The 60,948-nt window shown below is 45.1% G+C and overlaps 12 protein-coding genes across 21 annotated transcripts in view; 4 read left to right on the forward strand and 8 right to left on the reverse strand.

Moving 5' to 3' along the window:
• The window catches only part of hgs (hepatocyte growth factor-regulated tyrosine kinase substrate), an 8,057-nt gene extending 7,114 nt beyond the window's left edge, over positions 1 to 943 (reverse strand). For all 5 annotated transcript variants that reach the window (XM_076144119.1, XM_076144123.1, XM_076144122.1 and 2 more), the window contains exon 1: positions 774 to 943. In XM_076144119.1, coding sequence (XP_076000234.1) covers positions 774 to 810 — 37 coding nt within the window. In that variant the 5' untranslated portion in view covers positions 811 to 943. The remainder of the gene's footprint in view (positions 1 to 773) is intronic.
• A 1,228-nt stretch (positions 944 to 2,171) lies between these two features.
• On the reverse strand, positions 2,172 to 5,406 carry cldnk (claudin k). The gene is made up of 2 exons (XM_076144283.1): positions 5,027 to 5,406; positions 2,172 to 4,086 (listed from the first exon to the last, which is right to left on the reverse strand). Exon 2 carries the CDS (start codon positions 3,898 to 3,900, stop codon positions 3,253 to 3,255), a length of 648 nt encoding a protein of 215 aa, XP_076000398.1. The 5' UTR covers positions 3,901 to 4,086; positions 5,027 to 5,406; the 3' UTR covers positions 2,172 to 3,252.
• Positions 5,407 to 5,864: 458 nt separating this feature from the next.
• btr02 (bloodthirsty-related gene family, member 2) lies at positions 5,865 to 8,666 on the reverse strand. 2 transcript variants are annotated; one of them, XM_076144282.1, is made up of 7 exons: positions 8,537 to 8,666; positions 7,452 to 7,724; positions 7,273 to 7,350; positions 6,927 to 7,175; positions 6,659 to 6,806; positions 6,538 to 6,564; positions 5,865 to 6,452 (listed from the first exon to the last, which is right to left on the reverse strand). In XM_076144282.1, the coding sequence occupies exons 2-7, from the start codon at positions 7,719 to 7,721 to the stop codon at positions 5,908 to 5,910; spliced, it is 1,317 nt and encodes a 438-aa protein (XP_076000397.1). In that variant the 5' UTR covers positions 7,722 to 7,724; positions 8,537 to 8,666; the 3' UTR covers positions 5,865 to 5,907. The 2 variants fall into 2 exon arrangements, with proteins under 2 accessions (XP_076000397.1, XP_076000395.1); XM_076144280.1 differs by having other exon boundaries at positions 8,533 to 8,666.
• Positions 8,288 to 9,960, reverse strand: LOC142993579 (GTPase IMAP family member 7). Its single transcript, XM_076144364.1, has 2 exons — positions 9,078 to 9,960; positions 8,288 to 8,298 (listed from the first exon to the last, which is right to left on the reverse strand). Exons 1-2 carry the CDS (start codon positions 9,958 to 9,960, stop codon positions 8,288 to 8,290), a joined length of 894 nt encoding a protein of 297 aa, XP_076000479.1.
• Positions 9,961 to 11,339: 1,379 nt separating this feature from the next.
• On the forward strand, positions 11,340 to 15,064 carry rsad1 (radical S-adenosyl methionine domain containing 1). The gene is made up of 9 exons (XM_076143923.1): positions 11,340 to 11,769; positions 11,846 to 11,979; positions 12,051 to 12,255; positions 12,440 to 12,805; positions 13,369 to 13,432; positions 13,524 to 13,671; positions 13,984 to 14,038; positions 14,191 to 14,294; positions 14,391 to 15,064. Exons 1-9 carry the CDS (start codon positions 11,620 to 11,622, stop codon positions 14,521 to 14,523), a joined length of 1,359 nt encoding a protein of 452 aa, XP_076000038.1. The 5' UTR covers positions 11,340 to 11,619; the 3' UTR covers positions 14,524 to 15,064.
• Positions 15,065 to 15,732: 668 nt separating this feature from the next.
• Positions 15,733 to 16,947, reverse strand: rasd2a (RASD family member 2a). The gene is made up of 3 exons (XM_076144301.1): positions 16,792 to 16,947; positions 16,362 to 16,695; positions 15,733 to 16,253 (listed from the first exon to the last, which is right to left on the reverse strand). The coding sequence occupies exons 1-3, from the start codon at positions 16,918 to 16,920 to the stop codon at positions 15,733 to 15,735; spliced, it is 984 nt and encodes a 327-aa protein (XP_076000416.1). The 5' UTR covers positions 16,921 to 16,947.
• A 2,717-nt stretch (positions 16,948 to 19,664) lies between these two features.
• Positions 19,665 to 30,945, forward strand: epn3a (epsin 3a). Of its 5 annotated transcripts, XM_076144142.1 has the most exons (12): positions 19,665 to 19,756; positions 19,893 to 19,978; positions 22,620 to 23,360; positions 25,091 to 25,209; positions 25,923 to 26,000; positions 26,404 to 26,490; positions 27,181 to 27,264; positions 27,872 to 28,001; positions 28,303 to 28,479; positions 28,590 to 28,682; positions 28,771 to 29,007; positions 29,569 to 30,945. In XM_076144142.1, the coding sequence occupies exons 3-12, from the start codon at positions 22,772 to 22,774 to the stop codon at positions 29,862 to 29,864; spliced, it is 1,890 nt and encodes a 629-aa protein (XP_076000257.1). In that variant the 5' UTR covers positions 19,665 to 19,756; positions 19,893 to 19,978; positions 22,620 to 22,771; the 3' UTR covers positions 29,865 to 30,945. The 5 variants fall into 5 exon arrangements, with proteins under 5 accessions (XP_076000257.1, XP_076000256.1, XP_076000261.1 ...); XM_076144141.1 differs by having other exon boundaries at positions 19,692 to 19,978; XM_076144146.1 differs by having other exon boundaries at positions 19,692 to 19,978; positions 28,614 to 28,682.
• Positions 30,946 to 31,332: 387 nt separating this feature from the next.
• Positions 31,333 to 32,263, reverse strand: arl16 (ADP-ribosylation factor-like 16). Its single transcript, XM_076144147.1, has 4 exons — positions 32,014 to 32,263; positions 31,830 to 31,946; positions 31,616 to 31,731; positions 31,333 to 31,498 (listed from the first exon to the last, which is right to left on the reverse strand). The coding sequence occupies exons 2-4, from the start codon at positions 31,896 to 31,898 to the stop codon at positions 31,333 to 31,335; spliced, it is 351 nt and encodes a 116-aa protein (XP_076000262.1). The 5' UTR covers positions 31,899 to 31,946; positions 32,014 to 32,263.
• A 945-nt stretch (positions 32,264 to 33,208) lies between these two features.
• On the reverse strand, positions 33,209 to 34,821 carry LOC142993523 (induced myeloid leukemia cell differentiation protein Mcl-1 homolog). The gene has a single exon (XM_076144285.1). It carries the CDS (start codon positions 34,645 to 34,647, stop codon positions 33,928 to 33,930), a length of 720 nt encoding a protein of 239 aa, XP_076000400.1. The 5' UTR covers positions 34,648 to 34,821; the 3' UTR covers positions 33,209 to 33,927.
• On the forward strand, positions 34,813 to 37,074 carry fn3krp (fructosamine 3 kinase related protein). The gene is made up of 6 exons (XM_076144284.1): positions 34,813 to 35,101; positions 35,225 to 35,376; positions 35,469 to 35,560; positions 35,699 to 35,781; positions 35,877 to 35,999; positions 36,091 to 37,074. The coding sequence occupies exons 1-6, from the start codon at positions 34,961 to 34,963 to the stop codon at positions 36,427 to 36,429; spliced, it is 930 nt and encodes a 309-aa protein (XP_076000399.1). The 5' UTR covers positions 34,813 to 34,960; the 3' UTR covers positions 36,430 to 37,074.
• An 859-nt stretch (positions 37,075 to 37,933) lies between these two features.
• On the forward strand, positions 37,934 to 57,976 carry tbcd (tubulin folding cofactor D). The gene is made up of 39 exons (XM_076144201.1): positions 37,934 to 38,382; positions 38,480 to 38,530; positions 38,656 to 38,753; positions 39,173 to 39,274; positions 39,356 to 39,502; positions 39,869 to 39,924; positions 40,048 to 40,180; positions 41,085 to 41,130; positions 41,318 to 41,450; positions 41,789 to 41,931; positions 42,031 to 42,091; positions 42,249 to 42,323; positions 42,596 to 42,681; positions 47,381 to 47,537; positions 49,801 to 49,858; positions 49,948 to 49,977; positions 50,195 to 50,280; positions 51,149 to 51,229; positions 51,321 to 51,394; positions 51,511 to 51,628; positions 51,755 to 51,815; positions 51,904 to 51,926; positions 52,033 to 52,064; positions 52,156 to 52,218; positions 52,318 to 52,394; positions 52,508 to 52,589; positions 52,700 to 52,818; positions 52,945 to 53,036; positions 53,347 to 53,487; positions 53,987 to 54,070; positions 54,565 to 54,723; positions 54,834 to 54,972; positions 56,496 to 56,617; positions 56,951 to 57,028; positions 57,118 to 57,204; positions 57,294 to 57,381; positions 57,467 to 57,576; positions 57,686 to 57,767; positions 57,848 to 57,976. The coding sequence occupies exons 1-39, from the start codon at positions 38,190 to 38,192 to the stop codon at positions 57,863 to 57,865; spliced, it is 3,585 nt and encodes a 1,194-aa protein (XP_076000316.1). The 5' UTR covers positions 37,934 to 38,189; the 3' UTR covers positions 57,866 to 57,976.
• Positions 42,899 to 46,670, reverse strand: znf750 (zinc finger protein 750). Its single transcript, XM_076144402.1, has 3 exons — positions 46,542 to 46,670; positions 43,984 to 45,276; positions 42,899 to 43,710 (listed from the first exon to the last, which is right to left on the reverse strand). Exons 2-3 carry the CDS (start codon positions 45,261 to 45,263, stop codon positions 43,143 to 43,145), a joined length of 1,848 nt encoding a protein of 615 aa, XP_076000517.1. The 5' UTR covers positions 45,264 to 45,276; positions 46,542 to 46,670; the 3' UTR covers positions 42,899 to 43,142.
• Positions 57,977 to 60,948: the final 2,972 nt, after the last annotated feature.

Genomic DNA, 60,948 nt, shown 5'->3' on the forward strand with positions numbered 1-60,948 from the left:
CTATTCTGATTTACCATTCTCTAGTATCGGGTCATAATATCTGAACTCAAAGCTGCTGATAATAGCTGATGTAGTAATCAATCTACAGCACATGACTCATGAAACTACGTATGGTGTAGGTGAAGAAGTTATTACGGCAAACAAAATGATAAATTATAGACAGTAATCAGTTGTAGAAAACCGATGTAAGTTGAAATCATCGGCTATTGCGACTCGTAAAATGACAAACAGACAATAACAACATTGTCTGACTTCCACAACAGTGAAGCTGACAGCGATCTCACACATTAGCTCCAGGAAATAACATCGACGTATTGATATGAGCACAGGCAACAAGTTAATGAACCTCACCACTGGCGAGTACAAAACCAAACACACGGACACGTTACTAAATGATGATGTGTCCCTCAGCTGTCTGATCTTCTTCATCAGTAATTGATCGGTATGAGTATGAAGGCAGGGTATTACCAAGCAACTAGCAGCTTTGTTTGACTTGAATAAGAGCGCAAAAATAACTCAAGGATCGACGCCACGTAGCGCTGGAATTTAAATATGGATGGACTCTAACTTACGTGTCGCTCGGTTCCGCTCGTTAAGTAAAGGAGCTAACACGGGCCTGGAGACAAAGGTAGCAGCAGCTCGGTTAGCAGGCTACACTTAGCCGGCCTGGCAGCCACAGCCCGGGCGTCACAACAATACGCTGGAAAACCATCGCACTTTCACCGAGAGACACTTCACCGACTCTTTATCACTTGAACCCGTTTGTAACTCACCCAGAAGCCGCTCAAATGTTCCTCCGCCTTTCCCCATGTTCGGTTCAGAGTGTTAAAGCGGCTGTCGACGGGCGTTATTCGCGAACCGCAGCGTGTTGTTTTCTCCCGATAAGGTTTGGCTGTTAGCTTGCCTGGTAGCCACGGAACACAGCTGCACTGCTTCTCCTACTTCCTGCTTCCGCTTTGGAAAAAAGCCAACCAGGATGGGTTTGCGCCCTCTATCGGAGGATGAGTGTACAAACACATTTTTGAGGGCGAAACGAGAAATCAAGTCTCTAGTTTCGTAATTCTTTATAATAGCAGAGGTTTGTTTGAAGTCTGTCCTGAATGGTGAATGTTGTATCTCCTTGAGTAACTTCACAATCCGCAAGAACAAACTGTTGGACCACTAAACAACAGTGGAGATCTCTATACTCCATAATATAATGCTATGACGTCTCAAATACAGCTGGGATTTGCACAAAAATTTACATAAACACACAAAATACAATTTTTCTGGTGATAAAGTTGTGTACATCGAATGTGAACCTATGACAGAATTCTTTCTTTTAATTTCAGTTTTGTCTGTGAAGGTTCTCAGTCATCCTGGTCTTGGTATCCAAGGAAAAGTAAAGGTTTTTTCACCCCTCATCCAAAAGGCTTCTTCAATTCTGGAACATGGACACTGAGAGCTTGAGCTCCTCACACAGATGGGGGGTTTCCCAGGTCTTAACCTCTCTGGAGTCGTAGTCAGGATCATTGATACTCTTTAAGATTTAAGATTTAAGATACTTTATACATAGTCAGGATCATTGATACTCCTGATTAGTCCTCCTTACTGTGATGATCTTTGTTACAGTGATTGACGTTACCTGTGGCCTGGTGTGGATAATGGCCACAGGTTGGGTTCTCCTTTCTGGTCGTTAGAGGCTGAATGATTGTTTTGTCTAAATAAAGACATACTAAACAATTAAATACTACATATATGTTTAAACCTGTGCTGTGGTTGTTGGATGGATGGGTGGATGGGTATAGTGATGATCAGTGGTTAGTGATTCTATCTCTGTTTAAAGCTATTTTAAGACACTGCACTGCTTATTTACAACATAAATAGTGCACTTGTCTCACTCTATATATTCCTCAATACAATTGTACAATTAAACAGCACAGAGCACTAGACAGCTGTACTGTATTCATAGCATTACACCACTAACACTGCTATAGGCCTCCCTAGGTCATGTATGAGTCACTACCTGGCACTCAGCACACTGCTGTCCATTGTTATTGTGGTGCTCTAATGCTCTAAAGTGGCATTGTGTTCTGCTGTTCTTCGCTGTTGTGGACAATCAGTAAAGAAACAGAGGGAGCCAAGTATGTTCTCATCCATAGAATCAAATTTACTGTTTACAGCAGATGGAAAGCAAACAACTGTTCACAGATACTCGGCAATCCATGCAGTCCCAGAAATTCAATTTTCAAAGAAAACTTTTAGATTTGGACAAATCTTGCCGATGTGATCCTGAAGCTCAGTTTTTTTTTAAATTTCCACAAGTAAGTCCACCGAAAATGATTGGTGTGTAATAGAGCACATAATCTGAATAAAGGAGTTTGCGCTCATAAATAAAGACATGCTTTTCTGTTGCGGCTCATAACATCCAAACTGAGGATCATAACATCCTGCATTATGTTTACACACATATAGAACAGCACACACACATATTTGGAGAGTTGATCTGTTTTGAGAAAAGGGATGTCATGGAAACTTCAGGCATAAACACAAATTTTCCTTCCAGCTGTTCTGAAAATGAGTGGGAGGAGCTTAGAGCTCAGCTTTGTGGAGCTGCTTGCTGTCAATCCACAGCAGGAATACCAGGATTGTGATGTTGGGAGACAAAGATAATGTTTCTTTTCTCAGCCACTGGTACAGAGAGGCAGAGACAGGAATAGGGAGCTGGAGAATCACAAACACACACTCACACATACACGCGTGCACACACACGCACACACACACAAGCGCGTATCTCAACGATATGGGACCACACACAAACGTACACACATCGCCATTGTTCTATTGTTTGGTTTCACTTGTTTCACGCAACAGAACCCATAGAAATGTTTACATAAATGCCCAAAACAGACAAAGACCTGATTTTTAAACAATACAGAGTAAATTTATTCTGTTGAGAAAACAGTTTTGAGTTATCTGTCATCATAAACACACACAATTTTTCTCGGATTTGAAGGACCAAACATTTTATTACATTTTACACTCAGAGAGAGAATATGGGTTATTGGAGGACATCAAGTATGAAACAACAAAATGAGTTCAAATTCCGTAAATAGCTCCCTGTTCCTTTTCAAAGAAAAAAGTAAAATGGAATAACATTAAATATAAAATAATTACAGGAAGCAAAAACAAGGAAAGAAGAAACGTGTTTATCATTGGTGGAGTGGACTTGTAGGATTTGAAGGCATGAAGGCATACAGATATTTGTGCCAGTTAGACGTAACCTTTGACCTGTGAGGCAGGTGCCCTGCGGGGACTGCTTTCTCCACTGCTGAAGGTGGGAGAGCCTGGCATGCCAGGGGGACTTGACCCAGCATAGAGCAGAGATCCCCCGATAAGGAGCAAAGCTGAAGCACCCCAGCCGATGTAGAGGGCAGGGCCAAGCTCACGCTTATGTGGAGCCGCCACATGTGGGTCATAGAAATCCCTGATGATGGAGTGGGCAGTCCAGCAGACGGGCACAAGGTAGAGGAAGCCTGCTATGGCAAAGAGGGCGCCAGAAATGCGAGCAATACGGGCTTTGAGGCTGTTTACACCAATGCACTTTGTGCACTTAACTCCTAGAACCCCAAGAGAAAGAGCCACGCCACAGGTCATGATGGAGAGCAACGTGAGGCCCCGGGCAGCCTGCATGTCGCTGGGCAAAGCTAGCATGCTGTCGTACACTTTACACTGGATCTGCCCGGTGCTCTGCACAATGCAATTCATCCACAGGCCTTCCCAAATGGTCTGAGCCGTCACTATGTTGTTACCAATGAAGGCGCTGACCCGCCACAAGGGGACAGCACAAACTAATGCCCCACCTACCCAGCCCACCAGGGACATGATAAGGCCCAGCAACTGCATGCCTGTGGTTGCCATGGCGAAAGGCGCTGTTTGTGTGAGGTGGATTCGTCTTGGTTATATATCAGTCTGTATTTGGCACACAAGGCCCACCTTTAGTCCCACAAATGTAACAGCCTACAGCCCGTGAGATGCTCCACTGCTGGATCCTCTCTGGGTGGGAATGTGGTCAGGTTCAGCCTGGTGTGGACTAGGACAGGTATCCTGCAATACAAAATATCACAGATAGAAGAAGTCATTGAAACCCATTTTATCAGTCTTAAACACTGTGCACTACATGATAGAAATACATTAACAATTCATTACTACAGTGTCAAAAGGCTCATGGAGCAAATATTTATCATAAATATTTGGAAACCGGCTGGGAGGCCCATGTTTAGTGAATTCCAATGAAAATCACAGAGAATGGCTTTCTTTCACGCCTCTGTGGGTGTTGAGCTACGCCTTGCCGGGCGAGTGGATTATCTCAGAAAAACATGAGGAGAGCTCTGAACACAAGCAGCTTTCATGAGTGCTTGTAGAGTGGGCCAGGAGGACCCATGTCATCTCTCTATCCAAGCTCTCAGTGTCCATGTTCCGCCAAATCTGTGAATCAAACCCTTCAGCTGTAACGGTCCGGGGATCACCTCATGACAAAGATCGTGCCCATCAGATGCATGTTTAATCAGCTACAGCTCATCCAGAAGAATTCTAATGTCCATTGTTTTGTTCAAAATTGTTCAAAATCTTCATTGTCTGTACTGTGAATTGGAGATGAAAGTGGAGCAGATAAAACTCAGAAACAGAACAATCAATCCAATAGAGCACAAAATCAAACTGCGAACCTGGACCTCCATCAGGGGCCGGTGAGTCCTGCTGCTTATCCTTACCAGGAAAACCATGAGTTTTGCTCTGTAGATACAGGAGCCAATCACAGCCCACACATTTATCCCAAATATTGAGATGTATAATTCTTAAAGAAGAGTAGAAAATTATACTGGCAAAACTGGAATTACTAGGAATTACTTTCATCTTCACTTCATATTTGTGTACACAAACAAATCCAGTATTCTATTTTTGTTTGTGAGAGTTGTAATTTTTTAAAATATAATATTAAGATGAGAGGTGCTAATGTTGATTCCAAGAGAGAAACAATGATAATTACCTCAGATGAAGTAATGGGGCAGCAGGTTGAGTGGTCCTGTGGTGGTCCTTAGTGGTGTTCAGCTGTGGAAACCAGCAGGTGGTGAATAGTGACCCTGACAATTCAGCTCAGTCCGCAGGACGCCTGGAGGCTCGGGGGAGGAATCGTCCCAGAGGGTCAGGTGAGCTGCAGTGAAGATGGGTGATCGGCTCCGACACCCGGGACTGAACTGGAGATAAGGCTGCCCTCCGAGATGCCAGCGCAAGTCTGTGCGGCAGTGGGCAGAAGCACGCGCTTGTGTGCACGGCCCTGTCAGTGTGTGAATGCGTGAATGTGTGTTCAGTGTGTCTCCCAGTGCCTGGTGTACCAGCACAATGCCCTGCTGTTTGCCTGCTCCCCTCCCTCCCTGCTACCCATCAACCTCTGTCCCAACCCTGCAACCCATTTTCTCCACTTTTCCTCCACTTCTTCTCTCTCTTTTCATTTGTGCGAGTCATTTCATCTGCCCTCTTTCTTTTCACTCTGTTTACGGGTTTCATTGAAGTTTTACGGTGCGGAGTGCGAGTCCTTCAAGTTGTGGGACCTTACGCAACCTCTTCATCTTCACTTCTCACAATAAGAAAAAACTTTATTAATGTCAAGGGGTAAATTTCTTCCATCATAGCAGCTCAGAGTCACAGTCCAGGGAGACAGATGTGCAAAACGGGATAAACATTTCGAATAAAAGTAGAAATAAGAATCAATTAGAAATTAAATAAGCCTGACAGGGAAAATAAGAATCCATGATTATCTAAAAATATGTGGTTCATTGTAGTTTCTCCTATAGCTTTATACATTTAAAAGCTCATGAATTAATAATACTGTACAGTAAAAAAAAATATTCTCATGTTCTTCTGTGACATTCAGATGCTGCAATAGTTTGAACAGATAGTTAGAGGCGCAGCATTTTTGCCGCCATGCAGTCGACCGGGACTAAAGAACGGATGGAGTCTCTCAGTGAACGTGTCCATGAAGGTGTGAATGTGGACTCCAGTCTCTGCAGAGTAGAATGATACCCGGCCCTCCTGGCAGTCCAGGAACACGCCCACCCTGCTGGGCCTCTGCTCCAGAGCTACAGGGGCAACGGGGGAGGTGTTGGCGACGTACTGGCCTCCGCTCTTCAAGCTCAGAATCCAGAAGCCATTTGCCGGGCAGACGGTAAACTTGCCCTTCCTGTTCACAGACTGTCTGACAATGCCCAGGTTCCACTCCAGCTTCTCCCCGACGTTCACTTCCCAGTAGTACCTGCCGCTGCTGAAGCTCTCTTTGGCCAGCACGTTTGCCACGCGGTCAAAGCGTCTGGGATTGTCTGGCACTTCCTGAAGCTTGTTGGTGTGTCTCACCTGTTTCCTGTCATCTGAGATGGCGAGGTAAGGATGGGCCGTCTTAAAACTCAGATTGACGTCCACTAAGAGGAACAGAGAGGACAAAGAGGTCAGTGAAAGGGAAAGAACATAACAGGAAACAAGAGACAGTGAGGCTCAGAGCAGTACCTGTGTATTTTTCTATTCTCTTCAATTCTGTCGAGAAAAAAGAAAAAAGTTCTAGTTCTTGATTTTGCAGTTATTAATAATAAACACAAAATATTGTTGTGTGTAAAAAAAATCACAATACCAGATTTGGAGAGCCTGTTGACCTCAAACTTGATCTTATCCATCACATCTGACAGTGCTCTCCTGGTGACCCCAATACAAGGGTCTGTTTCCACGGTAACCTTGGACCAGTCCCTCATCTCAGAGGGGCACACTGAGGATGCAACGCTCTGCAGGACATAACAAAGATTTCACCGGAGAAAATCGGCAGTGTTAAGACTGCTTCACCATCATCACCATCATCATCATCATCATCATCATCATCCCTGTGAGACGGCTGTGGTTCTTACTGAGTTGATCGGCTTCGTGTCCTCACTCTGTTCGCTGATTATAAATATGGGAAGCTCAAATTCGTTGGGCTCCTTTTTCAGATCCTGGATCTCCTGTTCCAGCTCCTTCACAAGAGTCTCCACTTGCTTCTCCTCCTCTTTCTGTCGTTCCTCAATGGCTGCGACAACGGCTTTGTGACTCTTCTCCATGGCCTCCACGAGGGCCGAAAACAACTTCTGGCTCTCTCGCACCTCCCTGAGATAAGAGTTCTGATTGGACATCAATCATTAATATGTGCACATTAACTTAGACAGTTAAGACACATTTTAATGCTTTTATTGATTTATATAGAGCTATCAAACACACCTTTTGGAACTCAAGAGATTTCTCCAACTTGTTTATCTTCTGCAGCCTTTCCTGAATCATTTGCTCCACATCTATGACCTGAATTTATGCAAATATAGAACATGAACATATGTAAGATCCATACAGTTTCATTTTAATTACAACATTCTATCATCCATTAAAGTGCTGGTATAAAGTACCAAATCTTCCTCAGGGGGTTTCTGTGGTCGGTTCTTCCTGTAGTTGTCTGAAATGTCTGCCAGAATGCAGTTGATGCTGAGGTCGGGCCTGCCAGAAAACACTCTCTTACAGTGGGGACAGTACCTAGACGGGCGACGCGTCCAGTAGTGAGAGAGACAGGACAAGCAGAAGCTGTGTCCACATGGTGTAGAGACCGGGTTGGTGAAGACGTCTCCACACAGAGAGCAGAGGAAGTGTTTCTCTGAGAGGAGGCTGATGGTGGAGGCCATATCCTGTAAAGACAGTGTATGTGCTTAATGGAAACAAAGCAACAATTTAAAAAAAAGTTTAATTAGTTATAGCAAACCAACTGGATGTGTTCAATATCAAACATGTAAACTGCAAATGCTTGGAAACATGAGAAGAACAGTTGAAGATATTTGTGGTGTTAATGGTGTTTTCACTAACTACACCCACAAAATGTAATCTTTACTCAGAGGTACTTTTGTACTACTTGGAAGAATGTAGAGGAGAAGAATTGTATTTGGTGTGGGAATACTTTGAGCTCAGCTATGTTGCGTGACTCAATGGGACGTCCTGAGCAGCATTCCACCGGACTCTTATGTAATGATACACAAAGAACACCATGTATTCATAGATAGAGAGACAACAGCTCTAAACATCAAAGCACAGCACCTGTCTGTCTGCGTTACTGGGTCTGTGTTGAGATGTCGACGTTTAAAAGTGATTCCTAAGTGATTCCAAATACATGCAGACTCACAGAGGATCTCAGCAGTTAGAGTGATATAATGAGAAGCATGCAGTCAAACAGGTAGCCGACAAAGTTTCTGTTCCCTCATTGTGAACCTACAACCCAACACAAAGGAACAGCTACTGAAATCTCTGCTGTTTCTCTTGATCCTTTGACTTGTTTTGCTTTAACTCCATCAAACCTAAATCCACCTACAGACTCAAGATGGGCACCGACACCAGCGGAGTCTATAGGCGAGCAGGTTAATGATTCATTCAGAGGTTTGATCCAGTCTGAGTTCTGATTTCATGAGCGTAAACAGAAACTTGCTGAGCTAACTTTGTTCTTACCTACTCCAGCTGTTAGTGGTCAGATAAAGAGGCCTGAAGTCAGCCTGTCTCCTTCCACTGCACTCCTGAGGTAATTCCAAGTAAAATGGCTTTCAAACCAACAGGTGTAGAGCCTGACGTGTGTGGTAGACGGGCGGTGCTGCAGACAAAGGCACTCTCAGCTCAGACTCCACCCTAAGTGTTATCTGAGCCACAAGTCAACTCACATACCAGGAAATGCTTGTGGTTAAGCAGATCTATCAATAGTAAACCAGCGCCAAGAAAAACAGATTCACTGACAGATTTACTGTGAGAAAGTACACAGCTGATTTTATTTAGAATACATTTACAGGTGTTTTTGTTTTGTTTAATGATACCCCCAAAAAAAACCTGTTACAAGTGAGGAACCTGGAAGGAGCGACTGATGAAGATGGAGTTAAAGCTGAGACTGGCAGGAGGAACCTCCCTGTCCTCCCTGTCCTCCCTGTCCTCCCTCTCCCCCCTTTTCTCTCTGTGCTTTATGGCCACCTGGGCTGCTCCTCCTGCTGACCCCCCTATTGCACCACCTATGACCCCCCAGAGCACCATGCCCCCCGGACCCTCTACAGACCCGACCAGAGCGCCCATTACACTTCCCACCACGAGGCCCATTCCTGTCCCTCTGGCCAGAGACGTTCTGAGCCAACCATTGTCCATCTCTGCCTGGTCTCTGATCTCTATCCCAACTCTAGCAGCGTAGGCATCACTCTGCCGACGCAACTCCTCACCGCGGTGCCGTTTCTCCAGCACACTCCACACCTTCTCAACCTCTGCTGCCCACTGCTTCCTAAGCCTCTTTTCCTCCTTCTTCACATGGTTCTCTGCCCTCTGAAAGGTCCTGCTGCAGTAGTAGCTCCTCCCCGATGACGCCACCATCCACTCTATCTTCTGCAGCAGCTCCCTGTCCTGGCTGATGTCTCTCCGATTCTTGCTAAAAGCATGAAAATGTCCGCTGAACTTCTCGATCAGTTCTCTTAGAAGGTCCCAGTCAGCCATCAGCCCCCTGTCTTGCAAAGCAGCTCCCTCCGGATTTCCATCACAAGCCAAAAGGACCATGCAGTGTCTCAGGCTTTGTCTTCCAAAGAGCTTCATCATCAGTTTGGGGCTCCTCATGTCAGTGTGGGAGATTTTCTCCCAGTCAAAGGCAACGAGAAAGGCATGGGGACCAGGCACGCATAAGCACTTAGACCTCCTCAGTTCCATCTTCCTCTTGGCTTGAGATATACGTTTGTCGTAGATGTTTGGTCCGTTGATCACAGCTACTCGTCTACCAGCCAACCCTCCAGTGTTCTTCCTGCTGCTCGAAATGCTGCTGATATCCCTGTGAAACTCTTCCCTCCCAAGTATAGAGTTGGTCAGGAGGAACTGAGACGGTCCACTGCTCCCAACCACCATTAGCCTCAGCTCCATAGCAGCTGCCGTTAAAAAAATAAATATAAGAAGGAACTTTCACATGAATGCAACACAAACGTATGTTTCTTTAAAGCATTGTCATTATATACCGTTTCTAGTGTTTTCATGTATAATCTTTAGACTGTTGGTGTTTGTTTTATGAATAATAATAATAACTCTACTATTCCTGTTGTCTTTGCCAGTGACAATTCTCTGTTTGGTTTTGTCTCATCATAATTGTATGTACAGCATACATATGAAATACAGTTTTTACAGTTTGTACACAGATAAATTGCCTCTTTCTGTCTCTTTCAATTGTTGCAGAAACATCAACATTCTGATGGAAGATCTATTTCAGAGCAGCCACTTCATAGTTCAGCTTTGTTTACCTAACATAAAGATTATAAACAAGCTTACCTTTCTTCTGTTTATCCATTCAGAGGATCTGCAGGACAGGATTGACTCTTTGAATGTGGATGGTCACCAAGCTGGGCTGGATACATAACAGAAAGCTCTTCAAACGCCCCCCACCCGCTTTCTTTCTAACACTGTGTTGATTAATTAGGTTCCAGATTAAATAATAGGTGGAATATGTCCTGTGGGTTCAAAGCTGGCAGTGTGTACAAACACACACCCACATCTTTACTGACTGAATCTTTTGTCAAAACGTCCAAAATGTTAATTTAGTGTAACTCTGACGCATGTGGACTTTGACAAAAGCTGGCACAGTTCGGAATTTTAACGTCAGTCAAATTAACACTATTTACTGAAAGGCGGCCCTGCAGGGTTATTCAAGGACATCTGTCACTCTGCCAAACATTATTTTCAGTGGGATCAGAGAGATCAATGGCTCATTACATTAGTTTGATCCTATGAAAGTAGAGCACAATCCTCACACACTGTATCACTGCCGCATCAAATATCAATGTTTTCAGAGCCATGGTGATATATTAATTGAGATTCTAAAGTCACCCTGGCAACCATTTTCTTTGTTTATGTAATAGCATAGTGTAGGAAGGCAGGGAGGCTCCATGAATGCAGATGTTACATCATATAGAGACAATGCGGTATGTGGCATTTACAAATAGGTGATTAAATCTTGATTCATTTTTCTGTGAGGGAGGAATGTATTCTTACTTAACACGTTTTGAGAGGAAACATCCACTATCACGCAATTTACATTCAACATACAACAGAATTTGTATGAGCAATTATGAATTTCAATAATTAGCGTTTTCAGCTAAACAAAAACGTTGTACATTCGGGGTCACTTCAGTTAACAATCAACAATCAAGCGTCAAAAGGGCTTTTATTCCCTTTCGGGAAACATTTATCATTTTAAGGAAGCAGCGCCTCGCTGTGGTAAACCCCGGTATTACACATAGAGGAAATTACGTTGTTGTTCTTCCTGTTCAGCTGGAGCCCCGAGTGATGAGTGTTCCAGCCTAAAACAAGAATATATCGCATATTACCCCATCGCACTTTGTAGTTACGTTCACGTTGTTATCATGTAGGCCGGACTAATGACTAACTTCACACATCGAGTTCTTATTCGGTCTATTTATGTTCAGAATGGATTCAGACGCGTGTCGCTGCTTGTCAGAGGAGCAAACTTTGAATGTCAAAGAGATCGACGCGGTTAAATCTGCCGTCAGCTAATGAATAAAGTGTGTCGCCATGATAATCAGACGCACATGTTTGGTTGTGAGTCGTGCTGGTGGTCTGCGATGCTTCTCCATGTTTTCTGATGGAGAGAGAAGTGGATCAGAGTCTGAAACGGGAGCGGAATCGCCACATTTATGCAAGGAGGCGTCACTATATGTACACGTGAGTGGATGTTTCACAGATACACAGATCGATACATTCATTTAGACCAGATATGACGGTGTTCCTTCATTCGCAGTGGCCTTACTGCCTGAGAAGATGCTGCTACTGCAACTTTAACAAGTACATACCCAGGACAGACAACAACCACATCATGTCAGAGTGTCTTCAGCGGGAGACCGAGACGTTGCTGCAGCTGAGTCAGGTGTCCAGGTATGAGGAGTTTAAGACTGGCCTGTCTCTCAGTATCAGTGTCTCGGTTTGATCTGGCTCTCTCGTCACAGCATCACCTCAGTGTTTTTTGGCGGCGGGACTCCCAGCCTGGCTCACCCGTCCACCATCGCTGCCGTCCTGGAGACCGTCTCCAAGCAGGTTCATCTGTCCGACAAGGCTGAGGTCACGCTAGAGGTCAACCCTACACCTGTGGGGATGTCAAGGTTGGAAGACTATTGCCGTGCTGGGGTGAACCGTTTCTCCATAGGTGTCCAGGTGAATACATTAAATATCAGCCAACTAATATTAGCTGTTGATATTTGCTTGTCACACCTTGCACCAGTTAATAGGTTAGTAAATATGCAGAGACAAATTGCTGTGAAATGTTATATATATATTGCTATTTTATGTTATTTTACTTTGGCAATGTAAGATGTTAGTCACATGTTCAACCCTTCAGTCTTTGCAGGACGAGGACTTAAAAGTTCTGGGAAGAGACCACAGTTCCCATCAGGCTTTGCAAACTCTTTCCGAGGCCCGGCGGCTGTGCCCCGGCAGGGTGTCGGTGGATGTCATGTTCGGACGGCCCAAACAGAACCTAGAGTCCTGGGAGAGGGAGCTGTCGGAGCTTTTGAGGGTCTGTGACGACCACGTGTCCCTGTACCAGCTCACTCTGGAGAGAGGCACCCAGCTCTTTAAACAGGTGCAGCAGGGGGAACAAACTGTCCCTGCTGAGGATGTGACAGCAGCCATGTACCAGAGCGCTCGGGAGATTCTGCACCAGCACGGCTTCCTGCAGTACGAGGTGTCAAACTTTGCGAGACGTGTAAGTGGCTCACTCAAGTGACATTTCACTGATTATTCACCCCCAAGCTGTTTTAGGCCCAATCTAAGGATCTCATTGCACTCTTGGTTAGAATGCTTTGCTTGTCATAGGAAATCCATCAAAACCTATTCATAGAACAACAAAGCATTCTGTCATTCTGTTCATTTGTAGCATTTGTATGGAGGAAACACCAGTTCAAAAGTAAAACAAATAATATGAAGAGGGCAGCAGCATGATAGGAGGTACAGACTCAATATTCTGCTTAAACATTGTGTTGCACCTTTTTCAAAATAATATTTTAAGCACAGTTAGAATATTGACTCTGAATTTGATTGTGTCTATTTTTAACAAAGGGACAACTTTAAACATTAGTTTATTCCGAGCTGGGATGTTCCAATCAAATCCCACTAAATGGCATTCTGAGAGCATGAACTGATTTTTGAACCCGCTTAAAAAGACAAATTGTGTTCTTCAAGTGTACTTATTCTGTTCTGTTTAGTCTTTGTTGTTGTTGACATGACCCTCCATAGTGCTGATGTAATGCTTTACGATGTGTTGTGTAGAATGCCATCAGTCACCACAATATGAGGTACTGGAGGGGGAGACAGTACATTGGCGTCGGCCCAGGTAATCTCTTTATTGCACTTAAAGCTCTTTAATGACTGAATGAATTTGACAGTGAATGTTGTCCTTTTCTATTCTCTCTGGTCTGTGTCAGGGGCACATGGCCGCTTTGTCCCCCTGCGGATGGGAGGCGTCGTTCGGGAGGCTCGAACCCAAACCCTGGAGCCTGACGTGTGGATCCAAGAGGTCCAACAGATGGGACACGGGACGCGGAGGAGGATTCAGCTGAGCCGCCTTGAACTGTGAGCTGCAGCACGTACAGGCACAATCTGTGCCACTGTTACAATGGGACGGCTGCCATTTTTCAGTTTCACCACGAAATTCTCAGGCAAACATCCAACGATTACGTCTCTGCCGGTCACTGACGTTGTGTTTAACACAGCAAGGGAAACGGCAGTAATGGTGATGGTGGTCACTGTGCATGGAGCTTATTAGTTCATCATTATGTCCTTGTGAGAAGCTATTCTCAGATCCATCTTTTATGTTGCTCACTATGTCCCCGTTATTATCAAAGTCACGGTGAACTTCTCTGATGAAAGATGTTTCCTTGGCAGGCTGGAGGAGGTTCTAATGATGGGACTGAGAATGACTCGGGGCATTACTCACCAGGTGAAGCATTTATTGTACTTTAATGGAAGTAATTTCATTCAATACAGACAGGGTAACATCTCTAATTAAAGCCCATATCATAGTTATATGATGTGATCAGCCGGTTTGTGGCCTTTTTCTTATGTATTGACCGTAGCTTTGTGATTTAACAGCATTGGCAGCTGTTCAGCCCTCACATGTGTCTCCATGAGGTCTTTGGCACATCCACAGACGGCCAACAGCTGCTCCAGAGTGGACATTTGATCCTTGATGACGGGTAACGTACCATAACAGAGACAGAGAACGAATCCGGAAAGACAAATTCTAGATTTCGGATGCTTGGATCTGATATCTGTTCTTTTGTCCCGTTCAGAGGTCTTCGCTGCTCCTGGGACGGACTGGCCTTACTGGACAGCATCCTGCCATCTCTGCTGGTGGAGCTGGAGAGACGAATCCCTCAGAAAGCACAAAGAGAGGGCAGACCTTCACTAGAGGATGACAAATAGTGTTCAGGGATCTCTTCTTAAGCAAGCTGAGTAGAGCTCCACAACATTCAAACCCTCGGTGCTGATTAAGGCTCGTTCCCTTTGCTGTTTGGCTCCAATGGAACTATTTATAAAGAGATTTGTAACTTGTAACAACTTTAAAACGCCTCCGTGTGCTGTGTTGTCCCACTGTTCAGGCTGGCACTGAACATTTTGAATCAGTCAGTTCTCTGTTATATAAAGAGGGTGTTTTTACTCACTCACTCCACAATATACTGTATGTGCAAGTTTGTGAGAATGCTTCGTCATCCTTCTTTGCGCATTTCTGTGTCAAGCAGCTGCCATACTCTCATATTTGGAATACAATAAATGTAACTTTATGAAGGCCTTATGAAGATTTCCTCATAAATCCTTTATATAAATTGGTTATAGTAAAATCTATCTTCCCCATTGATCAATTCTTAAATATTGCTTTCCATGGTGACGATGGAGTCATGGGCCCGTTCAGCAATGTTGCGCAACAGTCTGATTTGAGGACAGAATAAAACATCATGTTGATATTTCTAAGGTGAATATGTCATTAATCGAGTTTTGATGTCGGTCGGTGGAAGAAGCTAAACTAAACCAAACCTTGATGTAGTGCAGGTTGAGTTTGGAGTTTTGTCTCTCTCCATGGTGCTGATTCCACACGGAACCGATACTTTCATCTGCTCCCCCTCTGATAAATGTCCCAGCCGAGTCTCCGTGGTGATGCATGAGTGTGTGGATCAATAACGCTGAGAAACTGTTACTATCACACCTCGGGGCATCATCCGCACCACCGGGGGCGGTTATTGTTCACATGCAGCCTGATGCAACCCGGGACCGGAGAAGGTTTAAATGAGTCACAAACACGCACACACACACACACACACACACACACACACACACACACACACACACACACACACACACACACACACACACACACACACACACACACACACACACACACACACACTGCATATGTGGTTAGAATCATTAGAAAACATGAACACAATCTATAACTATAATGACAATATTACACACATGGCAGTTTGATCGATTTCTTTATTGATCAGGACATTATCTGTACAAAAGTTCAATATGAACGCACACCGGACCAGCCAGGTGCCGCAGAGTATAACTCCTTACATAATACATCACATTGCAGTTTACTACCGCAATTGGTTTAACGAGAAGCGCCGCAATTCATTGAATCTGGCACTTCTCGGGTTTGGTTTTGGTGCTTGATCCAAGCACCAGCCGCAGGTCGCTGGTGAAGCTCGGGCGACGCGCCAGCGGGTCCAAGGCGGCGCAGGGCGCACACGGGCCCCGAGCAGCTCGGATCCCGCCTCTGCTGCGCTGGTGGCTGATGCACAACGACTGGTAGGTGAGGATGGAGACGAGCTGGTGCTTCGACGGGCCTGTCTGCTCAGGCAGGCCGCCCAGAGTGGCGATAGTCCGGAACACGCCCTCCAGCCCGGTGTCGTCTTTGGCGGAGGTTTCGAAGAAGACCGCGTCCTTACCGAGCGTCTCTCTCACCTCCGACCGACTAACGACCCTCTGTGAGTCCAAGTCCGCTTTGTTCCCGCATATCACCACGGGAACTCTGCTCATGTGTTTTAACTTCAGCAGTTTTGTTTTAGCAGCTTCGATCTCATTCATCAGCTGACGGACGTTGTTGAGCGACTCTCTGTCCTCCAGGCTGAAGACAAGCAGGAAGACGTCCCCTGGAGAGACAAGGACAGGACAGGTCAGTTCATGTTCAGAATATCACTTTCATATCGGTCATGGTTACGTCATTGTTAATATGGACACATGTCATCCTTAATGCTCACCTGTCAGTATGGAGAGCCTCCGTTTGGCGGGGAAGTCCCTCTCCTTCGCGGCGTCCAGCAGGTCCACCTGGTAGGCTTCCCCTCTGATGTAGAACATCTTTCTGTGGAAATCCTCCGTCGTGGGTTCGTAGTGTTCTTCAAAGTCTCTCCCCAGGAACCGCTGGAGGATGTTTGTCTTTCCCACTTTGGGCGCCCCGAGCACGACGATCCTGTGGCAGTTCCTCGGCTTGGTCAGACTCATCTCCAGCTGGTCCACGGATCTCCTGGGCAGCAGATCAGAGGACGAGTGCCGGTTGCCGGAGCTCAAGGATCTGCGCTCAGCCACACTCTTCTCCTGCTGCCTCCAGCGCCCCTTCATTGATTTCACGATGCCTGTTTTGGACGTGTTCATGCAGGGGCTCGGGTTGGGACTGGACGGGAGCGGGCGGACCGGGGACTTGGAAGCGTTCTGCAGACCTTTGAGAGTCATGCGAGTGTGGCGGTGCGCGGTGTGAGAGCTGAACGTGTCGGTGATGCCATCAACGGGAAGGTAAAACTTCTCTGTTGTGTTCATCTCCATGTTCTTCAAAGCGTCTCCAGGCACCGAGGAATGGAACTGCTACCCGCTCGCTGCCTCCATGTGTGTATGCACCAGGATGGAGCCGGTCCGGTCTCTTATACACCGGCACCGTCATCACCGAGGCTCCTGCGTCACCACCAACACATTCCATTTATAGACCTACCAGGGCCACTCGCCTAAAAATAGAAACAAAGCACCATAATTTCGTTTTGCAGTTGTAATCTTCCTTAACTTGATATTGTGCAGTTGTGGAGAAAATACATAGATATTATAATCTGATACTATGCTGTACAGTACATTAGATATCTGTTATTTATCGGCTTTATCAGATAATTTCGTGTCGTAATCTTATGCATTATTCATAATGGATCCGTATAATTACTCTATTCAGGTGGGAAACTTGTCAGCACTTGATTAAATGTGTCATCCGGTACTCAGCACTGTTTTGATGTTTTTACGTAACATTTCTGTATTTGTGTTCACAGCAGCGTCAGAAGGTTCATTACCGACAACACTGATATACAGTATGTTCCGGCACATGAGTGTGAGACAGCAGCGCAGGTGGAATTACTCTTAATTCATTGTGAGCAATTTGGTGTTCCACACATCCCACCGTTTCCCTGCGGAGATCACGATCTGCTCTCGGCTCCCAGTGTGGCTGCAACACACGGCTCACAGTGTATGAATCATGAGGAGCAGTGACGAGTCTCTGCAGCAGCTCCAGGCATTGCTTTGATTCAGCTCACACAATAAAAACGTTAATCCAATAAATGCAGATGAGTTGTTGTGAGATTAAGTTGTCAAGGGAGTCAGTATGTCTGCAAACTTGGGAAGTATGCAAACTCTCATATTAACCATGAATCCAGCAGCAATGTGGATAAATAAAAGATCATCAAGCAGTTTGATATCACAGATGTAACACAGTCAATGTGACAGAAGCCAGGAAAAAACACACGCAGGTATCAACCAAGCAGACAGGCTTTAGAAAAGGAACGTGTTACATCACAGAGCCTTTATTTGGTCCCTTTTACAAACCAAGGATGAACAACCCACACTAGTTCCTCTCTGCCAATAATAGTCCACAACCTCAAAAATGGGCTCGAAGAAAGGAAAGATTGATTGCCATGGAGACCGTGATTGTGTTGCAGCAACTACAAGTCTGTGCTGCATTCAGAATCCTCTGCATGTCTCTCTGCATAGTGGCGTGTATATACTGTCCTTTACACTATACATTTAGCATTTCTTACATCTAATGGGCTCAATCGATCTTTGCAGTATATTTCTGGTACACCTTTTATAGGATTAGCTGGGTTTTCCTTCATTTGTGGTAAACGTGCATCTGTCTTTAATGATATACTTGTATGGCACTTGAAGTGTCTGTTTAAAGCAACAAGGCACATTTTCCTTCTTTGTCAGCAAAATATCCAGTAGTCACACAAACGTACGCTACCAAATAAAACCACTGGAGGGCGCGCAATACAAACAGCTGGCATACTGTGAGTCAAGAGAGTGAAACTGGAGGTTGTTCTTGGCTGAAAGTGTTAAATCGATTATACACTCACGTTGCAGAATGTAGCAAAGGTGTGGCCCCCGGAGCAAATCAAATCTACCCCCCCCCCCCCCCGCCCCCCTCTCTCTCTCACACTCACACACACTCATTTTCCCCTCCTGTGTGATGTCACTGCAGTGCTGTAGCATACGTTGGAGTTGTTTATCACTCCTCTCCTCCCCCTCTGTTCTCCCAGATCTCACCAGTATGTCCTCCTGCACTGACCTCAGCAAGCCTTTGTTGGGAAACAAAGAACGTTCAGGCATCTGTTTTCAGGGGAAATAAAGACAAAGGGTGCCAAGGCAGAGAGAAGGAGGCAGGGTGCAGATATATGAGGCTGAGCCCAACCTGACTGGAGAGAGACTAAACCAGGGAGCTGGTTACAAACTTATATTGAAGCATCTAGTAGGTTTGGAAAGATAACGAGGATTTTCTCAAGAATCAGTGTCCCTCTGCTTGACGAAATAAGGAAGTAGTTTCTTTTCACGTTCCTTTGTTGTCTCCAGGAGTCGTGCCTTTGTGTTTTCAAGGTGGAGCTGGTATTTCCTGCATATCCTGCTTTGTCAGCCAGTCACAAGATCCACTTCTCTCACAGGCTGCTCAATACTGTTTGAGCTGAGGAATGCCTCTCCACTCAGTATCACCACATGACAAATACCTGTAGTAGGCTACATAGTGCTTTAAACCCAACACCCTCTGATTGAATCCAGCCTACCCCTAGTAAATACAGAGACCATGGGAGCCCTGTGTAATGCACGAGGATGTGACTTCAGACCAACAGCCCATTAGAGGTGATGAATAAGTAAAGAGCAGAGACCCGGAGATGAAGGTGCTGGGGGGGGGGGGTTCTTTGCAGCACCCATAACCTCTGGACACTCATTTACCAAATGGTCCCAACAGAGGCCTGTTAGAACGACTATGAACGCTCCTAAAACATCTCCACCGGAAAATATAGATTCTATGGAACTGACTTCATTCCTTTATACATCAGATAACATCACCTGATTCTATAGTTACATTTTATAATCCGATCGGCTGAGATGTCACAAAGAAAGGCTGTTTTCCCTTTAATAAAGCCAGCTATTCTTATTCTTACACCTGCTCCATTCAGTACAGAGGCTTTCCTATTGGCAATGAACGAGTTAACTCTGACTCTGCATGCACCGAGCAGGCCTCCCTCCCTCCCTCTTCCTCCCTCCCTCCCTCCCTTCCTCTCCCTCCCTCTCTCCATCCATTTTCACTGTGTCTAGGGGGGCTGACCCTTCTGCGGATCTCAGCGTCTCTACGGTTTGTTAAACGCAAACATAACAAAGTTTTTCCCCGTGAATCCGCAGCGCCTCGCTTCCATTCCGACTCCCTCCTCCTCCTCCTCCTCTCCGGGCCGCTACGTATACGTTTTAACTCTTATTTTCCCTCTGAAAAGCTCCGGGACATGTCGAGAGGGGGAGGCGTCTCTCTCCGCCAAACACTCCCCAAGTTGGGACCCTATTGACGCGCTATGACATGAAGGTAAGCGGGGGAATGTGGACCGAGCAGATCCGGTCGGTTGGGCTTCGTTGTTTTGGTTTGTTTGATCGCGGTTTTAACTTTAAAACTCGGTAACATCGCTGAGTCACTGCCACATACTTTCACCTCGCCATCATCCCATTTGACGTAACGTGCATGAGAATGACCCGCTCGTCCTAGTTTGGGAAGGAAAAGGGAGAAAGTCGGAGAAATAAGTTCCATCGAGGCGATTTCATTCCGCGGCTTACTGATTTCCATGAACATCTGTTGTGGGATTGAACACAACATAACGTAACATAATTAAACATTTGCTTGGTTGCTCTTACAGGCCAGAACAGGGAGCAGGCTTCACTTTGTTTTGTTCTTTACATAGATAAGCGGTTGCAGGAAATCTGAATGTCTTTGAACGTAACACAGTGCTATTAAAGCTGAAGAAGGAAGTGTGTGTGTGTGTGTGTGTGTGTGTGTGTGTGTGTGTGTGTGTGTGTGTGTGTGTGTGTGTGTGTGTGTGTGTGTGTGTGTGTGTTGGTTAAGTCAGATATCATATTCTTATAAAGTGTAAAATAAGTCACCGTCAACTCAAGATTCAGTCTAATGTGTTTTCATGTAAAGGTCACGCATGAGATCACTTGTCTTTACATAGAATATTAGTGGGTGTGTGTGTCTGTGTGAGTGTCAGAGTGAGTAAATGTGTGTGACTTTGTGTTGTGTGTGTGGGAGGGGGGTGTTGTCCTCTCTCACAACTCAAATCTGTTACACTAATTTGTTCTCAATCAAGGTTTTCACTTTGTCACTTTGTCTCAGTAGTTTGATTGTGAGTGCAGAACCAAATCCAGGTCGAATTACAAAATCACCAAATCACACCCGGCCAGCTGGAGGTGTCCACAGTTTGACCCACAGCTTGAGTTTCCTTTATAGCCTTTGTTTCTTTCCCCCTGTCAGAGTGAGTTTTTGACATATTTCCTTTCGTATCGTCTCCATCTGGAGAATCTCAGGAATCTGCCAGTGTTGCCAGTGGGAGGTAGTGGGCCTAACCGGTGAACAGGGCCTGTATGGGTCAACACAAGACATTTAACCTGTGGTCAGCTGAGCCACACACACATTTTGGCTCTCATTACCACCTAACAATCTATTTACAACCCTCTTACTAAACACAAAGCTAAGCCAGCTGAGTCAATCACTCCTTATTGCTGGGGCCATATGCCCACAGGGTGCTGGTTTCAATGAGTTACATAGAATTGTCTTCTTTAAATCTTCATCATACTCTCAGTGTTGCTTCCATAAATATGGTCTATTCTAATCCAATGTAATCCAATTATCTAGATATGCAGTGTAAGACTTGTTTCTTTATTCTAATTAAGACTCACACTCCACATGCTCTTTTGATATTTTGGAAAAGCTCACACACAATACACTGTTTCACTCCAAAATAGAGAGACTGATCCGTCATATGTATGTCATCTGTGCGTCAACAGTTGCTTAGATACAGGAGATAAGCTGGGCAATGCAAATTTACAAGCTCAACTGATGCTAAGGTTTAGGAGTCCAGAGACATGTTACCTGTATCCATCTGTTCTCATATGTAAACTAATCATTTAAGTGAAACAAGCAGCATTAGTATAATAATGGATGGATGGATGTTAGTGTAAATGAATTTGTAACAACGTTCAGGTGTTTGCTTGAGCTCTTTCAGTTTCAAAGTGTCCTAACTGCTGCTGTGATTATGTAATCAGGTCTGAAAAACATGGAAGTTGCTGCCCCTCCCTCCCGCCCTGTCTAGATAAAGCAGATTTCCCCACTGGCTACAGACTGAAGTATGCAGTCATGTCCACCTGAAATGTACAGAGACCCTAAAGAGACATGAACAATTGCAAATATCTGCTCAACTCCAGTGATAAAGGTGGATGTATACGAAATGCAAAGAGAATGATAACATGTCAAGAAAGAAGACGTTTGTTTAATTCTATCCGAAGCTGGTTGTGTATGTGCGTGTGTATCAATCTAAACTAAATACATCGCACAGTTCTTCTCCAGTCCACTCTGCTTTATTCACAGGACATGTTCAGCTGTCTCGTCTTAATCAGGGTGGTGTCGGTCATGTCTGGTATACAATATAACATTAGATAATATAACACCACAAATGGGTCCAAATTCTTCTTCAAAGTCTTCAAGAGTCTCCTCACCCAAACCAGTCTGCGTCTTGATTTTTAGAACTCCTTGGACCTCAGCAGATTCTGCATATTGAGTGAATTGAGTATATTTATCGATTTACTGTCCTCACCTCTCATCAATCATAACATCTGTGACGTTGACGTGGATCAGAAATAAGCAAATATCATGTAAAGACAGAGTGGAGTATTTAAAAATGGCTGATGGCTGATTACTCAGCAAATCTCCACTGTACATGCTCGCATATATCTCTCATTTTTTCTGAGAGGAAACTGAGCCGGGGTGTCGTGTTTCACATCGCTCTGAGGCGCTCAATTGTTCCTCTCTGCTTCCACACACAGTTACTGAATGGAAAGATGATTGAGATTGTAGTTGTGGTTGCCAAATGCATTTTAATGATGTTTTGTGGGATTAATAAGGCTTAAGGTCTACATTGTTTATTTATACGTCTAAATGGTGTGTTTCTTTCCACTAGGGACAGAAGTGAAGTCAACAAGAGGAAGAAGATTTAGCATTTCCCCTCTGAAAGATCTTCATCAAGCCACTTTCTTACTTGATCCAAAACGATACGGTGGGCTGGCCTGCTGTGAAAGTATCATTTAGTGTCTGTGAAACACTGCTGCCATCATGCAGACCTCATCGCTTCGCCGCCAGATGAAGAACATGGTCAACCAGTACACAGAGGCTGAGATAAAGGTGCGAGAGGCCACTTCCAATGACCCCTGGGGTCCGCCCAGCTCCCTCATGTCTGAGATTGCTGACTTGACCTTTAATGAACTGGCTTTTGCTGAAGTCATGGGTATGATCTGGAAACGGCTCAATGATCACGGGAAGAATTGGCGCCACGTTTATAAGGCCCTGGCCCTGCTGGACTACCTGATCAAAACGGGCTCTGAACGCGTGGCCAAGCAGTGCCGGGAGAACATATACACCATACAGACACTGAGGGACTTCCAGTACATAGATCGGGACGGACGCGACCAGGGCGTGAATGTCCGGGAGAAAGCCAAGCAGCTAGTGGCTCTGATAAGGGATGAGGAGAAGCTGAAGCAGGAGAGGACCCAGGCGCTGAAGACCAAGGAGCGCATGGCCGGGGTCTCCAGTGGCTCTGGATCTCTGCCTCCACCGTACCCAGGGCGCCGCACCAGTCCCAGCTCAGCAGGGATGTATGGGGACGACCCTGGCATGTGCAGAAGCTCACCATCTTCCTTCCAATGTGAGTAGAAAGAACATCACCTACATGTAGAAGGCTTAGATACACCTGTGTGCCTGTAAGCATGCAACACACAGTGTATGATTATAAGTGCTCAGTCTGGAAGATCAGATCAATTCAGATGTATTTTCTTTGCTGGAAGAAGATAAAGAGTTTGTTTGTATTTCCTCTTGCGCCCAGCTTGTACCAGACTCGGCGTAAAGCAGGACTGGGTGTCCTCAATGACCCCCTGTTGTCGTACCACGCAGCCTTGATAGATAACTCGTGGCCTTGTGGGTTTTCACCAAACGTGTTTCAGCCATGTTTCAGTTTTGCTGTCTCCTCACTGTGGGAAATCTGCATTCCTTTCATTCTCCTGCTCACAGCCATGTCAGCGAAACTGGATTTACAAAGGAGATGAGGCCCTTTTTCTGACAGCCACAGTTAAAAGAACAACTGGGCACCATGTTTACATGCTGTCGGAACTAACTGTTATGCTGCTGCAGCTCTCTTGGTTTGGAGGGTCAGAGGCTGAATAATATGAGACTTGAGTTACTCCCTCCCTCCATTTAAGTTATGAGCTTGTCTGATTTCATATACAAACTGCATTTGTATGTGTAATTGTAGTTTGGGTATACTGCAGTACTTCTTTATACCTCTGTTGTATTCCTGTGGTCTGTGGGATGTTTGGTTTATATTAAAGGGTGTTAGTCAGTAGCAGGATCATGGTTTCAAGAATCTTGGGTGATAAGTTTGGTGTTTGTGGCCTGTTTGAGGTTCCCACAGTGTCACAGTGTGACACATACCCACAGATGGTATCCCACTGTTTTATAAGCAAGGACTCCACGACTGCTTGTGCGTTTTCCAGTAGCTGCTACAAGAAAAACATTGTGTTCAGTACACAGACTGTATATACATCACACACCACAGAAATGCTGAGTTGTAAGCATCAATATAAGGCGGGTGGCTTTCATGCTGAATAATCATTATGTCAAACTCGGGTGATAGTAATTAAACTACTTGAGCTTAATCCAAATCGCATCCAAAAAGACCCAGATGACTGAAACATTCCACTGTGGTAATTCAGTCCTTTGAGTAATTACTGTTTTGCATCGCTGCACCAAAGCAGTTTGTGTTTCTGCTCTGGATGACTTTGGAGAAACCAGGAGAGGAGTGATCTCTTGGAGATTCCTGGTTCCTGGCATGGTTGAGTTTTTGACGTCACACTGACGGATGACGCGTATGCGGGTCGGAAGGTTGGCACAGGATCACTGCCAGTCAGCATTCCAGCCACTGCACGGACCAATCAGGGGCAGCAAACTGTAAATAATTTGGTGTCTGACTGTGCCAACGTGCGGTGTGCTGTGCTCTTTTAGGCCCCTGACCCACAGCCTGGCACCCAGGCTCTCCACCCTCTCAACCTGGACCTTAGTCCTGGTACCAACCTCAAGGATTCAGGGTAATGAGGTGGGCCCCACTCCAGCCCGTCCTTGCCTCTCCCTCTCCACTGCTCTCGCTCCCCACACAGGCACACCATTGTTCTCAGTGCAGGCAGAGACAGACAGACCGTGGAAACCAATGCCAGCAAAGGCCGAAACAACAGGCAATGGAGCTAAACATTAACATGCAAAAACTGTTTCAGCTCCTTTCTGACACGGAGAAACCACTCCCTGACATCTCCATTCTCTATACACCTTTTTTCTCTTCACCTTACTGAACACTCGATCCCCTCTGCTCTTCCTCTGTCCCTGCAGCCTCCTCTTCCTCCCCTCATCTGGCTCCAGACATGGAGCAGGCTCGGCCACAGACCAGTGGAGAAGAGGAACTGCAGCTGCAGCTGGCGCTGGCTATGAGCCGAGAAGAAAGTGAAAAGGTACCGCTCACTGTAATAACACACACACACATGTAGACACACCAACCTTGTACTAAGGACAATATGACCTTGCATTAAGCTCGCTCATCCTTAAGCCACATGAGCCTGACTATTTCCTAGCTCTGCTGGGACGACACGTTATGTAGTCATGTATGTTAACATTACACACCTCACACACATTTTTGGAGTAGTGGTGAGATATGGCTCCTACCCATCTCAGCTAAAAGGCCTCCATTTCCCAGCACCCTTAACAGAAAGTGATATCATCGTTCCTGATGTGGTCTGCCTCTGATATGGTCAATAATGGCACTTTGACCAATCAGTGGGAGCGACGCTGGGGAGTGAGTAGGCTGCCGAAAGAGCGAGAAGCCAGACAGGATGTGTTCATTGATCCGCTCCTAAGCAGCCACAGCCAGCTCTCGTCTCCACTGGCAAGGGCAGCCATTGTCCTCTGTGTTCTCTCCTCTGCTACTGTGTGGAATAGTGAACGTGTAGCACTTTCCTCCTCTGCAATCATGACCGATCAATTGTCATTGTGCTGATCAGATTGAGATGCATAGCAGGGAAGCATATGGATCAAAGTGTTGCTGTGATAGTGCTCTATTTCTTAACAAATCATTTTAGCGTATTAGACGTTTAAGTCAAGCATTCTTTTACCCCTTTGAAGCTTACATTGATTAGTCCTTATCCTGTCCCCTCCCGCTTGACCGTAGCCGCCTCCTACAGTGGATATGGATGAACAAACGCAGCTACAGCTCGCTATGAGTCTCAGCAAGGAGGAGGCCCAGAAGGTACAAAGATCCCGAGGCCTGGGACGTCCCTCGCCTCACATACTTTACCCTGTACAACATCTCCTGTTGTTCTCTACTAAAACCAACCTCGTGGCACGGTTGTCTCGACCGTACGCTGCATGTACTCACTCTCCCTTCTCCTCAGATTTGATCTTTGACCTCAATCATCTCTTATAATCAAAGGGCCTTGTAACTGTCTTCAGTGATTAGACACTAATCTCACCAGTCTGCATCGTTTCCACTAACCAGTAGATCGCTAATCAGTCTCTGAGACATTCTAACCAAGCGTAAACGTTCAAACCTCTGCTGGTGCGGTGTCTCCACTTCACACCTGTGGAGAGGAACATTTTCTTCTGCATTGTTAACTTACTGCATTTCCCTGTGCTAATTGACACCCTCACAGCCGGTTCATCCCACGCCTGCTGCGGACATGGATGAGGACACCCAGCTCAAACTGGCCATGAGCCTGAGCAAAGAGGAGCACCAGCAGGTAGGGACCCCTGGGGACCACTGAGAGGTCAAACACATACTCTCTGCTGCTGCTGCTTCTTAGTTGCACGCCACAAAGTAATACATGCCGAGCGTCTTTGGGGTCCTCTGTTTTGCAGAGTTATGCATAATGGTTGAAATCATTCATCAAAGCCACATCTGAAGTATGACTGGGATGTAAATAATGTAGCATGTACCCAGATTCATCTCTTTAGATCACAATTCCACTATGCAGTCCTCCTCAAAGGCCTTTACTCTTTTATTTTTAAAACTGTTTTGTTTATCTGTCACTTTGAATTTATTCTCATTTCTTCTATCAGCTCCATCTGCTGCTTTGAGTTTGCCTTTTTTCAGTCTTGTGTGGCTATTACTTCTTTTGTTTCTATCTCTGGCAACCACTTTACTCTACCTCTCTTTTCCTGTCTCACCCTTTTCTCTACCAATATATACTTTTGCTGATTAGAACTGTTCAGTGAGAGATAAGAGCGCTCTCTCCGCCCCTCGGTAGCCAGAGAAACATCTGCTCTTTGCCTTTTGTACACACTCAACTCTTACAGTATGTTTTCTTCCACAACACAAGTTGGCCTTTGTGCCTGTGTGCTGACTCATTAATATAGTATGATGACACTATGTGAATTTCACCAGAAGCTTCCAGGCCCATAAGCGTCCATTTGTCTGCATCTGTTGACAGGAACAACTCAGTCGCCAAGGAAACGACACGCTGTTCCAGAAAGCTCTTGAAGAGAGCAAACGTGAAATGGAGACTAAAGGCGGAGTATGAAATCTGACATTATTTTGGCTTTGTTTACACTCTGGGAACATGCATACACACACCAAAACACCCAAGTCGAGCATTCCACGTTGTGAACGTGGTGATTATTGGGACTGATCGGGTTTCGTAGCTGATCCACAGAGTTTATTGTAAAAGAGAATGTTCCAGGATTGCAGATTATAAACAATTGAATACAACAATTTGCACTACAGTTTGGATACACCAGGACCTTTTTGGCTCTCATGTCATCACTCTTGATTGATTTGCCCGCCTGTTAAATGACATTCAGTGGTTGGATTGTTGCTGTTGGACCATATACTGTTGCCTCTGTGTTTCTGCCTGTTTCCCTCCCATCCCAGTATTAATTTAAGGTTAATTATTTAACAAAGTAAATTAGGATCCGAAACTTTGGCATTGTTTTTCTTGATGCGTTTAACAAACTATTTCAACTTAATTCAAATGTACACAACGTCCTTTATGAAACAAATCTTTTTTTATGAAATTCATATTTACACAAACACCATGTAGCTGTAACAAACTGTGTCATGTAACAAATCAACCGTATGATATTATAAGTAATTAATTGTTTTATTCTAATTTTTGTGGTCAGACTGCCTTCATGGACCTGGTAGATGTTTTTGCAGTGCCTTCAGAAGCGCCCCCTAGTGACCACAGCTGGGGTGATGTCCCGCATCGTGCAGCTGCTCGCCCGGGCGGTGTCGACCCCTGGGACACTCTGGGTGAGACTTAGCTAATTATTTCCATATCACCGTGACATCAGTGTTTGAAAGGAATGAGTCATAAATTACTGTAAAACACAGTATGTTGTCATGGTTTCCAGTATGTTAAGAGGTAATACAAAAATTCTGCATCAGCAAAACATTTTCCTATGAACGTGATGACCTGATTCATTCCCGAGTTTGATTCTTCCTAGACTGATATCCAGTGTAGTGTAATGTTACAATATAATGTTCACAATATCATTTGCACTCGCCACATGCTGTGACAAACACTATCTACTTCACATTTGTCTTTTTAAAGAAGGCAGCTCCATAACCTCTGGGGCAGAGTCTTCATGGATGGGACCACCAGCCCGTGGCAACCCTCCCCCACCATGGGAGCAAGGCCGGCCCCATGTGGACCCCTGGGACGCCCCGCAGAACAATGCTTCCAACCTGGACCCCACAGGCCGAGCGTGGGGCTTCCCTGCCAACACAGGTGTGGGCACGCGTGCACTTACACACTTCACCCAAGACCAAGTGTTTGGATAATGACATCGAACAAATTCACAAAAAAAACCTAGATTATGTGTTGATATGCATTTACAGCCTCTGTGGTTGATCCATTCTCAGCCCCTTCTGAAAGAATAGCACCCATGGGAGCTGCCAAAGATCCTTCTCCCAGAACTGGAAGTCCCTCAGGTGAACCAAACCTCCTGTTATTGTTCTTGTGTTCGTTCTGTGCTACCAACGTACCTGGAGCTTCTCTTATCTCTTTCCCCACTGGTAGATGGGGACCTGTTTGATGATGCCATGGACGGCGGTCATGTAACTGAGAACGGTCGTGGTGGGGGCAGTCCTGATCTCTTTGACTTGACTCGTCTCGGGGAAAGCCTGGCTGATCCCGGCCCTCGTATGTGTCGGACCCCCGAGTCCTTCCTGGGCCCCACAGGAGCATCTCTGGTCAACCTGGAAACCTTGATCCCAGGAAATCCTGCAGCCAAGAACAAGAACCCCTTTCTATCAGGTATTTGATTATGGAGGAAGTGAACCTGCATTGACATTCTTGAGATGTAATCCATCAAAAGAGTGAAGACAGCAAAATGGTCACCATTTTGCTGTCTTCACTCTTTTGTACACTTGGAAGGAGGGACGGTTTCTTTGTCGATCTGTTTATGCATGAACAGACAGCTGTAGGAGTTGGAGTTTAGATGAAAAGTAAAATTTTTAATGCCAGTAATTAGCACAATTGTAAATAGGCTGTAATTAATTGCTTTTCTTATTCAGGGGTGCACTCTCTGAAAATTGCATTTAATATCGACTCGCATAAAATGAAACCAGTGACAGCCTGAGAGGTAAAGAGCAGAAGCCAATTTGCAGTTAATGAGCAAAAACGTGGAAACCACTGGTAGATCTCCCGAGGCTCAGAGCAGCAAATGCGGAGATACTTGTTTTACAGACTTGCAGAGTCTTTAAACTGATTCACACACTTAGTCAAATCATGCTCTCAGATCTCATATATCCCATTTAGATGATTGTTGGAAGATAAACCTAATCATCTTCTGACCTCCTCTGTCTATGTCTCTAGGCCTGAGCGCTCCATCAGCCAACAATCCATTCCAAGCAGACCCGCCCAAGCTAACTCTCAATCAGTTGGGTTCCGGCAGCATTTCCTCGGCCGGCCACGCCACCACTCTTCCGTATAGTGCCTCCTTGCCGCTGCCGATGAGCCACCAGCCTGCAAGCCTTCCCTTGTCCCTGACCCACCCCACCCAGCCTGGTATGGAGGTGCTGGGAAGCCTCCCTGAACCTCTGCTGCCCCTCTCCTCAGCCAGCACCCAGGGATCACAGGTGGCACAGCAAAGTCAGAACCCTTTCATGTGACGACCAACTGAACTGAAAAAAAGTATTGTAAAAGGGAAAATGCCATTGGGTTATGCTCTTGAAATGTTACTCTATCTGAAGACTGAAGGGGAGCCCTGGGACTTCAATCAAAGGCCGATTCATAGTTGTTTTTATATTGCGGTTATAATACAGTAACTCTAAGGTGGATGAACGCTGGTTCTGCTCTTCACTGCACAAACCTGTGACTCCGTTTGTGATGAAGGAGCCACCACCCCGTGCCAAGTGATACCAGACACAAATCTACACAAAAGCACAACTGGATGACATCTTGTTGCCACTGCGCTTCGCCACGACTACCAGGCAAACCCATTATAGCTGCTCAACTTCAGGTCACCCGCTCACTCTGCTGTCTGCTGTGCGATTGGCTTTGCTTGCCACTGCTGCTTGCACGGCTGTTGTCACAAACTCTGCCTCGAGGAAACACGTTTCACAAGTTCACAACTGACCTGTCCGGTTCATTTAACACAAGTCCTTCAACACAGGTTACAGTTGCTGGACCCAAATCCTTATGAAATGGCGTGTATGTGAGTTTATCATAGCAAAATGGATTGTTTGGGGTAACTGAATGACATGATGGGTTGAAAGGAGAGTAATTGTTAAAGATTTAATCGATTGAGGAAACTTAAATGTTGAATCCAAATGTTTTTCATTGCTTATGAACCACGCAGTATCATCAAATATAAGGGTGTAATTACAAAACTAAGCAATTCCTCGATTTTATTGTTTTTATCAGTATCACATGGAACTGAAGTCGCACAGCTTGTTTGTTACGCATTGTACGCCCCCTGCTGGTAATAACATGTCGCTGCTATGCTGAATACTAACGAGCCAAACTCTTTCAAACATTCGCTCATGAAGCCTTTATTTTGATATCACAGATGAACAACACTGCCACATAATTAGAGATTTTACTACATTCTGTCAGGTTAAATGCTGCTAAACATATTCAGCTTCCTGTGTAAACTAACCAATCTAGCCTTAGAAATTGTATTAAAAACCCAGGATTTACTTTTACTGTAAATTATAACTTAACATTACTAAATATAATAATGAATTCTTACTTAGTGTTCTAGTCCTTACTGCTTAATATGATTCAATTAATATGATTATATCTAGATTTTAATGTTTAACATTTAGAACTGAACTATCCCAATCTATTGTGACGAGCATAGCCAAGTCCAATGAGTGGTAAGTAGAAAAATACTGTTATGATTTCAGACACAGACTATTGTGTAGTATCATATCAGGTAAAGGTAGAAGTTTTACATTTTTAGATAAATGTAAATGTAGGCAGGCATACGACCATCCTTTGTTGAGTGCAAACATCAGTCAGTGTGTGCTGTGAGGTTGATTACATATCTGGCCCAGCAGACTTTTTGTTACATTGCCAGGTCCATGGAGAATAATCTCACCAATGAGGAACGATGAGGAACGTGTGAAACAGAGGTCACTTGGCTGTGGTGGAGTCCAGCCAACTCAACACCTCCTGAAGTCCCCGACCAGATCGGGCACTGACCTCCAGCAGCGCCATTGGCTGAGGAGCAGATGCGACAATGTCATCCATTCGAAACAGTGACTTCATCTCTGTGATGCTCATTGTGCAGGGGACATCGCTGGGAAACAGGAGGAAATAAATGGAGGCAGATTTCTCAAACATGATGCTTCATGTATGTTGACTGACGTGTGGGTATACAAAACAGATTGTGAAGATGTGTGCGTGTGTGTGTTACCTCTTGTTAAAGAGAATAAGTACAGATGCAGCACGCAGAGGCTCAGCAGAGAGCACAGACAGCAGCTGGATACATGAGGAGGAGATCTGGGCAGTATCTGCAGAATCTACCACAAACTAGGGATGACAAAATATATAAATGCGTAGTTTATATGAACCATTTGAGATTTCCTGCAACTTTCAGACAAAGTGGGATTTTCCACAAAAGGACGTACAATGACAGAGGCACAGTCTTTGAAGTAACTGGGCCAGATGGGACCCATGCAGCCTCCCAGTTCTCTCATTGTCAGCCTCCTCCTCCTCAGAGTCAGATCCGTCAGGTTGGTTCCGACCTGCGGCAGAAAGGTGAGCCGTCACATCCACATCATCATCACTCCTGAACGTCAGACACTCACTCACTGTAGGCACGGTGGCAGGAGGCTCCCCCACTCCACTCGATCCATGCAAACTAAGCTGTAAACATCTGTTAAGAAAAGTACACTCGACTTTGTCTTAATCTTGACAAGTTTTGCACCTGCATTTTTACTAAGACTGTTGCAAAATAAATGGCATCATCAGCAAATCGGTCCCTCGTTTTGCTCGTTTTTAGTACAGAACTCAAGGTTCGGTAAGCAGAAGCTAAGTTGGCTAGCTAATACGCCATGCTCAGACATAGGCCATTATTTTTGACTCAGGATATGTTGGAGACGTTTCAACAGCAGCGTTTTTCCGACGCCGGTAGCGCCGAGAAGCAGACACGTTTCATTGTCGCCCATTTCGCTTTTGCAGCACAATAATCCTCAGCCATGCTTTCTAGCCGCCAAACTGAATCTGCCCGTCGGCTAGCTGGTAGCCTCGTTTGGTGCCATGGCGACTGACACGTGACTTCAACACGGCAACGTGATTGGGTAAAGTAGATATCAAATTACTGCGTCATCTATGTTCGCTTTGTGCAGGAGGGTAACTTTCAACAGGACCCACAACATCAGATCGGTACCGCTCACGGCTCTGGAGGCTCATTGTCAGATTATAGGAGAACCGGGACGTGATGTGGGTTAACGCTCGTCCCATTTTAACGGAATTTCCCAGTTCCCGTATTCCGAAACCTGTATATAACGACGTAATTCCCAGCATTCACTTTCTCTTTGCGGCTGTGTTGTTTCCAATGTCAATCACAACAATGTAACACTCTGAAGCTACTTTAATGAGCCATAGTGAGGTCATTAAACTAACAAAGTGATGTCATCTAACTAGGAGCGACATTGTCAAACTACACGTCACAATAATGATGTCACATTCATACGCCACTTAAGTATACACGATTGGCTCTTACGTTGAACATAGTGAAGTTCTATGTTTATATTTAGTGGATGGTTGATGTTGTCTTGTGTTTCTGTTCACAAGGTCCAAGCATCATCGTATGTGTGCGTCTGGTTTTCTTTGTCAACCTATTGACCGATTATTGCTATGTGGGAGTTTACAGACTCATAACGTCTTTATAGGTATTTGGGTTGTGGAAAGAGTTCTTAACAGTAATATGAATTATCAAAGAGACAGCTTTGGTTAAATATTGACAATGTCAAACACAAATCAAAACAGTGCAACAACTTCAAACTTGAACATCCTTTTAATTGTACATTTCTTTACATCCCACTTGCAACATGGCTGAATACCAATGTTATTCTAAACATTCACCAATGACACCAAAACCCAACATCGGTCATTAAATATTTGCTTTTTAGGCCTCTTCTTGCTGCAAACACTCCTGAGTGTGCTCCTTCACTCATAGTGCAGATCCAAACCTCGACATTTTCCTAGCCAGGAACCTGGATGCAAATCCACCCCCCTTCCCCAACATCCATACAATAGATCCAGGGTGGTTTGATGGGTTTTATCGGGTTGGAAAAAGGCATCATGACGTCCAATAATGCAGCTACTTCTTTCCTGGTTGGTCATGTGTCTCAAAGTGTTGGATAATCTAGGTTCAGGATTTCCACTGGAATTGACAGACAACAACAATCACCATCACAAACCCAAAAGGTAAACAAGGCCAACAAAAGTATCAGATCAACTGACTGATGTAACAATTCACTTTGCATAGACACATGTACATTATAATAAAAAAATAACTTTCTTTGAGAACAGGTTGTATTGAAAAGTCCATATGTCTTCATATCAACACCAAAGGGAGTACTCCTCTATGTGCTTCATGGTGCTGAAAAAGAAAGACCTCAATCTTCTCGTGGGACAGTGCAGTGGACAATCGCTCCAACCTCAAGTCCTACAAATCAAAAATAAGCGTCCAGCATTAAGTAGTCTCTGTGTCCAACAGGTTCACCTGATCAGCCAGGCGAGTGTTGCCCCAAAACCAGCCACCGCAGTGAAGGCCATGAGCGTCTGCCACACCATGGACTCGGGGTCTCTTACTTGAAAGAACTCCACAAAACCGTCCCACGAGTTGTTCTTGAGCAGCCATTCCCGCTGATTGGTGAGGAGATACGTGGAGACTTCTCGTCCCACCAGCTCCACGCAGTGGCTCCTGCCCCTCTCCTTCAGACACCAACACACCGCCGCCGCGAGAGCCAGCAAACTGACAACACGACCCCAGTTGGCGGGGGTCCCGTCCTCGAAGACGCTTCTGGCCACGGAGGAGATGAAGCTCATGTCCTCTCCTCTGTCATCTAGAGAGAGTTTATCGACCATACCATTAAATGTGTATCTGTGTTTCTCCAGCAAGCTCTCCGCGACTCGCTTCATCGTCGACAGCGCTTTGCTTTCATTCCACCCGGGCTCTGACAGCCCGGAGAGGTCCGTGAGAAAACGGCCAACAAGTCGCCTCGTAACGTTTTCCAACAGGTCGCACTCCGCCGAAGGTCCGCCCGACCCCGGCTCGCTTTGCCCGTCGCCCTCGCCGCTGTCCTCCCGGTAGTTTTTCGTGGAAACCGCCGAGACGTTTAACTCCAGCTTCTCGGTGCCGTAACCTATCGGTTCCCTGCACCGTCCCTGAACGACTCCATTTTGAGGAAGGAGAAAGGCGGCAGTAAGCAGAGACATGGCGTTTCGTCCGTTCAGAGATGATATAATATCTTGATAATTCCGTATAAAGTTTAGTATGTGAACAGAAGTGAAGACGGGGTTTCGACTGCTGGTTCAGACCTACTTAAGCTGGGTAGTCGGAATTTCCGGGCGGAAATGTCCCTTGGGCCGCCCCCTTTAAACCACAGCGTGACGTCGTGAACGTGACGCAGTGAAGCCGGAAACGATTCTTCCTCTCGTGCCGAAATCCCGCTGCTGAACTCCCCCGAGTGGCGTTCATGTACACAAAGCGAAAAACAGGGTGTTCCAGAGTTTTTTCTCGGAAATAAGCATGGAGGCAAAGTTAAAGAAAGAGTTGGGCACAGCCACGCTAAAGTCAACGGGTCACTCCGGAGGCGGATGCATCAGCGAGGGCCAGAGTTATGATACTGACACGGGAAGAGTGTTCGTAAAGATAAACCATAAGAGCGAGGTAGCTTCCTTCAACACTAGACTTGAGTTGGTTACAATCTGCGAGTTATTTGGTCTGAAAAGAGATAATAAGTTCACACATTAATATTGCAGACCATCCTAATTGTTTTGATTTTTATTGCAGGCTAAACTGATGTTTGATGGGGAAATGGCTAGTTTGGAAGCCATTTTTAAGACGGGAACTGTCAAAGTCCCCAAGCCTGTCAAGGTGATTGAGCTTGACGGGAGCGGTTGTGTGTTTGTGATGGAACATCTGGACATGAGAGGTCTGAGCAAGTAAGAACGATCTCTCCCCCAGTATGACCACTATATTCCATTTAAACAAATCCTTTATTGTGAAATATTGTTTTGTCATATTCACTGTGTAGACGTTCAAAGCACCTCGGAGAACAATTGGCAGATCTGCATCTTCACAACAAGAGACAGCTGGATAAACAAACTAAGGAACAACAGACAGTAGGTAATTTGCCTGGAGCCCATTTCAATACCAGCAAATGCATAGAAATGCGCACAATCCTCTGTCATTACTACACACAATGAACTCTGGGTTAACCTGTCGACAGTAATTAAGATATAGTGTATACATTAATGTGTACAGGAAAAGGAGCTGGACAGTCAGAAGTCCCTGTTGTTGAAAAATGTGGTTTCGATGTAGCTACCTGCTGTGGATATCTACCACAGGTAAAGTGGTGTGTGTGTGATCAGTGCTGTATATGCCTCAACAGTTTTCCTTCGCACACTTGCTGAATACATCGACTTTTTCCTTCCCTTCCCAGGAAAATGAGTGGCAGGATGACTGGGTGACATTTTATTCCAGGCAGAGGCTGCAGCACCAACTTGACATGGTGGAGAAGTCTTATGGAGACAGGGAGGCTAGAGAACTATGGACCCAGCTGCAGGTATACCCTCCACACCACCAATGTATACAGATTGTTTTGTTAATGGATCAATAACACAATGCTATGTATATGTTGTATTTGCTGTTTACAGTTGAAGATCCCTCAGTTGTTCACAGATGTGGAGATCGTCCCCGCTCTTCTGCACGGAGACCTGTGGGGAGGCAACGTGGCAGAGTGCACTGAAGGCCCGGTCATCTTTGACCCTGCTTCATTTTATGGCCATTCAGAGTACGAGCTGGGCATTGCAGGGATGTTTGGTGGCTTTAACAGCTCTTTTTATTCTGCATACCACGAGAAGATTACCAAGGCACCAGGCTTTGCAAAGAGAAACCAGCTTTACCAACTCTTCCACAATCTGAATCACTGGAACCACTTTGGTGGCGGCTACAGAGGCTCTTCAATAAGAATTATGAAGGACCTACTGAAATGACTGCAAACACACCTGCTTTAAGAAAACCAGTCTTAGATTTAAAACAAATCTTACGTAAATAGTGTCAGAATCTTAATTTATGGACACTTAACAGTTGCAGAAGAGATGTAGCATTCTCATGTTGTATTGTACTAATGCAGAATCATTGAGTTAATAAGACTTAAATAATTCCCCCCTGCCTGCAAACCACAACTGAAGTAATGTGGATCCACATTTCTCCGCTAGAAGCCTCAAGTATGTGGGCAACCCTATTAATTATTTTATTCATTGACCCCAATAGCTGTAGGTTGTCTGCAGCCTGGAAAAATAGGTATGAATACAAATACTGCACTCCATATGTACAGGACTCATTGTAGCATGACAATGATTGCAAGCTTAGACATGAAGTACGTACAATATGCAGTTCAGTGTAGTAAAACTCTACACACACAGGCAAGCACAGGTCAGGGCAGTATATGTATATGATAGGTTTATGTATATTTTAGTGGCACATCGTTGCCCCTTCCACGTAGATGTGTGACTTGTTGGGAAAGCCTGGCAAATGTCATTTCTTAATATTGATGTTATCAAACGGACAAGGTGATGCCATTGAACCAATAACGATGTGATCTAATAAACGAACTGAGAACAGTGTTGTCATTTAAACTAGCAAAGTTACACAATGATGTCACATTTATACAACATAAATGGGAGCGGCTGAAAGAATAATCATAACATATATTTAAGAATAATATGAACTTTGGGGCGGCAGGAGCTCAGTCCGCTGGGTCGACACCTGGGAACCGGAAGGTCGCCGGTTCGAGTCCCCTGTGTTGACCAAGTAAGCAGACTGGTAGCTGGTGAGTTGCCAGTTTGCCTCCAGAGCACTGCCGAGGTGCACATGAGCAAGGCAACAAACCTCCAACTGCTCCATGGGCGCCGAAAAATGGCTGTAATGTGTTTGTGTGTGGTATGTAAGAGGGGGTGCAAGAAAAATTTCAATTGCATGTAATTTGCGTGTGAATTGCATGCAACATGATAAATAAACTATCTTAATCTTAAACTGTACGAATTACCAATATTCGAATGCATATTTGCCAAATATATATTAGAATATTGGAAATTCGTACAATTCAAACGTTGGTAATTCTTACATTTGGCTCTAACACTACATATGCGAACAAATGACCGGTTGCACCCATGATTATACACTTTTCTGATGGATATGAACCCTCTAGTTTACCGTACCGGGGCCATGTCGTTCCTCCGGGGCGAGTGGCACTTGTTTTTGTTTTGGGTTACCGTACACAGGCGGTCTTACCGACGTGGCTGCACACCAGCCCTCCACTGAAGTATTGTAATATACTTCGCATCGATATATGATTTGAAATAAAGACGAATGGGAATTCTGAGGTATACTTTTAGCCATATCCGCCCGTACATGATTTTGTTTTACACTGCATCCACCCATGAAGGCCACTTCTGAGTAAAAACCAAGCGCATATGCGCCCGCTGTCATGGCGTACCGGGGCGGGGCGGAACTACAGACCATATTGCGGGAACATCACAACACGGAAAAACTAAGTGATGTCGTTAAGTGGTAGTGAATTTAATTTTAGGTTACGTATGTTCATATTTACATTCCAGTATAAGCCTGTATCGTTTTTATCAAAGTCGGCGTTTTCCTATCTGGTCTAAATCTGAAGTCAACACTTGTTCTATAGTCATAGTCACAGTCGTATGCTAGTGTTAGCTAGCTTAGTGGCCAGTGACGGAGTGAAATGGCTTTAACGGAGACCGCGATTGCAATGGAATGTAACGGTGATGAGGAAGGAGGAGAAGCCGATGTTATCACCAACGCTTGCGTCTTGGGAGCTTTTGGTGAGACCGACGACGCCCGAGATCTGCTCTCCAGCCTGCCGGAGGTCCACGGAGTCATGATGACAGCGGAGGCCGCAACAAATAAATATCTGGGTGAGACACTCATCCAATAAGAACAATATCTTCGATTTAAGTGCTTTGAATATTTGGCTTTATGTCGGCTGTAAGATAACCTTTGTTTCCCCCTCAGATATAATGAACAGATACCAAGAGCAGCCTCATCTACTGGATCCACATCTAGGTATGATGTCACTGCAGTAACAAAGCATCCTAAAGCTGCTGTACTGGTGTCACAGATGTTGCATTCAGGGTGATATGATCAACAACACCCCCCACTGATAACCCTATGTGTCTGCTTCCTGACAGAATGGATGCTGAACATGATCTTGGACTATATAAGGAGTGAAAAGTCTCCCCCTTCACTGGTTCATTTGAGCTTCAGGTTCCTCTACATCATCTGTAAGGTCAGTCAGACAGACAAGCGTGTTTCTAACATGTGCTGAGTCAGTGCTCCAATCAAAATACACCGGACGAGGACTCCTTCCTCCTGATCATGCTCAACACACTGACAACACACTGAACTATGGGACTACTTATGTTTTAATGTATGAATGGAACTGTGTGTTGTTTATTTATTGTTTATTTATTTATTGTTGTTTATTTATAGTTTATTGCTGTTTATGTTGTTTATTTATTACTGTTCTAAGATTCAGGCACAGCACAAATGCATTTCGTTGTATTCTCATGTACAATGACAATAAAAGCTATTCTATTCTATTCTACAACGCACTGACTGTGTGACAAACGTGGATCTGCATGAGTGTCAGCCGAGTTTTCTCTTGCTGATCTTACATTGTTTATTTTTTTTAAATACTTTTTTCAGGTGAGAGGCTATAAAAAGTTCATGCAGCTTTTTCCTCATGAGGTGTCTGATGTCCAGCCAGTTCTGGACCTCTTGTCCAGGCAGGATCCCAAAGACACTGGGGTGAGCCAGCCACAATAGGACAATACTCCAGGCCGCCTCTTCTTATAGGATTTTAAATGTATTTGTATCCTTTCATTGTAGATTTGGGAAACTCGCTACATGTTGCTGTTGTGGCTGTCCATGACCTGTCTGATCCCCTTTGACCTGTCACGACTGGACGGTCACCTGGAGGCAGACTGTGGACATGCCAGAGAGTCCACCATGGACCGCATCCTGGCAGTCGCAAAGGCAAGAATGGAGTGTTATGTTAAGCCTCTCTTACTTTTGTCATTAAAGATAACAGTCTCTTTTTCTGGGCCTTGGTCCCCACAGTGGCCTCCCTCAGCCGATCCCCAACCAGACTCTGAGTAAAGTCCATTAGCTACAGGGACTGTGTGACAGTTTCTACCCTTGGACAATTACAATTACAATTTTAATGGGGAATGTCCTGCTGTTAGAAAGTGAGTGACATATCCACATTTTAAAAAGTATTGTGCCTGTTCAATGTCATCAGAGAGAAGCATTGAACACAAGAATCCAAAAGCGGAATGTTTAAATAGGTTGTCATGGTCACGTTATTGTCAGCCTACTAACCTATTGTTTTTCTGTTTGCAGTCTTACCTAATGGTTCGTGATAGCTCAAGGTTCGCTGCAGCCGTACTCGTCTCAAAGTAAGTGCACCCTGCAAGTCCATCATCCCGCCACAAGAGAGCAGCAATGGCACGAATGATGTTGGCACGTTGTTTACCCTCACAAAGCATTTTATTAAAGTCTTATTGTACCTGACTTTACAGGTTTATGACACGCCTTGATGTGACACAGAAACGCCTGGGAGACTTTTTGGACTGGAGTCTCACCACCATATCTCAAACTGATGAACTTTCAGTAACCAATAGCGCTGTGTTGGAAAGCACTCTGCAGTCTTTGGTAAACAAACACGCTCACCAAACATACTCAAACCCATGGTGTTCTGCGCACCTGTTACTATGCAAATATGCACGCGTGTGTGTGTCGGTGCATTACTGCATTAGTGTGTGTGTGTGTTTGTTTGAAACCATTGTAATCAGTGCATAGTTGGTTTACAAGAGCTGACACGACTGGTATGTTTCACTCAAAAGCAAATGTGGTTTTGGCAGGTGTGTAGTGCACCTGTTGCGTGTGTGGGATCTGCTGCTTCATGTGGCGTACAGCAGGTTAATCAGCTGCTTTAAGCTAAATGATTCATCCAATTGTGAAAAATGGGTCGAGGATACTTAGTTTTGAGGAACTGTCATACTACACCTACTCTCATTACAAATCATTACTAAGGAAAGTGTGTCTTTTCAAATCACTTCTTGTCTGCAAGGACAATGCAGTGCTCACCTCAAGCCTGCGGGTTAATATCACTGGCACATCAACCTTGGATGACATGTTCAGAAACCGTCTCTTTGTGCTTCATGTTGGTGTAGTGGACTTGGAAGTAGCCTATGCACTGCTTGGGGCGTTTAAAACTGGCTCTGTGTGTTCACGCAGCTAAGCCTTGTTTTTGCATATTTTTGATCTTGATTCATGACAAGGATCCTCAGAAAAATGATTTCAGTGGAGCTAGGATTGGGCTAGGATAAAGTTGAGGCGAGTATGTATTCTTTCTTACTGAAATGTATGCCTGGTGTACAATGCTGGGGCTCGGCCTGAGTAGGTGAGGACTACATTTTTAAAAGTCTGTTAAAAACTCTGAATATACATTGTTTCAAAATGTGTGATTCCCTCACAGTTGTTGCTGATGTTTGCTCTCTATGATTTGCTCTTCAGTATCTCAGATTGAAATGGTCATCTTATTTGTGCCTCCTAGGCAAATCTTTTCAAACATGGAAAACGAGACGACCTTCTGCAGTATGGTAGGCGCTCATTTAATTGTTACCTTTACCATCCTGTCAAGTAATATACCAAAGTAACGTGTTTCAGCTTTTCAGCAAGATTACAGCAGATCAGTCAGAACAATGAGCAGCAGTGACCAATTAGCCATGTTGTATTACCTTCACTGTATTACAACAGATAACACACTTACTTGTGCTTCTTTGCCAGCTCCTACGGTTCTGCAGTGTCTGGAGGGGAAGCATCTGTCTGACAGCAGTGTAACCACGCTGAGGAAGCTGCGTGTTAAACTAATCCAGCGGCTCTGCCTCACCTTCCTTAAGCCGCGGGTGGCCAAATGGAGGTCAGACATAAAACCAGTTGTATCTGATATTGTGAAGGCAAAGCCAGTTTTCAAAGCCAATGTAAGTCATTTGACTTTTTGTCTGGTACATTAAAGACCCTGTAAGCCCACACACATTCTGATCACACCTGCCACACCTTGAACTTGATACTTGGAAACATGGGTACTGTAAGTCAAAATATGGTCAATATTGAAACAAAACTGCTTCGCACAGCCAATAATGGCTCCTTAAACAGTTGGACAGTTTGAATGTTGGGCAACACTAATAACATTGTGGTCGGACCAACCAGGAGCACAGTTCTAAATATATAAGAAGCTTCTTCACAATTGTTTTCCAGGTATCAGAGAGGGAGCCGGTCATTAGCAGAGAACCTTTCCATGTCCCAGTCTGCCACAGCCGTCGACGCCTTGACGCCGGAAATGGAAACGCAAGAACTGGAAGAGGACTATGACATCCCAGAGGAAGTGGAGACTGTCATTGGTGAGCTTCTGCCGCCACCCAGTTAAAATGTGATGATTGTGTGTGTAAAGCATTACCTCACCTGGTCTGGAAATTCAAATAATCTGTGTTATTTTATAGAGCAACTGCTGCTGGGACTGAAAGACAAGGAAACAATTGTACGCTGGTCTGCAGCTAAAGGGTAACAATCAGTTTGCTCCTTATACAAAACAAGATGTGAATTTGTAAACAACACCCTTGTCATACGTTGTCTGTAAACGTATTTACATAGCAGACCGCACTTCTGAAATAGTTTATGATTACAAGTGATAAAGGAAGCATCGTCGTCTTTCCTTTAGGATCGGGAGGGTGACTGGGAGGCTCCCTAAGGAGCTGGCAGATGAGGTGGTTGGATCAGTGCTGGACTGCTTCGGGTAAGACGTTCATGCTGACGGAAGCTGTTTAGCACACTGCGATTATGATGACACCATGACATTTATCATTTTTCATGTTTAATCACTGTGTCAATGTGTCTCGCAGCTTTATAGTCAGATCACCTGTTCTGTGTTTACGTGTGTGTGTGTGTGTGTGTGTGTGTGTGTGTGTGTGTGTGTGTGTGTGTGTGTGTGTGTGTGTGTGTGTGTGTGTGTGTGTGTGTGTGTGTGTGTGTGTGTGTGTGTGTGTGTGTGTGTGTGTGTGTGTGTAGCTTCCAAGAGACCGACCACGGAGGCTGTCTGGCACTGGCAGAGCTCGGCAGGAGAGGCCTGCTGCTGCCATCCAGACTAACAGATGGTAGGTGTTGACAGATTTGTTTGGAAAAAGTCGTCAAGAAGAACCACTGATTCATTGCTGTGATTGTTTATATGTTCAATTGTTTATTCAGAACGTGTACATTTCACACCACATCTGCCATAGTCAACTTTGTGCAGTACTTTGTAAAAAAGACCATGTTTAAATATCTATATACCCCTTATAAACATTCCATTTTTTCTAACTGGGTATCAGAATGATACATCATATTCTCATACCTGTGACAACAAGTCTTTGCATTTTAGAATATTTGTGTTGCAATTCATTGTAGGTATACCATAGACATAATTGCCTCTGTCTTTCAGTGCTTCACATGAGAACATTGGTATTCCAGATGTTGATCATTTTGTGTGGAACTATTCAGTGTTGAAGGTTAGAGCTTCGGTCCATATGAGGTCCATAATATCTCCATTTCTCCCACTTATAGTTTATTTAGACTTAAGTTAGCAGCAGCGAGGCCTCCTCCTCAGAGCCCGTCCTGGCTCTTTCGCCTTCGCCCTCTTGTTTGGTTTCTGGCAGTTGTTTGCAGCCTGGCCACTGTTTGCTCTTTTTTTCAGTCCCTTTGTCTTGGCATTAGTTGATCGCTCTGTCTTCTCTGAGTGTGCCAGATTTGGAGGAGAGGAAGAGTCGGGGCTTGGAGCCTCTGCGGGGTCCTCTGATGGGCTCTTTGCAGTGCTGATATCACAGGAAGAGCTCGCACTGGCGAGCTGACAGAGAGCCAGTGCCGCAGTCTGCCTCTGGTCACAAGGTTCTTCATCCAGCTGGCTGTTTGGCCTCTGTGGAGGATCATCGGAAGTGCTGAGGATGGAGAAGTGCGCTGGGTTCCTGTGTGAAGCTCTGAGGCTGAGGTTCAGAGGCAGCTCAACCTCCTTCCATCTCTTTGTGTCCAAGCATCTCACGTGGTGCTCAGACGGGTTCTTGTCTTTGTCCCTTGTGGAGAGGTTGAGGGGAGCCAGATCTTCTGCGCTTTCCTCTTCGTGTTGCTCTGAAGCAGAACATTGATCAGCTGACCTGGAAGAGAGAAAAACAAATGCCTGCCATTATTAACATGTGTTCTCACAGCTGACATTAATAATCAGTGCATTCTATTTAGGTGTGTCAATGCCTACTTTGTAAACTGGCTTGCTGACACACCTAAAGAGATCAGCGACAAAGACACGTGGGCTCTGTGACAAATGTTGAAAGTATCTGCTCTGAGAAAGTCATCCAAGTCAAGTCAGGTCAATTTTCACGACTTTGGCAAGTTGTTTCTAGATCAATAATGAATATGGTGATTTTCCTTACCCTCCATCCACATGCAGCGTCCTCAGTTGCAGCAAGCCTTGCACAGAATCCTCTTGTCTTTTGTCAATTGCTATTGGTTGCGAGACTGTAGTTGTCTGTTCTCGTTGGAGGTTGGAGTGAAGCTCAGCCATGTTGGCGTAATCTGGGCCGTCTGTTTCTTTCTGGGTGATGTGTGATTGGCTGGGTCTGTCTGGGGAGCCTGAAGCCGAGCAACCCTCCTTGGGGCTTAACCTGGTTGCCTTGTCGCCGCTTTGCCCGTGGTTATTCTCCACCGGTTCAGATGTGTTAAGGGTGCTGTGACTGGGACGCGGATGCATGTATGAGTCGTAATCCTTTGGCCCAAAAGGCGGCCCGTACAAATCCAAAGAAGGATATCTAGATCCTGTCATGGACATGGGGAGCTCGTGGGGTCTGTACCGGCTGTAATGTAAATGGGGCCCTGGGTGAAGGGGATGGCAGTATCTGTATGGGTACTGAGAGAAGAGGGGGGTGTGAGCTGGAGTCATGGGTTGTGGCACCACCGGCCTCTGATGCTCCACAAACTCAGGGCGGAAGGCAGCAGAGTTTGGATCGTTGAAGTGGTGGTTTCCTGGGAAGAAGTAGGGTTGATACAGCGGGCGGTCAAGGAAAGGATAAGGAGAGTACTCGGAAAGCATGGGAGGGGGGAATGGTTTCAAGGGAAGGGACGACGGAATGGAGCCCCACGGGAAGGCTGGGTGGTTGAAAGCCAGTACAGGGCCTTGGGGATCGTCTGACTGCTGCACGGGTGCCTTGAAGGGCCCGTCGTCGCGGTTGGGCGTGACGGGGAGGAAGGCGGAAAGGCGTGGCAGAGACTTTCCCTCATTGCTCTCCCTGCTCTCTCTCTCTGGAGATGCATTCAAGTTTGTCTGGCTGTCCTTCATGACTGGACTGTCACAACCAACGTCAACTTCTTCCACGTCATCTGCACTCTTCTCCTCTGAAACCTTGTCCTCCACCTCGTCTCCCTGTCTTTCGGGGCTAAAGGACTCGACGACGGGGACGGGACTCGCACTGTCCTTACATTTTACAGGACAAGGGACTTCCTTGTCTATAAGCTTGACTTGTCGGGCTGTTTGCCCACTTTTCTGCGACACCAGCGAGATAGAGTTTTTACACAGGTTGTATTTCATGTGGTTGAACAGATGGGACTTTTCGTTGCAGGTGAAAGGACACTGGAAACACTGGTATTTGAAGGGCTTGCCTGGTGGTCGGGGAATGTAGTGAGGCCTCTTTGGCTTGCGTTCCTGAACAGTATCCATCTTGATCCTGTCACTGGAAAAGACAAAGAGTAGACATGGCCGTTGATGACTCAGTTATGCTTTACGTTGACCTTTTGTTAGTTCTTCCTTTCACATATAGTTGCCTCAAACATTTAAGGGAAACAAGTAAATCATTGCATGTTTTGTTCCAGATTCTCAGTCAACTGAGAGTTGACGCTAATAGAGTGGTTGGACTGGTTCAGGTGGAGAGTAGTTCACATAGGAAGGTTGTTCTCGTATAGTTTCTTCGGTTGCTCAGGCAGAAAAATCTTGAGCTGCACAAAACACTGCACCCTCAGGCTAATTTATTTCTGCGACTGTTACTCCGCACTGGGTTCAACACCAAACACAGAAAGACGAGAACCCACAAGCTTTATGCAAAATAGTATGTTTGCATATATGTACCCTACTCTTGGTTGATCGATGGATCCTTTCTTGGCTTGTTTGCTCTCATATCACGCCTGTCATCTCTCGGGTATGATGTGAAGAGCTGCTGAGACGGAGGCAGGAGTTGGGCAGAACTGGCATTCGCTAATGCAGACCTGGAGGGCATGTCGAGACTTGTTTTCTCTCTATCCTGCTAAACTCTGTGCTGTCGGCGTGGGAACCACCAGCCACCTGCTTCCCATGACTACACCTGCGGGATGCACTCAGCTCCCATTCATCACTATATGAGCTCACCAACTCTTAAGATGGAGTGGGAAGTGATCAAATAATGGTCAGATAACGCCCCGGCTGTTTGACTGCAGCACGTAACACCCTCCATTCCCCTTTGCAGTGAAACGTCACCCAGAACTGCGAGTTAGGTGTTGCAGGACGGCGCTTCGAGGAACCTGCTTGTCATGTGCTGTCGCAAGAAGTTGTCACTCAAGTTTCTCTCCAGGTGTCGTAGCACGCAAAGCCACTCCCTTCTTGAGAACAAAAATTGATTTCAAAATCCCTTTTTAAAAAACTGTGTTCTCATTGACCCAGAAAGAGAAGTTTTGTGTTATAGGACCTCAGACGATGCTGTTTTAGGACTTTTAATAAGCTTCTCTTACGCCTTATCGGAGATCCTTACCAGTCACACATGCAGATAGTTCAAGCAGCAAGTAATTCAAATCCATAGGTAACAGGTGTATTGCTTACTCCGACCCTCTGTACACCTGCACCTCCACACACCTGTCAATGCCAGTTGCACTTAGTGGCTTTGTTGTACAACAGCAAATAAGGAAGTCGTGCCATATTTTCAGCTTAATTCTGCTTCCTTGTCAAAATATGGAGAGGAAAGTGTCTTACCTGCTGTGGTTGTGGCAGCGATGTCCTCTCTGGTGTGTTCCGCAAGCAATCGACTTACTGTACAGTCCACAGCCAGCGTGAGAATCTTGCGGGACGTTCTTGGCAGTTCGCGTTAGTCCCCGAGTGTGTGTGTGCAACAGGGCATGCGTGTGCCGCAACAAAATGATGTTGAGTTGTGTGGTGAGTTTCTGTATCTGAGGTGTTGTCTCTCCAGTGGGTGGGGCCTCAGTCCAAACAGCCGGGCCCTCAGGCAACATTGATGTACCTGATATTAGTCAAGCCTCAAGCGATGATTTACATAGAGGAGGTGGGGGAGAGGGGAAATGGTGGAAATGGTCACACGGGCATCATCAGGGCTGACGGAGCGAGATTAATACTGTTGTTGGTGTTAATAACACGCCAAGTGAAATCACAGCATCTGTTTTCAAGATAAATATGATTACAAGCTGACAAGATGGAGAACGTGAAGCTAGATATGAAGCTAAAGATTTGAACGTTGACAGGAGGCTTTTTTTTTATTATTTACACCCATAAAGCATAATCACACGAGTCATGTTGTCTAACATACTAATAAGCAAATTACTGTGAATGATATGATTTGATGTTCTCACAGGAAAAGAAAGACCAGAGGCCGTGCAGCAGATTTAATCTATATTTGATAACTTTTTGTTACTTTGGTGGTCATATTGCATCATTCCCATTGTTTTGCTGTCAAACATTTCAAAATTGATCTCGCATAAACCCACCACAGCCTATAGAGCTTTAGTAGTAAAACAAAGATCTTGTACTTCAGTGATCTATGGTTTCTCATGACTTTGGGTTCGCCTGTTTGTCTCTAGTGGTGCCGCTCATCGTGAAGTCTCTGATCTACGAGGAGAAGAGGGGATCGCACAGCGTCGGCTCCAACGTGCGCGACGCTGCCTGCTACGTGTGCTGGTCCTTCGCCAGGGCATATGAGCCAAAGGAGCTGGAGCCCTTCGTCTCACAGATCGCAAGGTAATCTGTCATACCTTCATTGAAATGAACTGGAAGATAACATTTACTGCAACAGGTCAGATCAATACATGCAAGTACCAAGGCTACTCGTTGCCATCTTTGCCATGTGTGTGTCCCATCCATCACAAACATTCCAAGACTTTCTATGCTCTCATTGTAGAAATATCTGCACTGTAGAAGTCCTATTGACAAAACTGAACTTTGGTTTTGTACAAATGCTTGTCAGTTTGTTTTAAGACAAGTAATACCCCTACACTGTCTTCTTCTTCTTCTGCACATGTCACCAAATGTATTGAATCCAACAGCGCACACAGCACTGGTTCGCGTAAGATGTCTCCACACTAGTTCAGTTTTTTATTGTTGCTGCACAGTTTTTCTAATTTGTGTGTAAGCTGCATGTTTGGCTTATAAGCAGCTATTTACAAACCTCAAACCTGTTTTCAGCTGCCACAGTATTTCCCAAAGTAACCAGGAGTCACATTTGTGTCTTTGTTGGCTTCATGGCCACAGGATTACAGCTGAATGGACTTCTTACTAGCTTATTAATTAATCATTGATTCTATTCAGACGTGTGTGTGTTTTAATGCCACTTATCTGAATATCCAGAGATTAATTAGATACATTTTTAGTTTGAAGTCAGAAAACTGTTTTGTATGCATTGTTCTTTTTACAGCTCAGACATTCCAGCTTTATTCCAAAGGGAATCAACATTAAATATGCATTTAGGTCTACAGGTTAGACTGCAGATTGGCCATGAGAGGCTGGACTTCACCTTATAATGAGTGATATAACATATGAATATAATGAGTAAAATCTCTTTTGAAATGTAGTCACATCAAGCGTAGCAAAGTAAAAGTATGTGTGACATCATCCAGTTCCACATGTTGAGTCTTTGTCAGTAGTAACGGTTTGCCTTCTCTGCCTGCGTGTACGAACCTGTGGCCTCTGACTGTGCAGACCAGCTCTGCAGTGTCAGTTTGAACCCCTGCGACTGCCATTAGCGTCAGCAGTCGCAACAACACCCTCCCTCTCCCAAGCCTACAGGATTGCCAGGTTTCGCCTGTTGCTGTCGGTTTCGGTCGCTGTTTGGCAGCGAGGCTTAGACAAGCTGGTTCCTGCTCCTTTTTCATCACAGCTTCATGACATTTGCAACACACTCGCGTTTAGAAATGTTCCTTTTCACACACAAAGGAACAAAATAAAACCAACCCGACCAGCCTACCCCAGCTGACCTGCACAGAGACCACTTCATGGTGCCCGTGTACCCCTTGTTGCTAGGAGCCCGGGATAGGGGACCCACTTCAGAGTCCTCCTCCTTTGGGCTTTATGCAGACTAAAACCACCAGTGTCTTTGTTTCTGAGCCTTCAGGGTGAAGGCAGTTAGTTTTCCCAAAGTGTCCAGCTCCAGGCCTGAATCCTGCTCTGAGGAGGCAGGAAAGATGGAAGGAGGGAAAACAAGGCCAGCAGCAGTTCACCTCAGGTTTTTTGACATGCGTGTTGGTACATTATTGATAACCTTCCCCAACTGATGTTCACACAGACTTAGCGAGGCGGTAGCAGAGATGGCTGTGAGACGGCGACAGTCACTGGAAAATTGATCTGCTCTTTTTAACGCATGTGTGAAACTGGCAAACTGCCAAGTAGATCTCCAGACACAGCTTCCAGTACTTAGGCAGAGTCATACTTAATCATATGTGCTCATGATTATCTGCTGTGCTGGGAACCTCTGCACGTCAACCAAAAGCGTCACCGTAATGTAATGTAATGTAATGTGTGGAGGAGCCCCCCCCCCCATGATCTAACGTGTCTGAGAGCAGTCTTTGTGAGGCAGTGGCTCAGTGGGTAGTGCTTCCGCTTTGGAACCGGAGGGTCGCCCGTTCGAGCCCCTGCCGAGGTGCCCCTGAGCAAGGCACCGAAACCTTAATTGCTCCCCCCTCTGCGAAGGGTGGTCATGTAATGTAATGGATAAAAGCGTCTGCCAAATGATCGTAATGTAATGTAATGTCAACCAGGTGTTTCCCAGGTGAGGATTTCACTTGGAGTTTATACAAAGGCTCTCATTTCCACATCCATTAGTATCATGAAGAAGCACTTGTCCCGTCCATCTGTCACTTACCTTTCTAACTAAGAATTTAAACTTACATCAATGACCAATGTCTGAGGTTTTGAATTTGTTGTCGCTTAACGTTTTGTTAGACCCAATTTATGTTACAATTGCGACAATTGACAATGACTCCATCCTTCTTTGTGTCTCCTCCAACAGTGCTTTGCTGATCACGACTGTGTTTGACCGAAATGTCAACTGCCGCAGAGCCGCCTCAGTGAGTGCTGCGGCCAACATCTTAATACTGCGTTTGACAAAGGGAAGATTTAGAGTCACTTATTTTTTTTGTGTCTCATTTTGTTCCAGGCTGCTTTCCAGGAGAATGTGGGCAGGCAGGTTTGTGACCGCAGCACTGATGTCTGAATTATTAAGTAGAAGAATTACAGTGATTTGAAGTTTATCTGCTCAAACTTGCCTTTGGATCAAAGTTCTACCCTCCTGATTGAACTACAGGGCACCAGCAAACACTCATACATACTTTATCTTGGAATCAAACCTGTTGTTTTCTGTCGTTGTTTTCGAGTTCAGCCTTTACATTCTGCACTTTTCACAGGGGACGTTTCCTCATGGCATCGACATCGTAACTGCTGCAGACTACTTTGCTGTTGGGTTAATCAACAACTGCTATCTGAAAATTAGGTAACAAAGAAAGATTTTACCTTTTGGTAGTAATCAAAAACCTGTTTTGTTGTCACAATACACACATTCCCCAGAAACAGTGTGTCAATGTGCTTTAATTTCAGATTAGTGGGCAGACATTTTCACGTCAGACTCATGCCAAAGATGGAAAATCTTAAAAATGGATTGGATGGAAAAGTGTCACACAATATAATGATGATGATTCACTTTTGAATTATTTCAACAGATCCCAGACATACTTTCAAGTCATTAAGATGGACATATTATCTCCGTGACATGTATTACGATGTGAACGGCTCAGCTGCACTTATCGGAACGACCGGGCTGCCATGTTTGAATTTCCCAAACATTGTTTTTGCATAAATGTAGTACTTGATGCATTTATACACACTAAGTAAAACTGTGCTTACACTCCCCGTGACACCTATAATCATCATCCGTGCAGTTCCTACAAAGTGTGTGTTGCTATCATCACATCTCTACCGTCCCGTGAACTTGCACATCCAGCATGTATACAGTGCAATGAATTGTGTGTTTTCGCACGTCAGTTGAACAGAAACGTGATGCTCCACCCTTTGAAGAAGTGTCAGTGTTGGCAGAAATGTGTCACCACAAACAAAGCAAACATTCCATCTCTAAAAAGACAGAAAGATGCTAGCCTCAGGGTAAGACTGGCTGCAGAACTGCACATAACAGGGGAAATAGAATCAAGATGGACAATGTTGAGGGATGAGAGCTACCTGATATTTTGTAAACGTTCATGACTTCACTGCTGATCCGTTCCAGAGGTCCGTGTTTAAAAGTTGTTTCTTGTTCATATAACTGTTTGAAGTGGTGTAGCTAAAGATCTTATTTGTTTCTTCCTCAGTGTCTTTGTTGCCAGTTTCCCCGAGTACACCAAAGACATGATCGACCATTTGGTAGCCATGAAGATCAACCATTGGAAAAGGTAAGAGCGTATATCCTTTCTGCCTTGTGCACCACAACATTGACATTAAATTCAGGAAACGGACGATGAGTTCTCTGGATGTGTTTTGCAGCGAGATCCGCGTGCTGGCTACCAAGGCGCTCCATAACCTGACGCCTCAAGCACCTAATTATATGGCAACAACAGGTAAACAATGTCACCGTACCTGTTTCTAATCAAAGAAGAGCATCTGGAGAAAGTGTTGAGGATTCCATTTGCAGATTGAAGTGAAACCTGTCATTATCTGTGCTGCTTGGTTTCAGTCTTGCCTCAGCTGTTGCCTATGGCGCTGGGTTTTGACCTCCACGGCCGCCACGGAGCCATCCTGGCGTGTGCAGAGATCACACACGCTCTGTTCAAACTGGGCGCTCAGACCAACAGGTAGTCCGTTCATATCCAGTCAGTGGAATGATGAGATATGTGAAGATGTACTTGTTGATTCTCCTCTCTAATGAATGAATTAGAGCCACTGCTATGGAATGAGTGCATGTCTGTGTTGTCCTGTAGGCCCGTGTTGGACTTCATCTCTACCGAATGTGTGGAAGCACTGAAGAACATTCACAGCGCGGTAAGTGTACTTTAGGGCGCCTTGCAAAAACTATTGCCTCCAGTTGAATAAACTCAGGTGCTGATATCGTTTGTTGACATACTTTCAGCTCCTTGACAAAAAGCAGTACAGGTAGGCGGAGCAAATCACATTCCCTCTTTGGAAATGCCTCGCAGTATGACTTTATGATAAACTATTTATAAATAAAATAAGGTTAACAAGACTTTTCTGTGTTTAGGGGTTTTGGTGGTGAGCTGATGAGGCCTGCAGGTAAACTTAAACTAAGCAAATATAACAAAGCATACCAAAGGATACATCTTAACACAAGTATGATTGACTTCTCTCTCTTCATCTTCCACAGTGTGCATGCTAATAGAAAAGCTCTCCCTGTCCAAAATGCCTTTCAAGGACGACCCCGTCATCAGTAAGTGTCTTTTTAAAATATCTATCTTGTTGTTTTTACGTGTCTGAGTTGAAGGCGTTCAAGTCAAGTGTGTGAGCTGAAGCTTTCGGCGTGTTTCAGGTGGCTGGCAGTGGCTCATCGACGACACCTTAAAGGTTCTTCACCTCATTTCTACTGGAGCCAGAGACGGCGTTTTGGTAAGAGTGCTTACGCAAACAAACTTAAACTACTCAATCATCCTAGTTAAATATGACGTATCCACTGAAACAGGATTGTAATATTATTCTGGTTTGCGTGTGTGTGTCTGTAGGCCTCAGCTCTCTCTGCCTTGTCTGCCTTGTGTGAGGAGTACTACCACATCCAGCCAGGCCAAGCTGACCCCCACATTCAGGGTGAGTTGGAATAAAACGTCCTCATTGGTTGATAGACTCATAATGTGTTTTGAATGTCAGAAACAATCTCCATCACATTGTCTTATTTTTGTTTTTGTGCGCACATGCAGAGGTCCTGGTGTCGCAGTATATCGCAGGCCTGAAGAGTCCGGTGATGTTCACCCGGTGTGGATCAGCCCTCGCCCTGGGCTGCCTGCCAAGATTCATGATTCATAATAAACTGCAGCAGGTGTGTTTAGCGTCCGTGTGTGTGTGTGTGTGTACCTTAATGAGCCATTTAAGCACACACCTCACATGGCTGCAGTATGTACTGAAGAGATAAGGGAGTGTGTGTTATTATGGTGATCTCTATTAGATCCTAGAAGGCCTCCAGCGGACGTGCAATGTCCCTGTGAAGGAAGCGAGTTTGACCGAGTCACGGAGAGACGCCGTCACAGCGATGGCTCAGTGAGTTTGTAGCAACATTTCCCAAGCTTCTCCCTTCCATCCGCCTCACATTCACCCCCTCACCCTCTGGTCTCTTCACTTCTCATGCCTCTGATCACTCGTCTTGCCTGTTACACTATGTTATTGTGCAGGCTGTGATGCTTAAAGGCCTAGATAAACACCCACACCTGCAAGACCTGACTGACATGTCGGCCCTTTTCCTTACCTTATGCATGTTTCAGAGATGCCCGTTTCACCTCTCCAGCATGTGTGATACCTGCTTTTGAGTCGGCATTAACGATGTGCTCTTTTTTGTGTTCCTCTCTGTCAGAGTGTGTGTGAAGGTGGGTGTCTGCGCACACGGCTCCGCAGACTCTGTCCTGTGCTCGGAGAATGTGGCAGACGTGTACGCCGCCCTGCTCGACAGCATTTGCGACTACACCACGGACAGCAGAGGCGACGTAGGGGCTTGGTAGGTCAAACGCCCTCAACAACACACCCACACACACAAGCAATCACACACTCCCAGTGAATACACAGACCGAACATACTTTCTATAAATTGGCCTCACGGATCAGGGGCCGTGTGTGTTCGTCTTCCTGCTGAGACACATGGCGTTTGTCTCTCTAGCCTCAGGCCATGCTTACCTCCTCATAAGGAATGTCACCTGGCTTGTCACCTGTCCTCACCGCTGGGATGGGCTGCTCCTGCACTCTATTTAGTATTGTCTCTCTTTGCTTCATGCCTTCTCTTGAATCTATGCTCTCTTTGTTTATACACTCCTTATCTCCCGTCTCATTGTTTTCTCTCTTGTACCTCTTGTTTCCCTGTTTGTGAGCTCACACCCACACGGCGACACTGTTCACTTATTTCCCCGCTTGCTCTCTCCCATTTGTTTGCACCAAAATGTATTACAATTAGCCAGTAATCTGCTCTAACACTCTTTCCTGCCTGTGTGCCTCTGTGCTCAGGGTGAGAGAGGCAGCAATGACCAGTCTGAAGAACGTCACTATGCTGGTGGCCAGCAGCGCTCCACAGATCCTCTCTGTAGACATGTGAGTAGCAGTTAAATTCACTCGGATGCTCCAAAGTCTCCACATGAATGTTTTAGCACAGTCGGCCTCCATCTTGTTTTCAATCTACTGCTTTAAAGAATCTTTGGCATCGTGTTGAGATGTCAGGGTGTGGCCACTCCACATACCTGAGCATAACTCTCTCCAACTCTTTTTGTCATTATAATGATGAAACATGATGAAACAAAATTTGCCTCGATAACAAGTCAAAGCTATAAAAATGAGTCACGTCACAATCTTCATCGACTCCACCTCGTGTTGCCTTTGAGCTAATAAAGAAGTTGGAATCTTTTGTCGGCTTGATCAAATGAAATCCCATCAAGTATAAGTCACCGCTCCCCGTCGCCACCAGAAGTATTTTCTGTTCGAGGCCATAATGTGGTGTGTTTTGGTGTCATGCTGGATGTGCCAGGGGATTTGTGGTGACATGATAATTTCCTTTCGGCCCTCAACACATTTCTTTCCTCGGTTTGCAGAGTGAAGATGATGATGTGCTGCCTCGCCCAGCAGGCAGCAGAGATTATCGACCGGTTCAGAGCCCACGCTGGCAACGTCTTCCTGAGTCTCCTTCACAGCACAGAGCCTGCAGTGCCGCACATCCCCCACCGAGAAGAGCTGCTGAGCATCTTTCCTGTGTAAGTTGGACTCCTGCCTTTTAAACATGCAGCCGAGCGCCAAGTACAAGTCGGGTCTGATTCAGAGTTGGCAAATTTAAGTTTTGATGACATGTGATCCTCTCTTGCAGCGAGACAGTAACTAGTCTGAACTGGAAGGCTCCATCACAAGCGTTCCCGTATATCACGCAGCTCCTGAGCCTGCCTCAGTACCAGCACCACACCCTGCTGGGCCTCACCTCGTCTGTAGGAGGCATCTCAGAGTCGACGGTAGGTCAGCTTTAACACATCTGTGCTGCAAAGACAAGTACGGTGCCACTCAGAGTAATGTGGTGTGATGTAAAAATCCTTTACAAACTGACTGGTCACAAGAATGAGAAGATCAGTGTAAATAAATGATCCCTGAATCTTCTTTCCCTTACTGAAAACTATATATTAGTTGCATTTTTTGCCTTTATCAATATGATTTCTAGTCTTAAAATTCAGAAAACAGAACCCTTAAGGTTATTGCAATGTTCAGACTTTTTCAGATCAGATACATTTACTCAGATTAATGTCACTGCCAGGCAAACACAACTGAATACAGTATTTGCATTTTATTTCTGTACTACAGTTTATACTATATAAACTAATGGGTTTAGATCAGAGCTCCTCAAGCAAACATCTGTTCCCTGCTGACAAACAAGTTTTTATACCGTTCTGTCATTGTGGTGGTATGAGGTATTTGGGCCAACAGGGGGAGCCAAACACCTATTGTAGCCTAGTGGAGCCTGACTTTCATTGACGACTAAGCCTCCAAACTCCAGATTTGTCCAGAACAAAGTGATCTGCTCGGAACCCTCATGGTGCTTACACACGACAAAAACCATCAGATGAGGCTTTGGGGTGCTGAATAAGCACAGGGGCAGCTTCTCCCTCACAACCTCACCAGACACTAGCAACCTAAAACAGGGCTTGATCAGCTCTCTCAGTCCTTTGATAGGAGTCCCGGTCGGTCATGATGATTTACGACGGTCAGGTTATTTTTAAACTCAAGTGTTTGTGGATATCGTTAAGACAAATATGTTGGAAGGCTTTAATAGAATAGGATTGACCTCCTCTGCCAGTTGGGGCGGTGAGCGTTTACCCCTAGAGGCGACCTCGCTCTTGTTCTGACCGGCTCTTTGCCAGAGAGAGATCCTCCGAGACTCAAAAGACTGATATGTTTTTGCAAAGTTGCACGATAAGGGAAACTGAGCCAAGACTTCCATCTACTCCAGGGCCAAAATCACCATTCTCACACCGCATGCTCGTATCCACCCGCGCCAGATAGATAAACTCGATTTGAAACACTCGACAATAAAAATCAGTCACACGCAACGTTGGTCCATCTCAATTTGTTTATCCATATCGGATTGTGTTGCTCGGGCACTTTGGATTCTCGGTTTCACTTTTCACTCCTGCAGTCGGATGATAAAACAAATGTCAGTGTTTTTCTTTCCGAGGCTCCTTGAGAGCGAGAGTGCAAAGAGAATGTCACCCCGAATGTAGCTGTGCCATGTTTGTTTACTGGGAAATGACAAATAAAGCAAATCTATCTTGCAAAAATATGGGATCATGCCAATTTATTTAGCATTGATAGTGTTTCATGGTGTTACATAAACTATCTTAGTATCAGCTTGGTTATCTTGTCATGGATACAAGCAGACACACAGTGTGTTCCCGTGTGTGTATCAGTGTTTTTCAGCTCACTTGGTCACCTTCAGGCCGTCGTCACACTGACTGCAGCACTTTTTTTTGCACTTTTCCTTCAGGGCGAGTTCTCTGCCCAGTCGTTGTTTCATTATCTGAAAGGGATCCAGCAAAATGGCGCAGAGCTGGCACAGTTGGGGGACACGCTGCTCAGCATCTTCCGAGACCATCTCCGCAATGACAGGTGCGCGCACGCACACACACACACACACACACACACACACACACACACACACACACACACGTTGGATGGTTTTGTTGGTTTGTTTTTGTATATCTCAGCTTCACCAACACCTTACTGTAAATGAGAACAGCAGTAAATAAAGATACAAATATAACAAATGGAAATTTAAGTTTATTTAAGAAGATTAGGGTTAAAGTAGTGAACATACTGCTTGTAAAACATTTATGTGCTACAGTTTCTTTTTGCTTTTGGCCGACCGCAGCACCATATTCTGCTATATTTGATCGGGGCTATATATGTTATCCATTCATCTTCTTGTTTCCTCCTCTTTAGGGTGTGCATTCCCTTCCTGAATATGTTGGATCAGATGCTTGCAAACAGCTGCTTTGAAATGTTTACCACACAAGAGAAGTGAGTGCAGCAGAGAGCAGAATGGAGTTCCGCTCTAATGGCTGTTTGGAATCCACAGAGCTGAAGTTTGTCCCTCTTTCTTCTCTTAGTCACCAGTTCTGCGTGGATCTTCTGGATCTTTGCAAAGTAGTCAGGAGGTCCAAAAATGTATCAAAGCTGCGTGCTTGTATAGCTGTGTGAGTGTTTCTCTCATTTGACAAGTAGATGCTGGCAGAATGACTGTATACATGTGTATTGATTGACTCTGCTGTTTGCTGTGTCCCAGTTTCTGTGGGCTGATCCAGTTCCAAGGTGATGTGAGGAAGGAGGTCCTGATCCAGCTGCTGATGCTGCTCTGTCATCCCTACCCTGTGGTAAGACCATACTCCTCCTCCTTTGCCACAAGTTTGGAAAATGTCTTTTTTGTTACAATCAATTTCCTGGTCCTCCCATGTGTAGGTCAGGAAAGTGGCAGCCGGCCAGATGTACGAGATGCTGCTCACCTACGATGACGTCATAGATCCAGAGGTGTTGGACGACGTCGTGACCCTGCTAAGCGATACAGATTGGTTAGTGGTCGCATTGGGTGGCGGCTGTTCTTTCTAAATACGTTTTTGTTGAATTTGTTTTTGCACGTGCTGAGACGTTTCCTGCGATTGTCACACTTGTACATTCCAGGGGGAGCGACATCGACACAGTACGCACACACAAGAATCAGCTTCGTGATTGGTTGCAAATCCCCAAGCCACAGGATGTCATGGTAATCAATGAGTCGATACTGTACGTGCAGGGTGAATGTTTGATCTCCTTCATTAACTCTGATCACTCTCTCATTATTAGGAATCCAAGGCAACATGAAAACCAGCAACAGGACCTTATCAGACACCGGAATGGACTGAATTCTGGCTGCAGTACATAAAATGGTTATCTTACCTTCACATGACATTAAATAAACAATGACAACAGTTATTTCCTTTTTGTTTCATCACTGCAAACTCTTATTTGAATGACTCAGAAGACAAACGAGTGAAGTTTTAGCAGTAATTTCCTGTCTTTTGATACGTATCACATTAAGGTCAGAGACTTGTGAAACTGGGTAAGTGGTTTCAGTGGAGCTGTTTACTGTTACATGATGTATCCAGTGCCTGGAATAACACAGATAGGTGAAACTGAAACTGTAGCTTGCTTGCACTCCAGGGACATGATTGCCATTTAGCTGCTTTGGCACACCTGTGGAATGTCACTTGGGTCCCATGCGTCCCCTTGGGTCCTATGCAGACCTACTTTTCCTGCACCGTTGAAGGTGCCAAGAGATGGAGGAGTCCCAGGCCCTGATAGTGGAGCCTCCTTGCTCGCCTGCAGAACAGAGCCTGTTGTGTCGCCGCCGTTTGCAGGGTTCTCATTAGAGCCTGATAGGGGCCACATTGTCTCAGCCATGAGTCAGCCTGACAATGACACAGATTCGATTGTTGCATGAATTTAGATTATCATCATGCATTCCTATATTGCATTACATTTGTTGGTAATGTGATCAATTCAACTATTTCCTCATGGGGAGTGATGCATGTTTGCAGCAGCGGGCGTTTCTTTAGCAAAATATAGATTTGGTGTTGGATTTACTCATGTGGCCAAACAGTATTGAACCCTCAGATGATCATATTGTCGATTGTCACACTGTTAACTTGCCTCGGTGCTGCCGAGTTGGTGCCTCTTGTCGCGTTGCCTCACAACCCTGCTGCAATTCGGTTTAACAAGGTCGCATTCACTTCTCCCTCCGTGGCTGTTGTTGAGTTTGTCAGCCTTAGTCCAATATTGCTGCAGCCCATAATTCGACTTTAATTAATTCCCGGCTAGATGAAAATTCCTGTAGTTGCTAATGAAAGAAATGGTGTGTTTCTGTCGAGGCGGATTGATGGTAAAGCGAGCAGCTTTGCTACAGTGCTCAGGGAAGAGAGGAATGCTAATAATTCTAAAAGGCTTACAGTTCGCCGGCTGTATCCATGGCAATGCTTCACATACAATGGTGGTCTTTAAGAGGAGTGGAGGGGGAGGGGAGGAGCCTCCCTCATTGACTCAGTTTGGTGTGATATTAGGAAGGACCTCTTTGCACTTTCCACTGTTCTGGTTGTTATGAGATTAAGTGGAAGCCATAGCATTTTCCCAGACCTCACAGTTATGGAGTGGATGCAATAAAAGTGTTTAGATTAGATGGGACCTGCTTATTATGGGCCATGAATACAAAGCAAAGTGAAAGAACGTCACTTTAGAGTTCTATAGTACATGGAATTGGAGTATATTTGATTCAGGAGTGCATGATTTTGATTATAGCTCAATGCTTCCTGTCACTGAGCCTGAATGAGGACAATATGACGGCTTGTGTTGCTTTACCATAAGCGGGGCGAGGCTCTGTTAGAGGAGTTGTTATTGTTAATGCTCAGAGACGAGTGTGTTTCCAATTTCCCCCAGGATTCACTGATTGGTATCAACATCACACAGGCACATAATCAAAGTCATTTCCCGTCCACAATCAATGACTCGACTGTATTTGGACACGAGACGCAAATCGCAAATTACCCTAATTGTCCTCAGGATAACCTTTGTTTATTCATTCGTTTTGTCTACCCACTGAATATTTCCAGCCTTACGCCAAGCTTGAGCCCATCCCAGCACGCAGCGGCCGCAGGGAAGGTGGATTCCCTGGATGATTGGGATTGTTGTGGCAAACACAAATGAGAAACGATGATTTATGGGAGTTTTAACACCTCTTATTGACACAACAACAACCAGAAATATAGAAGATCTAACCAACGTGATTCTGTGGTGACATCGCTGCCACTGAGTAATTCTACCAACATTCTGATGCTTTCTGATGATGCATTCAGAATCCAGCTGAACTGTACAGTGAATCTTCATTAAAATGTTTTTGCTGTGACTGACAAAAGCTTTATACACTCATAGTATTCATACTAACTGCTGCTGTGTGTGTTTGGTAAGTCCTTGTACTTGAGCTTGTATACAAACTACTACTCTGACAATTTCCAGTGATTACAGGAATTATATCTGGAGTGACGGCTGCTGTTAGGATGAAGTTTAAGAAAGCCCCTGATCATGATTAAACTAAACTGGCTTACACACTGTATTTGTACAGATTTGTCTTTAGATTATTACAAAGAAGGCAAACAAAATGTACTTATAGGGATGATACACATTTATACCTTAATAGGGAGTTGAGGGAAATTCAACAGACAGGCCTGAAAAACACGGGAAAGCAACAATAAAAAGTATGTATGTGTAATTAATTATGTTCTTTAAGTAAGACCATCTATACAAGCATTAGCTCACAGTTCCACGGCCCTTTCAATTGTAACCATAATTTATAAGTGCGTCCCAGATCTCAACTTTTCCTTGCTTAATACTTAGCATCTATGTGCTGCAGCTCTTAGCACGTTCTCAGTTCTTGTCTGTTTATTATTCCCAGGTGTTCCTTCTGCTGGGGCTTCCTGTGTTTGGACCCCCCCAAACACCTGGTGCAGGATCAACAACCTCCTCCAGCTTGTTAGTTAGGTTCATTAGAGGAGCTCGCGAACCTAATTGCCCTAAATTTATGGAGTGGAGGCACTGTGGTGCAGCTGTTAGGAGATCGTTGGGTTTGAGTTCAAGCCTCCAAATGGAGCCTAAACATTTCACCATGTAATGCTCCTTTTCATGTCTGACCGGTCCTAATCCAGGTTCAGCTTGAGACGGCGACTTATAAACAGTTGCACAGTTTCCATTGTTTACATACTTTAAAGCTTGAAGAAGAAGGAAAACATGAGCAGTCAGCACATGGAGTCCTGTGCGTACACGTGGACGTAATTGCTGCTTTGTATCAACTAATTTGACGTCACTGGTGTTTGAGTGTCGGTGTGTGTAGTCTGGAAGCTGAGCCCTAACTCTACTTT

The sequence above is a fragment of the Genypterus blacodes genome, unplaced genomic scaffold (assembly GCF_046128005.1).
Source record: "Genypterus blacodes isolate CSIRO-AG114 ecotype Tasmania unplaced genomic scaffold, CSIRO-AGI_Gbla_v1 ptg000028l_1, whole genome shotgun sequence".
NCBI classification, from domain to species: Eukaryota; Metazoa; Chordata; class Actinopteri; order Ophidiiformes; family Ophidiidae; genus Genypterus; species Genypterus blacodes.

What these genes read in the sequence shown, in the direction of transcription:
- cldnk (XM_076144283.1), bottom strand. Translation starts at nt 3,900, where the DNA reads ATGGCAACCACAGGCATGCAGTTGCTGGGCCTTATCATGTCCCTGGTG.
- btr02 (XM_076144282.1), bottom strand. Translation starts at nt 7,721, where the DNA reads ATGGCCTCCACCATCAGCCTCCTCTCAGAGAAACACTTCCTCTGCTCT. An exon ending in AATCTCTTGAGTTCCAAAAG is followed by an intron (nt 7,176 to 7,272) that starts GTGTGTTTGATA and finishes ATGTCCAATCAG; the next exon opens with AACTCTTATCTCAGGGAGGT. An exon ending in CAACAGGCTCTCCAAATCTG is followed by an intron (nt 6,565 to 6,658) that starts GTATTGTGATTT and finishes TTTTCTCGACAG; the next exon opens with AATTGAAGAGAATAGAAAAA.
- LOC142993579 (XM_076144364.1), bottom strand. Translation starts at nt 9,960, where the DNA reads ATGGAGCTGAGGCTAATGGTGGTTGGGAGCAGTGGACCGTCTCAGTTC.
- rsad1 (XM_076143923.1), top strand. Translation starts at nt 11,620, where the DNA reads ATGATAATCAGACGCACATGTTTGGTTGTGAGTCGTGCTGGTGGTCTG. An exon ending in AGGCGTCACTATATGTACAC is followed by an intron (nt 11,770 to 11,845) that starts GTGAGTGGATGT and finishes CTTCATTCGCAG; the next exon opens with TGGCCTTACTGCCTGAGAAG. An exon ending in CAGCTGAGTCAGGTGTCCAG is followed by an intron (nt 11,980 to 12,050) that starts GTATGAGGAGTT and finishes CTCTCGTCACAG; the next exon opens with CATCACCTCAGTGTTTTTTG.
- rasd2a (XM_076144301.1), bottom strand. Translation starts at nt 16,920, where the DNA reads ATGGAGATGAACACAACAGAGAAGTTTTACCTTCCCGTTGATGGCATC. An exon ending in AGAACGCTTCCAAGTCCCCG is followed by an intron (nt 16,696 to 16,791) that starts GTCCGCCCGCTC and finishes TGGAGGCAGCAG; the next exon opens with GAGAAGAGTGTGGCTGAGCG. An exon ending in GAGGCTCTCCATACTGACAG is followed by an intron (nt 16,254 to 16,361) that starts GTGAGCATTAAG and finishes TTGTCTCTCCAG; the next exon opens with GGGACGTCTTCCTGCTTGTC.
- epn3a (XM_076144142.1), top strand. Translation starts at nt 22,772, where the DNA reads ATGCAGACCTCATCGCTTCGCCGCCAGATGAAGAACATGGTCAACCAG. An exon ending in AAATGGAGACTAAAGGCGGA is followed by an intron (nt 27,265 to 27,871) that starts GTATGAAATCTG and finishes TTTTGTGGTCAG; the next exon opens with ACTGCCTTCATGGACCTGGT. An exon ending in GGGCTTCCCTGCCAACACAG is followed by an intron (nt 28,480 to 28,589) that starts GTGTGGGCACGC and finishes ATGCATTTACAG; the next exon opens with CCTCTGTGGTTGATCCATTC.
- arl16 (XM_076144147.1), bottom strand. Translation starts at nt 31,898, where the DNA reads ATGAGAGAACTGGGAGGCTGCATGGGTCCCATCTGGCCCAGTTACTTC. An exon ending in AAGACTGTGCCTCTGTCATT is followed by an intron (nt 31,732 to 31,829) that starts GTACGTCCTTTT and finishes TGTCATCCCTAG; the next exon opens with TTTGTGGTAGATTCTGCAGA. An exon ending in CTTATTCTCTTTAACAAGAG is followed by an intron (nt 31,499 to 31,615) that starts GTAACACACACA and finishes CCTGTTTCCCAG; the next exon opens with CGATGTCCCCTGCACAATGA.
- LOC142993523 (XM_076144285.1), bottom strand. Translation starts at nt 34,647, where the DNA reads ATGTCTCTGCTTACTGCCGCCTTTCTCCTTCCTCAAAATGGAGTCGTT.
- fn3krp (XM_076144284.1), top strand. Translation starts at nt 34,961, where the DNA reads ATGGAGGCAAAGTTAAAGAAAGAGTTGGGCACAGCCACGCTAAAGTCA. An exon ending in AGATAAACCATAAGAGCGAG is followed by an intron (nt 35,102 to 35,224) that starts GTAGCTTCCTTC and finishes TTTTTATTGCAG; the next exon opens with GCTAAACTGATGTTTGATGG. An exon ending in TAAGGAACAACAGACAGTAG is followed by an intron (nt 35,561 to 35,698) that starts GTAATTTGCCTG and finishes TAATGTGTACAG; the next exon opens with GAAAAGGAGCTGGACAGTCA.
- tbcd (XM_076144201.1), top strand. Translation starts at nt 38,190, where the DNA reads ATGGCTTTAACGGAGACCGCGATTGCAATGGAATGTAACGGTGATGAG. An exon ending in ACTGCCGCAGAGCCGCCTCA is followed by an intron (nt 49,859 to 49,947) that starts GTGAGTGCTGCG and finishes ATTTTGTTCCAG; the next exon opens with GCTGCTTTCCAGGAGAATGT. An exon ending in TGAGCTGATGAGGCCTGCAG is followed by an intron (nt 52,065 to 52,155) that starts GTAAACTTAAAC and finishes CATCTTCCACAG; the next exon opens with TGTGCATGCTAATAGAAAAG.
- znf750 (XM_076144402.1), bottom strand. Translation starts at nt 45,263, where the DNA reads ATGGATACTGTTCAGGAACGCAAGCCAAAGAGGCCTCACTACATTCCC. An exon ending in ACGCTGCATGTGGATGGAGG is followed by an intron (nt 43,711 to 43,983) that starts GTAAGGAAAATC and finishes TCTCTCTTCCAG; the next exon opens with GTCAGCTGATCAATGTTCTG.